The 72,089-nt window shown below is 39.1% G+C and overlaps 4 protein-coding genes across 4 annotated transcripts in view; 3 read left to right on the forward strand and 1 right to left on the reverse strand.

Moving 5' to 3' along the window:
* itk (IL2 inducible T cell kinase) overlaps nucleotides 1-4,428 on the forward strand; it is a gene marked incomplete at both ends in the record, with an annotated part of 12,745 nt that extends 8,317 nt beyond the window's left edge. Inside the window, 2 exons of the mRNA XM_079250253.1 lie at nucleotides 4,118-4,275; nucleotides 4,363-4,428. Coding sequence (XP_079106379.1) covers nucleotides 4,118-4,275; nucleotides 4,363-4,428 — 224 coding nt within the window. The remainder of the gene's footprint in view (nucleotides 1-4,117; nucleotides 4,276-4,362) is intronic.
* An 8,743-nt stretch (nucleotides 4,429-13,171) lies between these two features.
* On the forward strand, nucleotides 13,172-35,136 carry cyfip2 (cytoplasmic FMR1 interacting protein 2; the record flags this gene model as incomplete). The annotated part of the gene is made up of 29 exons (XM_079249714.1): nucleotides 13,172-13,288; nucleotides 13,376-13,465; nucleotides 15,424-15,501; nucleotides 16,022-16,123; nucleotides 16,495-16,676; nucleotides 16,769-16,865; nucleotides 18,082-18,210; nucleotides 18,308-18,412; nucleotides 18,524-18,612; nucleotides 18,753-18,990; nucleotides 19,119-19,271; nucleotides 19,443-19,582; nucleotides 19,665-19,812; nucleotides 21,108-21,261; nucleotides 21,497-21,653; nucleotides 21,732-21,828; nucleotides 21,904-21,980; nucleotides 22,084-22,192; nucleotides 22,297-22,416; nucleotides 23,951-24,150; nucleotides 24,246-24,333; nucleotides 24,449-24,592; nucleotides 24,730-24,820; nucleotides 30,382-30,512; nucleotides 32,004-32,076; nucleotides 32,208-32,302; nucleotides 32,424-32,662; nucleotides 33,803-33,950; nucleotides 34,969-35,136. 29 exons carry the CDS (start codon nucleotides 13,172-13,174, stop codon nucleotides 35,134-35,136), a joined length of 3,759 nt encoding a protein of 1,252 aa, XP_079105840.1.
* Nucleotides 35,137-39,006: 3,870 nt separating this feature from the next.
* hmmr (hyaluronan-mediated motility receptor (RHAMM)) lies at nucleotides 39,007-46,272 on the forward strand (the record flags this gene model as incomplete). The annotated part of the gene is made up of 20 exons (XM_079250192.1): nucleotides 39,007-39,052; nucleotides 39,309-39,407; nucleotides 39,506-39,591; nucleotides 39,699-39,776; nucleotides 40,007-40,195; nucleotides 40,559-40,645; nucleotides 40,744-40,855; nucleotides 40,954-41,019; nucleotides 41,146-41,219; nucleotides 41,303-41,373; nucleotides 41,457-41,824; nucleotides 41,914-42,062; nucleotides 42,168-42,403; nucleotides 44,031-44,147; nucleotides 44,261-44,458; nucleotides 44,561-45,265; nucleotides 45,356-45,428; nucleotides 45,656-45,832; nucleotides 45,927-46,089; nucleotides 46,256-46,272. The coding sequence occupies 20 exons, from the start codon at nucleotides 39,007-39,009 to the stop codon at nucleotides 46,270-46,272; spliced, it is 3,111 nt and encodes a 1,036-aa protein (XP_079106318.1).
* Nucleotides 46,273-47,053: 781 nt separating this feature from the next.
* insb (preproinsulin b) lies at nucleotides 47,054-48,009 on the reverse strand (the record flags this gene model as incomplete). The annotated part of the gene is made up of 2 exons (XM_079249776.1): nucleotides 47,054-47,199; nucleotides 47,820-48,009. The coding sequence occupies 2 exons, from the start codon at nucleotides 48,007-48,009 to the stop codon at nucleotides 47,054-47,056; spliced, it is 336 nt and encodes a 111-aa protein (XP_079105902.1).
* Between the last annotated feature and the right edge of the window lie 24,080 nt (nucleotides 48,010-72,089).

Consider the following 72,089-nt stretch of genomic DNA (forward strand, 5'->3'; position numbering starts at 1 on the left):
TCAGCATTGGCTTCATGACTCTCAAGCTGTGCTCACTGATTTCTACGTGTGAAAACTTTTGTGTTTTGATTCTTTCCCTTCGTTTCAGTATAACAACGAAACCATTTCCTGTTTTATTATGTAGTTTTTTGTTGTTTTTTTTCCTGTTTGGCTTCCTTGTGTATTGTTTTCTCTTAGGCTTCCTGTTTATTGGCTCACCTGGTTTGATTTCCTCATTTACTTCACCTGTTCCTCATAAGAGATCACCCGTCATGTTCCTCTGTCCAGTCTTCTTGTTCTCTCTCTTTTGGATCATACGTTGGGTTAAAGCTGTTTTCTAGTAGTCCGTCTGCTTCTCCGTCCTGCATTTCAGTTTCAGAAATTTATTGTCCTCAGTAGGAAACTTGATTTGCAGAAAGGTCCTTTAAAACATCGCAAAATAAAATCCAGCCACTCACAACAACAACAACCATGATTTAAACAATTAAAAAAAAAAAAAAAAAAAAAAAAGACACCTATCAATACTTGAATAATTTTTTTTTTTTAAATGCTACAAAGGGGATAAAAGGAACACTACAAGAGATAAGTTATTAATAAAAAAAAAAGCATAAAAGGAATCAAATTTTGAGACTATAGAAAAATGTTATGGCACAAAGAACAAATGAGTTTTTCAGTCTGTTGGTCCTCAGTCTTGGGGTTCTACATCTCAGACCTGAGGGAAGCAGTTCAAAGTCTTTATCTCGAGCAGGGGTGTCCAGTTCCGGTTCTCTAAGGCCACAATCCTGCAGGTTTTCCATGTTTCCCCACTCCAACGCACCTGAGTCAAATGAATCAGTCATTATGCAGAACTTCATTGGCTGTGGGGTCATTTTTCTAGAAGCCAGGTGTGTTGGAGCAGGAATACATAGAACGCCTGCAGGACAGCGGCCCCCCGAGGACTGACTTTGAACACCTCTGGTCTAGCGGGTGGTTCTGGTTTTGGGTCCCTACATCTCATAAACCCTTACAGACACATTACAAGATTAAAGTTTTTGTTTTCTGACATTTTTAATTCTGTTTTACATGTTGAACTCTCTTCAATGTAAAATGTGTAAAAAGAAAAGAAAAAGAAGGTTCCCTAGGTTTACAAAGGTTTACAAAGGTTGGTTCAGTCCAAAAGAAATTAAATTTACACCAGAGGGATCTGAAACTCTTCCTGTGTGCATTTCCATGAAAAATGTTTACATAATTTCAAGTGGATATTTTTGCACACTACCAACAAATATAGGGTATGATTTAATTATTAGAAAAATCTCCTATTATGTCTGCTTAAGAAATTTCACATGAGCTTGTTGGAGAATGTTGATAATGAAGACGAGAATCTTGAGAATTAAGAAAGATAATGATGATGCAAAGAAAATCCATGATGTGGGAACATTCACAGGAAGTACATACCTTTCCTTTTCTAGTGTTTTAAAAGGCTATGTGGGATCTGTCATCTAAATATAATCTGATATAAAATAAAATATAACTTCAACAAGATTTGTGAGTTTAAAAAAGGACAGAAACAGCTACACAAGTGGAACTCACTGTCACAAGATGCAAACTCTGACTCTTCAGTTTTACATTTCTGTGAATCAGTGAGTGTAGCTGTTTGAAAATAAGCAACTGTTATCTGCTTTTCTATGCTAAAGAAGGTAAAAAAGCAAACACTGAAGCTCCTTTCATGAGAAATTGACCAACTTAAATAATTTGCCAAACAACTGGATGTAGATGTTTTAAAAATGGCCTCATGAGGACTTTTTAGTAATAACAGAGCCTCACTAGATCCACTGGGGGGCAGAAGACATTTTTCAGATTATGTAAAATTTATGCCAAAATATATTTGTCATTAAAGGCAGGAACTGAAACAAATATGAACATATTTAGATTCATGTTCTGCATGTTTGTATTATGTGGATAAATATCGCAGTAATGTTAAAAATCAGCATCGTACAAGCTCTTTAAATCAGCCTGATACACTGAATGAGACACAAGTGTCAGCTGAACATGTCCACACCAGTGACTCAGGGAAAACAGGGGTTTTATTCCTCTGAAATGAAAGAATGCCAGTATTTTTTTTTCTGTGCCAGTATTTATTAATAATGAGCAAATATATCCGTCTGAAAATGATGTTACCAATATTGATTTAATCTTAGTTGTTGCAGTCAAATGATCAGAAATTAGAACTGCACCAGTCAGTGATTGTGGCTTTGTTTTGCAGTGACTGCCCTAAAACTGAGATTTATTTATTTATTTACAGGACACACTTTCCCAATAAATCCAATGACTAAGTGTGTCCAGACTTTTGACTGGTACTGTCTATAAGTGGTTAATCTTTGTGTACTTTCAAGTCAGTTTTTGGCTGAATTATAAATATGTGCCAAATCTTCAGTTACGCCTCAATGAACTGGAATAGATGTGATGATGGCATCTTCTGTCCTAAATGGGTATTTACATATATCCAAAAGCATTTTATAACATGAGTCAATTCTTTTATGCTGGTTCAGTGGCTGTTCCAGACTAACATTAGAAGAGGGGCCAGTTGCTTCGTTGGAGAGGCACGTTCAGGAAAAAATAACACAACACAGAGCTTTCAAGGATTTTAAAATTGACTATATATTTAAGACAATATTATAATAGTAATTCAGTTACTGTTAAACTGTATTTTCAAGATATAATTATTTACCTAAAAATGTTTGAATCTCTCCATTCTTCATCTCAGTGAGGACATGAAACAGTATTTTTTTTCAGCATTTTGTCTAAACTTCAGATAAAAACATGTTTTTCTTGAACAGAAACACATTTAAAGCAGACGTTACATTACATCTCTGTGATGGAGCTCACTACACAGTCCTTGCATGTTTGTGCCTTTAAGGTTTGGCCTGAATGGAGAGACCAGAAGTAGCTTCTTCCAGGTTTTGTATCTGGATGGTGCATCATCAGAGTTTTAGGAGAGCTATTTTTTCCAGCATAACAATATGCAATCCAGGTTTTTTCAAACCAGTTGTTAACGGACCAAACTGCCTTAAAACATCTACTTCAGTCTCCAGAAAGAGTTTCTACTGTGGCTGAACTGGCAGCTTCTGTCTGGTTTTGCTGATATCTAAAGGAAGTGTTTACGTGGCGCAACGTAGCGTAATGTAGCGTAGCACAGCATAACGTAGCGTAACGTAGCGTAGCGTAACGTAGCGTATCTTAACGTAGCTTAATGTAGTGTAGCTTAACGTAGTGTAGCGTAACGTAGCGTAACGTAGTGTAGCGTAACGCAGCATAGCGTAACGTAGCATAACATAACAGAACCAGAGACTTGAAAAGAATCAACAAACTGATCAAGAAAGCTGGTTCTGTGCTTGGAGTAACTCTGGAGCCAATGGAGATGATTGTCCAAAGAAGAATGCTGCACAAGCTGATGAGGATGATGGAGGATTCTTCACACCCTCTCCACAACACAGTGATAAAACAACAAAGTGTGTTCAGCGAGAGACTTCTTCCGATGCAAGACTGAAAGATCATTCCTGCCAGCAGCCATCAGCCTCCGGAACAAGACCTCCTCAAATTAATTATTATATACTACAATATTGAATTTCCCTTTTGGGATTAATAAAGTATTTTTCATTTCATTTCATTTCATAACGTAGCGTAACATAGCGTAGCGTAACATAGCGTAGCGTAACATAGCGTAGCGTAACGTAGCGTAGCGTACGTGACATAACTTAACGTTATGTCACGTCGCATCACATCACATCACATCAAGACATATACATAAATCTATTAACTAATATATTTTATCTATATAAAACCATATCTTGCTATAGGTGAAATTATAGCAAACCCCACCCAGGCACATCCATGTCTGGTTAAACTTAGATAATTTGAAAGAACAGATTTAAGAGGAGATCACACAACTCAACATTATGAATAAACCAATCAACGAATCAACAGCAAAACAAAAAAGAATTAAGAAGAATGTAACAATTATAATCCTTTTAGTGTCAAGAAGTTCAGTATATCTTTTGCACTAAAACGCTATCCAACCAACAGCCTTGTACGTTTTATTTATTTATTTTAACTTTTTTTTTTTTTTACCAGTAGACTCTCCCTGTTTCCCCCCGCTTAGGTGTGCTCATGTGGGAGGTGTACAACGAGGGTCGTCTCCCCTACGAGAACCGCTCCAACTCAGAGGTTGTGGAGTCCCTGAATGCAGGCCTGAGGCTCCTGAAGCCCCGCTTGGCCCCAGACTCTGTCCATGTGCTGATGGAGTGGTGCTGGAAGGAGGTGGGAACAAACTTCATGGATTGCAAATGGAACAAAAGCTAAATCAGGAAACAATCAGACATTATTTTTCTCTCTTCTCTTTCTCAGAAACCAGAAGACCGTCCATCTTTTGCTCTGCTCCTGCATGAGCTGGCCACCCTCACTGACCTATAAAACATTTCATACTTTTAGTTATTTATTTATTTATTGATTTGATCCCCTAAGTGTTCATCATGTGTTTCCTCTGTAAATGTGAAGTTTTAATTTTCTATATTTGCACTTTATTTAATAATTCTGTAAACAATCCTTGCGAAAGCTCCCATGTAAATAACTACTATAGCATACATGCCTTTTGTCTTCTTCAAAAGAAAACATACAACCAGAAGTTTAAGTACTGATTTCATGTTAGATGTGAAAAGATAATTATTTTTCAGTGGCAGCTGTTTAAGTTGCTTATGTGGCTCAACTGTATCAAGCAGGATTCACATTAAATAAATAATTGTGCGTGGGCATGCATGGGCAAGGCAGGCTGTAAATCTATTTGATCTGAAGAGAGAGGGCAGATGAATTGTACATGAGCAGCACCTCAGGCTTTAAATGAAAGACTTGAAACTGAAGCTCCTCAAATTACCTCTCAAAACCAGCCTCCAAAGCAAATCAGGACTGTCACTGGCTCAGTTAGCAGCATGCAGCTATCAGTTCATTGCCAGGAGAAAGAAAAATGGAGTTCTCTGTGCTGAGAAAGTGCTTAAACACTGAGGGGTTTGAGTGAGATATCGAAGCAGGTATGATTACTTATCATCTGCAGCAAGAGGTCTGATACAGGTCGACAGCTCAGCGTGTTATAATTTAAATAATTTTAAATAGATTTTCCTTCTTTGTTAATGTTTAAAAAGTCCAGCTGTCATGGCTGGATGATACTGCAAATTTTGGTATAGATCTGATACTAATTAAATCCAATGCAAGTATCACAGATACCAATGCTGCAATCGATACCTGTACTGATATCAGTGCAGATACTGAGACCATTATCAATATATTTTTGCTTCTGGTGTCATCATCTTTTAATGATTTTGCCTTTATTAACTGACCCTGATTATAAAACACAGAACAAACACTTTTTTAAAAAAAATCAAATTAAACTTTTTTAATTAGCAAAGTGAAGGATGAACTGACAAATATCTTTTTTTGTAAACAAAATAAAACAACTATCAGAAATGAAACAAAACAATAAAATAACTTCTTTTTTTCCCCCACATTTTATCACACACACAAGTATTTGAGAAAAATAAACTCAATGATATAAAAAGCCAAACATTGTATTGTTTGGCTTTTGTTCACATTATTTTGCTTTTTTTCCCCTGGAGTCCTCTGCAAGCAAAATATTGATCTCATCACACAGGCATAAAATGATATTGATCTTAACCTTGGTATTGAAAATATCAATGATTGCATTGATCCACTCAGTCCTAGCAGTCATATCAATTAGATTTCTGATATTACATTGACAAATTATACTTGTTAACCTGTTTCATTCTATAAAATAGTCATATTGAACTGATCCCATCGATTTCATACATTTTATGTTTTCTTTAATGTGAAACACAGTTATTCTTTAGTACGGAGAAGGTCTGTGAAAGAGTATATATGAGTTCTATGTTTTCCAGATGTCATGGACTCACCTCATCTGCACCCCCATCTTGTGTTTGTCAACATTAAAATTTGTGAAATTAAATTACAGTAAGATCTGCTTCTTCTTCTTCTTCTTTTTTTTTTTAATAATGGAAGTTATCAAAATGGACAACTTAATCAAAATGAAAGAAAACAAGTTTTGAGCAATACAGTCGGACTTTTAGCAAGTTGAACTTTTGGACTTTAAAGTTTATAAAGGCAGGTTCTCACAATTAACATTCTCTTCACAGTATAAAGAAGATGTGGATCACACATGACTAATCACCTGTGTCATGACAGTCAGGAAATTAGTCACACAACAAAAGCAGCAATGTGCATTCTGCTCTGTAGTTAAAGCTGGATGTGCACATCTTGTTTGGTCTCAGTAGCATCAAGTCAAACAGATTGTAGAAACATATATATAGAACATACATAGAAAACATTCAATTATAAAGAAGGAGTTGTGTAATTAAAGACAAATCCTGAACCATTGATCTCTCTTGTTAGATCTAATGGCTCCATCATGCTGTTGCTGCCCTTTCTTAACATAGTTTGAATTGTAATATCCTGATCAATCGAATTTAAGCTATCTGAATTGCTTGAAATATATAATAATATATTTATAATTATAAATTAAAGTATTTTGCTCCCCTCTGTGTATTCATTTAGTAAAATCTCAGCTAAAATCCAGAAGAAACTAAAGATAAACTATAACCACTGAACACACGCTTACAACTTCCTTACGATTGTGAAGGTAGGTAGATGCAAGCTGTTGTTAATCAAATGCACCATATTAATTATCACCAACACCTCTTTAAGCAAGTTTTGACAGTCTGCCATTCCTGCGTATTTAGATGTATGTTAACACAATGTTGAGGAGGAAAGACATCTGCAAGAATCCTAAAGGAGTTGCTCCTCATCAGTCCATGAAGGGTTGTAAACCCATTTCTTAACATGTGGAGTCCATCATTCTACCGACAGGAAGGATATCCAGCATTGGATAAATTCCATCCTGGTAAGACTGTGTCATGTTTAGAGAAACTGCTAAAACCTCCAGCAGTTACATCTCAGACTCTAAAGGCCTCATTTATCCTGAGTTCATCCTGTTTATGACAGCTCCATTAGGAAGAGGATAATCATGTATATCTTGTTTGGTCTGCTTGCCTGGACAATGTTGTGCCAGGTTCTCTGTAAACTTGAACTCATGGCTTATGTTTCTAAAGTTGCACCTGAAAAACCCACAAAAACTCCTGGACAGAAGAAACTAAAGTGGATATGTCTAGACATAATGGACAGAGCCATTCATCCATTTTTCTTAGCTGCTTTGTCCAATTCAGGGTCGCAGGAAGCTGGAGCCTTTCCCAGATATCATTGGGCGAGGGGCAGGGTACACCCTGGACAGGTTGCTAGTCCATCGCAGGGCGGACAAAGCATGTTTGATAGGAACAAACCACAGCATATGAGGACAAGTACCTCATGCCAACTTTAAAACATGGTGGTGTAAATGTGATTTGGGGTTTGTTTTGCATCTACAGGAAGTGGACACCTTCCATTCATTGAGTCGACCTTGAGCTCCTCTATGTACCAAAGTATTATAGGGTTAAATGTAAGGCCATCTGTCTGACAGCTAAAGCTAGGCTAAAATTGAGTCGAGCAATAGGATAATGATCCAAACACAGCGACAAATCAAGAACAGAATGGCAGAAAAAGCACACACCACATGACAGGAACCTCTGAGCATTAAAAACTAAGTCAAAGAAAGTAATTGATTAACATTTATTTAACCATATAAGTCGACTGAGAACCAATTTTCAATTTTAATGAAGAAACAGGCAGAAAAGCCTTCATGACACATAGCTCATGTAGATCAGTTTCATTCTCAACAAGTTAGCTATAAATATTCTAATATATTTTACTAACAGATGAATGAAAACTCGGATGAGAGAGATCAACATGGGCCCCTCATCATCACCCATCGCACCACTGTCACTGTCCCTTTAAGACTATGCACTTGCAGCCATTTTCTGCTCTTTGTGTGGGGTGGATTAGCACAGGGCTGGTACTGGGCGAAACTAGAGCATCAATCGACACAGAAGACGAAGATATATATATATATATTTTTTTTTAAAACTATATATATCCTCAGAAATCCTCGGATCGCCGTCGCAGATCGCGACACCGTCCGCGCGCCAGTTCGTCGCCAGACGGACATGTGAGTTTCAGGTAGGTGGCAGAAACGTAGCGATGGATGCAGCCGCAGCGCTGGGGATGTGAGCTGGGTAGTGATGATGGCTGGAGACTGGAGGACTGGTTTCTTTTCTAAAAAAGAAACACACACACACACCCTCTTCTTATTTCATTGCCAAGCTTTGCATATTTTCTGTCATTTTATTTGCGTGTGCGTAAAGAAAGCAACAGATACATCCGCGAGAAATGTCCGTGCGTGAATTGGACGGTGCGTTTCGGGTTATTCTGACACATGAATGGGATCCCCGCTAGCCAACATCGGCATCGTAGCTCACACTGAGATGGGTGGGGTGAGGAGAGGGTTCCTGTTTGGCAAGTGCACTGATGGATGATGGAGCACGTACAGCTTGGCGCCTTACGCATAGGGAAAATAGAATAAAATAAGAAAAGATGATCGTTTTGGTAACGTGGGAAATAATTCGGACGTCTCCGTCCTTTTTTCCCCCCCTCCAGGCTGGATCTACCATCCAGTTGATCCATCCGACCAACAGGCCACACAGTTCGCATTTCAGACGCTTTCACAGCCATGACACCTGCAGCCATGCAGGCCTGTAACCCATCACAGTTTCACCTACTTCCGTTTCAAACAATTGCCTGCATGCACACAGCTGTGTTTTTTCTTTTCTTTTTACGTGCACCTATCACATGAAACATGAATCCGCCCCCGAAGCAAACTCTCCAACTAGTAAATGAGCATTGTGGCCCTTAACAAAGCAACAGTGATGTAATGATGCTGCTGTGATCCACGCAGAATGGACCATTTTAATAAATTAGCACTGAAAAGACAAACTTTAAATGGATTTATAGACTTTAAAATGTGTGAACAGTATGGAGAAGACTAAAAGAGCCCATTTTAAAGCATATGCTGCTATTGCAATTGTGGAATCACAGATTTCTAAAATCTTTTCTTTTTTTTTTTTTTTTTTTAAGTTTTTTTTTTTTTTTTTTTTTTTTTTTAGGGGAGGGTCAGTGAACTTTTAAATATTTTTAAGGTAATTTATATGTTTAGGAAGTGTTTGAATAGGTTAGATTTATTAGCTCTAAAGGAAGCCCATTTATTTTGCTTGATGTTGCCGAATGCAACATCAAGAACATTATTTGACCACATTGACTAAAGCTTTATGGACATAATTGCATGTGTTTCATGCAAGGTCTATATAGACGTCGATGAGCAAGTTTGAGGTGGATGAAAGCATTTGAATAGGTTCCAGCTTCCAAATGGTTAAGAACATGGATGGATGGATGGATGGATGGATGGATGGAACACAATTGGCCTGCAGTGTCCTGAGGTCAACCTGACAGAACACCCTTAGGGTGACTTTGATTGTTGGTCTTCTTATCCAGCATCAGTATATAATGTCATAAACATGCTTCTGCTAAAATTTTCATCAATAAACTTTCAAACCTGATGGAAATCTTTGCCAGAGCGAAGCTGTTATCGCTGTGAAGGGTTGGCCAACTCCATATTTAACCCTATGTAAGCTATAATATACTTTATGCGCATGTGAAGCCAGATGTCCCATTACTTTTGGTAATACAGTATATGTTGTTGTTTTGGCTCACTTAAAATATGACTTTTGGATAAAATTAAATCTAAACGGTGATGTCAGCATCCAGGAACTTCAGCAAATTAGATAAATTGGAGTTTATGAATAATTCCAGAATGTTTTAGACTTTTACTGGGAAAAAAACAATCATTTGAGAACTTTTCCAGTTTTGCTTATTGGAACCCGGTATTAGTTTGCACCTTTTGCTGTAATCATTAAACATGGCCGTTTAGTTGTAGCACCTCTACACCAGCCTTAACTTGACCGAGACAAACTGTTTCTACTTTTATCATCTCCATTTGCATAAAGTCAGCAATGTCACTGCTACCGGTCCAAGTAAGGGGAAGCAGAGATAAACAGCCAACAGAGATTGTTGGTATTGTTATTCAGTATTAATCTTCTTTTAATTTGCCATGACATGTACACAAATCTGTGGTGCGGTATAATTTGATAAATACTAAAAAATAAAAGCTGCCAGTGTTAGTTTTTTTATTTATTCCTCTCTACACATCCTGCTCGACGTGTGCGTAAACCAACCTGATGTTTGTTCCCTCTATTCATTGTTCCTGTTCCAAAGGAAGAGCATGACATCATGGGAATCATGAGACAACAGCAATTTTAACTGATTGCTGATACAGTTAGTTAGTTAGTTTAGTTTGTTTTGTTTGTATCAGTCACAATCAGTTTGTCCATTTCCCAAAAAAATAATCAAGTAAAACAAAAACAAAATAGGCAGAAGCAAAGCTTGTATGCCTAATAATGTACACTTACAAGTAGAGTTACCTTAAATTATACAAATAACAAAAGCAGATGCATTACATACACAATGTGTGACTTTTCTAAAGAAAAATCATTCATAAAGTTGCATATCTCTCAAAAATAAACTAATAAATAATCTAAAACTGATAATCAACCAACTATGAAGTACCTGCACATGTTAACACTCACACACACTAGCTGCAATGTGCATGCAGATGGGTTATAAGTGACTGTTTTTGTGTGAATATTCAAGACTCCTTCATTTTCAGACTGATCGCATCTCTTCTTATTGTGAGTGTACAAATGCAAGATTAGCCCGGGGGGGTGGATTCCATTGAGCAGTGTGACACTGGAGCTGACACACTTCTGGCAGGGTAAATCGAGTAGCAGAACATGCTGGGGGTGTGTTTTTTTTTTTTTAATTTCATTGAAAGCTACTTCATTCACACTATATCATCTTATCACAATCCTTGTCTTCATTTTAGTTTCATCCAGAGTTCCTCACACACACACACTTGTACACACACACACACACACATGCACAGTTCAGACCATCTGACCCAAGATCTGAGTCATAATGTCAGATAGGCTTTGGGAGGGGGGGGGGGGATTTTTCTTGGGGGTATTTCTTGGCATTGAGTTCCCGCGTTGTTTGGCCTCTTTGAGTCATTCCACTGTGATACAGGCTAAGCTTCGTTACCAAGAGCCCGAAGGGGTAATGAAGGGGCCCTTTGCTTTGCAGAGATGCGCGTGCACACTTACACAGACGCACCAACCGCTGAACACAGGCTGGGAAAGTTTATTCAGCAAACCCGGGGTTTATACCGTGTCTGTATTCCCTGGCACAAATGGGAGTTTGGTAGCACTGAGAATGTTTGTCTACTAGACAAAAACCCCTGATTCCCTTTCTGCGAGATGGACAGACAGAAATAACCAGCCAAGTCTCAAAAGAATCAGAGGCAGGCGGTGCTGAGCATCCAGAAAACACAGCCGAGTCCATAAACTTTATGTTTCTGCAACTGACTTATATTTCACCTTAAATGTGCACAAACATGACTTTAACTTTGGCATTATTGTTGCTACACAAGATGATTTCTCCTCATTCAAACATAGAAGATGGATTAGAAATCTAAAGTTAGTCAAGACGCCATCATCAAGCACATGAATAAAAAGAGTTTCAAGATTTTTAAGCACATTATGGCAGATGAGGCAATATGAAACACTGTCAATAAACCATTGATAAATGACATTATCTATACATGGTATCTGTGTGTCAGTCATGTTTCTGTTCGGTTTGAGATGAATGGCTCACTGTACGCCTTAAAACCTGAAGTATGTGTTAAATGTAACAGTTTGACATGACAGGAAGCCCCACCCACCTCCCTAACGGACCATTTGTGAGCATTAATAGAAATGCACATGCTAGCGTGACCAACAACAATGTGGCTCGTTGTGTTTATGATACGAGCTGCTCATTTTAAATGTCATATTTCTGGCTTAAACTGTTACCGTTCACTTTGTTTTCCTTCTGATGATGATGCAAGGAGAGTTAAATCTGCCTGTTTTCTCCGCTGGCCCTTTCAGGTCTGCTTGGCTCTGTCTGTTTATTAAGCTGATTATTGGTGCTGTCGGTCCTGCCTACCAGGTCAGATGTGAAACGGGCATTTATGAGAGCCGCGTGATATCTGGGATGGGCGAATACACATCGCTTTGGTTGAGCTGCTGCTGATTCTGCTCAGTTTGAGGAGCGTATCGTTAATAATGTCAGTTTTAACCATGTGGATGTGTTAATCACATATCTCTCTGTTCATATAAGTTTATTTAAAGTAACGAAAAGATCATCTAGCTCAGAGTTTCAAACGACGTTGTCACTGGGTCTGCTGCATTTTGTGTTTGTGAAAATGTCATCTGCTGTCAGAGCGTTCCTCACTTGTGTCAGATCAGTGACATTTCCAGGTTTTGGCATTTCAAGAATTGCACGCTTGAAATATGCCTGTAGTCAAATAAAAGAAGCTAAAAAGGAAACAGTGGGGCCTCAACCGCTTGCTTCCCTCTGAGTGTTATATGGTGAGATGGGAGGAGATTCAGGTGCAGGGTGAACAGACAGAAATGCTGCACCGTGCAGCCTAAACAAAGTCTCAAGGAAGAGGAAATGAAGTCGTCTAGACATGTTAACATAACACTTTTCAGTTGCTCCAGATGTTATCTCTTTATGTTGCATCTAAGGCGTAGGTTTGAATAGTGGTTTTGGTCTTTCATTGCATATATTGACCCTGTTTTCTTTGAAAACTAGTGGCATTTCAGAATGCCTCAACTCAAAAGCTTAAACAAGTGAGATTATTTCACCTGTTTATGATGGTTGAGCTTATTCTGCTGCCAAAAGTGGGAGAAAATGAGTCTCTGGCAAAGGTTTTCTTTACTTTCAGCCAAGTGTGCATGGATCCACTAGTCATTGTTTACAAGCCAAGTTAGACTCAGGACATTTGCTAATAGATTCTATGCAGTTTTGGTAGAGAATCTGTCAAGTCCAGCCCACAATCTTTCCTCAAATCCCCACTTTGAAGCTGCCGAAGGAACCCCTGAGCTGGATTTTCAAGCAGATATCCTCATCCCTCCTTGTGTATCCTCTCATCTCCCCCGTCTTTCTGCTCCTCTCTCAGACTCGGGTGTTGTTTGAGTGACGGCTTGTTACCATGACGACTCACGTGACCCTGGAGGATGCTCTGTCCAACGTGGACCTGCTGGAGGAGCTGCCCCTGCCGGACCAGCAGCCATGCATCGAACCACCTCCCTCCTCCATCATGTACCAGGTACACGCTGACACTGCCGTCCACCATAATCAGCTGGCTGCTCTGGCCTTTTCAGCGCACGCCTCTGACTCCTTTGTCTCTCCGCAGGCTAATTTTGACACCAACTTTGAAGACAGGAATGCTTTTGTGACTGGCATCGCCCGTTACATAGAACAAGCCACAGTTCACTCCAGCATGGTGAGAACAATGTTTGAACATAAATAAAAAAACAAGAATCAAAATACCACTTAGGTTGTGTTGTCTTTTTATCCACCTAAATTAACATTTTTATGCTCCAGATTAATATTTCCTTTTATAGTGAACAGAAAGCTAACTGTGGGAACAGCATCATGCTCTTAAAAGATCCTTTTTTTTATGTGAATTGTCAGGATTTGGCTACAGCCATGGCAGGACACACTTGCACACAAACATACACACACTCGTATAGATGCACATTCCACTCACACACTGGTGATTCAGGCAGACTGAACTGCTAAACCTCTTTGCAGTGACGGTGAATGAATGGAGAATGTGACTTGACTCACAAAGAAGGGAAGTAGTGCTTTATTTAACCTTATTTTATCTGGAAGTCATTGAAGCCGATGCCAGCCGGTTTAAAAATTAGAGCAGGACAAGCAGCATGCTAAAATGTTCATCAATTTTCGGAACAAGTGACTAATCTCACATCTTTGACATGTTCTGTGTTGACCGGCAGCTTTCCAGAAATCCCAGCAGTAAAAACAGACACTAAGCCCCGCTTTTAAAAACTCATCTGTGTCCCACAGAATTATACATTTTGAAGGTTTTTATCATTAAAAAAAATATCCCATGATCCCCCATCATTAAACATAAGCTGTACAACTTTATGCTTATTAAATTAAATTAGATCAATGATAATGCTAATATGACCCTGCCTGCTTTTCTACTGCTATGAAATGACAAGCTAGTGCAAACTAGTTAGCCAGGGGCTAGCAAAGGCTAGTTGTCGCTCCACTAGCTAAACAAGCAGTTAGTGGCTGTTTACTTGATCCAGACTTTGTACAGGTGGCTAGCAGCTAGCTTGCTCTTGCTCCTCTAGGTTTACAGCAGGCAGGATTCACTTTTTCGGTCAGCCTTAGCTAGTTGCTACTACAGTTGTGCTCATATTTATTCATACCCTTTCATTAAAGAAGGAAAAAAAAAAAACATCTGCCTGTAAAATAAGCTGAAATTGACTAAAGTAATAATAAATAAAAATTTTATGAAAATCATGGAAAATCATTATTTCCTAATTTTTGTTAAATAGAAACTTTTTTTTAAAAGGCAAACAAATAAGATAATTTATTACATATGACATCACTCATAAACTAATATTTAGTTGAACAATCCTTTAATGTTTCCACTCGAGTCAGGTGTTTTCTGTTCCTCTCAGTCAGACTTCTGCACCTGTTGACAGGTATTTTGTCCCACTGTTCAACAGAAAAATGCTCTAATTTGTCCAGGACCAATTTGTTTATTTGTTTGTTTTTTCTTTCTTCAACTCAATTAAATTAAAAAAAAAAAAAACAGTGTCTTATATTACTAAATTATATTTTTGCAGTTTTTTTGGTTATTGTTCTGTTGTAAATTCAGCCTTTTCTTGAATGAAAGGGTATGAATACATATGAGCACAACTGTAGCTAACAGCTAGCACTTAGCCTGACCTTTTTTTTTTTTTAATTGTCTTGTCCAGCATTTGAGCAAGCAGACTGATCTTCTGGATGCTGTGCTGGATACTGTGCTGAGAAAATTTATTTTGCCAAGGGGAGCTTTTAGAAAACACTTGCCTGACCTTAGTAGCCACCTGTCTCTGCTAGCCTTAGCTAACTTAGCCACATAGCTTTTGCTAGCTAATTGCGTTAGATCAACACTTATTATAAACACCCCCAAAACAGTCAATAATGCTTCCTCCTATGTTACATAATACAGATTTGTATGACAGACTTTGTGAGACTACATATTTAGAAATGAACAGACATAACATGGCTGACATTATTCCTATTTCTTGTAACACAAAACATATTAAATTTGAACTTTTAGCAAATGGAGACTTGAAGAGATAGAAGGAAACTTATTTACTGAAGTTTTTATCATAATGAATTTTACATTAAAATGAATGCCTGTGTTTGTTTGTGCAGAATGAGATGCTGGAGGAAGGACACGAGTATGCTGTGATGCTTTACACGTGGAGAAGCTGCTCCAGAGCCATTCCCCAGGTTAGAGTGATGTCTAATTAACTTTTTATATATTTACTCATTTAAGATTGTTTTATTTTTGTTTTTTTTCCCAGCAAACTAACAAAGACACAGTCCACTGATCTTAACAGATGACATGTTTTTTTCTGTTTGAGCTCCTCCAGCAGTCAAACAAACCTTATGAAACTTAACCAGAGAGAAGTTGTTAGACAAGAAGTTTGGGCGTTGCCTTGCTAAACTTGACAACACCATCCCTTGAATCATAATCTCATCTGATGGGCTTGTGCTTCTGCTTTGCCTTAACTTGTGTTTGTAACCACAATATTGGATACAGTTCATATTCCAGTTTAATTATAATGAATAAAGAAATACTTTCTTCCAAACAGGCCTGAACTTTTACCTGCAAGACATTTAGGACTGCACAAAATAAAATTAGGATATTTTAATTGTTATTTTTATTTTCTTCAAAAATGTATAATTACAACTTAAACTTGTGTGCCGCTGAAAATTCAGGCTAACAGCGCCCTCTTGTGTTTATTAGGTGAAATGCAATGAGCAACCCAACAGAGTGGAGATCTATGAGAAAACTGTGGAGGTTTTAGAGCCTGAAGTGACCAAGCTCATGAAGTTCATGTACTTCCAGGTGAGTTTTGGTTTGATTATGATGTAAACCTGGAAAGATAAGAAAGTTTTTACCAGATAATGCATAATAGAGAATATTTTTCTCTGTTTTTAAAAGCCAAATCAAATATATATTTGTCTTATGCAATGCCTAGAGTTAAAGAAATAGTAAAGTAGAATTAAAATTAGGCATTATTCTTTTACTCTGTCACAATAACAAGCATTGCATCACCTTTCAGCTCTGGGGAAAAGTCTCAAAAGCACTTGTTTTGTCGCTGTGAACTCTAAAAGGTGTCTTTCATATTTGATTGAGAGGTGAATGTTTTTTTTTAAAAAGGGGATCCTTGTTGATTATATGATCAATAATCCGTTTTATCCTGCTTGTTTTCTCAGCGAAAAGCCATCGAGCGCTTCTGTAGTGAAGTGAAGCGTCTGTGCCACGCTGAAAGGAGGAAGGACTTCGTGTCAGAGGCCTATCTGCTCACTCTGGGAAAATTCATCAACATGTTTGCGGTGCTGGACGAACTCAAGAATATGAAGTGTAGTGTCAAGAATGACCACTCTGCCTACAAACGGTACTTAGACGTAATTAATGAAATCCTAGTCTGTAGTTTATTTTAGAATTAGTCTTCTTGAATAGGTCAATTAACTTCTCCTTTGCCTTTAGGGCTGCTCAGTTTTTGAGGAAGATGGCTGACCCTCAGTCCATTCAGGAATCCCAGAATCTCTCAATGTTTTTAGCCAACCACAACAGGATAACTCAGGTTAGTCTGGTGTTTCTTTGGTTTCTGAATGTGTACTCTCCAATGCAATCCAGCATTTCTATGCTAATTCAGGGCGTTTTTTGTGTTTTTTCAAAGAATATCAACATAACCTTTTAAAAAAATAATGTTTCTAATGATTAAACTAATGGTCCAGGAACTTTTTAGCAAGGCGAGGTGAGTCAGGGAAATGACTTGATCAAAACTGCCGCGTATGATGTCACAGGACTAACTTCCTGTGTACAGCCTTAGCAAACTGGCAATTATGCAATTAATCTACTTTTTCTAACCAAAACTAATACAGCCATGAAAAATTATTAGACCATCTTTATTTTCAAAGCAGATGTACCTTTACTTGTACCAGGCATTAAAAAGCAGTATATATTTCCCATGGCTGTATTTTACTAACTAGATCATAATCAGTTTCCTCAGTTATGATGCCATAACTGTGTTTATGACACGTTAGTTATATATGACTCTTTGTCAAAATATATGTTTCGAACATAATGGATTTAATTAATACCTGCAGTGTACAGCACATTGGTCAACAATGTTATTATTTAAGTGTTTTGGGGAAAAAATGGGCTAAAATTAAATGACTTTTGTTGATAAAAAAAAAACAAAACAGTCCCTTTGTGGATGGGAATATTTTTAGCTTAAATTATTTTAAAGAAAGCATCTCTCAGGAGATCTAATCATCACAGTATTGACAGTATTTTTTACATGCAATGGCCAGCTTATATTAATTGTAATTTACATTAATTCTTTTTCATCAAATTCCCCTTCAGAAGTTTGCAAACATGAATTTGATGAAGTTTGTAAACTTGATGTTGGCTACAGGGAGGGGACAAAAAGAACTGCACAAATATAAATACCTGTAGTTGCTGAGCACGGGGGTGGATACGTCATTATTTGGCTTGTGTTGCAGCCAGTGGGACAGGCAACATTTTACTGGCAGAGATGAGAAGAAATTCAGTAAATACAAATTTCTGGGAGCAAAATAACTGAGCATATAAGCATGAAATCTGAACTAAATCTTTCATGCATTAGTCATAATTATTCCCAACATAGCTCAAAATCCAAATAAACAGCTTAAAAAGATGCAGAGTGACAGTTCGCTCTGGCACCTCACTGAAATGGGCATGATTAAAGATCTTCAGATTGGCTGTGACCATTTATCTGAAGTTTGTTCCGTATCTCCCCCCCACCCCGCCTGTAGTGCCTCCACCAGCAACTGGAGGTGATTCCAGGCTATGAGGAACTTCTGGCAGACATCGTCAACATCTGCGTAGACTATTATGAAAACAAAATGTACTTGACACCCAGTGAGAAACACATGCTGCTTAAGGTAACTACATTTTTACCTGCTGCCAACGTGGAACAGAAAATGAGATCTCAGCTGGTGCTTTCTTGCCAAGTCTAAAGAAATCTCCGCCTTCTGTCAGGTTATGGGCTTTGGTCTGTACCTGATGGATGGGAATGTCAGTAATATCTACAAACTAGACGCCAAAAAGAGGATCAACCTGAGCAAGATTGACAAGTTCTTCAAAGTGAGGATTTCTCTTTTTCTTTTTTTTCTTTTTTTTGGCATCTCTTTGATCCTAAAAATGTCTTTTTGAGCATAACCAGATGGTGAGGTGTTTGTTCATCATGCTTTTCAGCTTCAAGTGGTGCCGCTATTTGGAGACATGCAGATCGAGTTGTCACGCTACATCGAGACGAGCGCTCACTATGAAGAAAACAAATCCAAGTAAGAGAGCTCAGCTGTTGCACTACTTTCTTGTCCGTGTGACGCATCTCTCCAAAAAAAAACTGCCCTCAACCTTTTGGCCATAATGCCGTCTGCTCCTTCCTGCCCCCGACCCTCCATCTTCTCCCTTGTGTGCGCAGGTGGACATGCACCCAGAGCAGCATCTCGCCACAGTACAACCTGTGCGAGCAGATGGTGCAGATCAGGGACGATCACATCCGTTTCATCTCAGAGCTGGCGCGCTACAGCAACAGCGAGGTGGTGACGGGCTCCGGGTTGGACAGCCAGAAGTCGGACGAAGAGTACAGAGAACTATTCGACCTGGCTCTGAGGGGTCTGCAGCTGCTGTCCAAGTGGAGCACGCATGTCATGGAAGTTGTAAGTGAAGAAAGGGATTGATTGATTACCTTTGTGAGGCGCATGCAACATGTGTGGGTTTAGAGGAGTGAAAAATTGCACTTTGCTATCAGTCATGTCTCATTTATAGCACGTCTATGTTCTTTCAGTACTCATGGAAGCTGGTCCATCCCACGGATAAATTCTGTAATAAAGACTGCCCGGGTACAGCAGAGGAGTATGAACGTGCCACACGCTATAATTACACCAGCGAGGAGAAGTTTGCCCTTGTGGAGGTCATTGCTATGATCAAAGGGCTGCAGGTAAAACACACATAAGTAGCTCTCTTATTAATCTACACAACAGGTGGCGAAAGACAATTTAAAACTACTTTAAAATGTATTAATTTAATCAGAAACCTGGACATAAGTATTACATTTAGTCAGAGTTTGTCCCACTATTATAATGATTATTCTGTGTAATTTCCTTTGTAGGTTCTGATGGGTCGGATGGAGTCTGTTTTCAATCAAGCCATCAGGAATACGATCTACGCCGCTCTGCAGGACTTTGCCCAGATGACCCTGAGAGAACCTCTGCGCCAGGCTGTGCGCAAGAAGAAAAATGTGCTCATCAGGTAAAATGAGTCAAAAGGATTCCTTCTGTGTCTGTGTAAACTACTGGAAATGCCTTTTTAATTCCCTTTCCTGTTCCCGCAGTGTTCTCCAGGCAATTCGGAAGACCGTCTGCGACTGGGAAGGGGCAAGAGAGCCTCCGAATGACCCCTGTCTGAGGGGAGAAAAAGACCCCAAGGGGGGTTTTGACATCAAGGTGCCTCGTAGAGCTGTAGGACCTTCCAGCACACAGGTGAGACAAGAAACACACCTGGAAGGGAGTTGGTCTGCGACATTAATGCCACACTTAAGACACAATGTCACATGGAAGTCGGTGGGCAGGTTTAACGGATGTTTTGAGCATAACATGGTGAGGTGTTTGTTCATAAACAACAACTCACAAGAAGTTCCGGATATTCAGGATTTTGTATGACGTCAGAATGTACCTGAATTTAACTAAAATCTTTTATTGGTTTGACTGAATTTGACCTTCTCTAAACTTCTGAATGTACATATGCAAAATTAGCCATCATCAGACCAAAACGACACCAAACACATGACAAGTTAATGACACACACACACGTGACAGTTTTCTTGTGCTTTTTTTTTTAATTTTTTTTTTTTATAGAATTACAAACTTTTTTTTTTCCTTCCTCAAATGAACTTTATGCTACATGCAAAATTAATTCAGAAAGGCATCTTCATGTGTCATAGTGTTGATCTACAAATGAGTAGATGGAAGATTTTCACCACCTTTTCTTTTTCATTTTTACATCTGAACCAGCTTCGGCGTCGTGTGAACAGCCTATTGCTCACAAATGCCCCACCGCCACTCTAAACCAACCCGTAACAAACACCATAAATAGACATTTGATTTGGCACTGATGAACCAGGTCAGGTAACAATAATCTATCCACATTAAAAGCCACTCCATCTATGACGAAAGAGGTTGTCACCTTGGAAACCACCTAGATCGGCGTAGACCAGGTCCACACCACAACTGTAGGCCTGCAGTTTGAGGCCCTGACTACCCACACAAGGTCAATCACCATAGAAACGACGACACAATCAGAGAAGCGACGGCAGTCAATATGGAGGAAAGTACTGGAGTGGAAAAAAACAACTTGACCAGTAACGCAAACGTATCAAGTATAGACAAAATATCCGACAAAACAGAGAACCTGACAGTTTGAATCTTTTTTTTTTTTTTTTTTTAAATAACTTTATTATCAAGAGATTTTTGTTTTATATACAAGCGTTTAGTGTTAAACAGTTTCTGGGAGATAAAGTTTACTTCTGTGCACCGATGCCTGATGCATATGAAATAAAAAACAAATAACTTGACCAGAAAAGATTCTCAGCAACACCAGTATCGTTGTCAGTCCCGGTATCCACGTTGCTATCCGTGTCAGCAGGTGGTAGCAGATACAAGGAAATCAACACTGGCTGCTACAGTTATATACAAAATGGCTGCTGGATTCGTCTGTAAATATTTTCCTTCTCTTGTTGTGAATAATATTTGTTTTTCTTCTGCCGCCTCCTCTGCAGCTGTACATGGTGCGCACCATGCTGGAATCCCTGATAGCAGATAAAAGTGGATCAAAGAAGACTCTCCGCAGCAGCCTCGATGGACCCATCGTGCAGGCCATCGAAGATTTCCATAAGCAGTCCTTCTTCTTCACACATCTGCTCAACTTCAGCGGTGAGTTGAAAGTCTCATCCTAGATTTCACACCAGCTAATGTTTTAAGTGTTTTTGTGCAGATGAGATGATTTATACATATTGCCAAGGCTTCATTCGGCAACGTTCAAAGAGAACATCGGAGCACATGCTGTTTTTACAGCCCCATCGCATTAAACCGAGCTGATGTGTTTGTCAGTGTAGGAATTCATAAGTAATTCATTTATCTTCTGCGTTCTGGTCTTTTTGCTGTTTAGAGGCCCTGCAGCAGTGCTGTGACCTGTCCCAGCTGTGGTTCAGGGAGTTCTTCCTGGAGCTGACCATGGGCCGCAGAATCCAGTTCCCCATTGAGATGTCCATGCCTTGGATCCTGACTGACCACATCCTGGAGACCAAGGAGCCCTCCATGATGGAGTAAGAAGCTGATCGTCAAACTTGGTCTGTTCCTCAGAAACACTGGTGGTATTTTAACCTGCACTCTCCCTCCTCCAGATACGTGCTCTATCCTCTAGACTTGTATAACGACAGTGCCTACTATGCTCTCACCAAGTTCAAGAAACAGTTCCTTTATGATGAAATCGAGGCTGAGGTGAGAGCGCTTCAGCTAGTTGGACTGAAATGCATTTCAGAAGAAGGGTTTTCATGTTGTTTTTCTTGTTTTTAGGTGAACCTCTGCTTTGATCAGTTTGTCTACAAGTTGGCAGATCAGATTTTTGCTTATTACAAAGCGATGGCTGGAAGGTAACACAGCGGTCTCTTATTCTTGCTGCTGGGGGTGCATGGAAGATCCTGCAGCAGTCTTTGCAAGCTTCTTCTCCTGAATCCAATCTGTTATGCTCCACAGCGTCCTCCTGGACAAGCGCTTTAGGGCAGAGTGTAAGAATTATGGCGTTATCATCCCATACCCTCCATCAAACCGTTATGAGACACTGCTCAAACAAAGACATGTACAGGTACTAGAAAATGATCCTCCATTGCTCGTTTAGTCTTTCCCAATTTGTAGATATATGTCCTGTTTATCTCACTCCATGTTTCGTTTTCTATCATGTATATTTAGCTGCTGGGTCGATCAATTGACCTGAACCGCCTGATCACCCAGAGGATCTCAGCAGCCATGTACAAGTCCTTGGACCATGCTATCAGTCGCTTTGAGAGTGAGGATCTCACCTCCATAGTGGTAAGACGATCATTAGGGGTGTTGATGAAGATGAGCTCTTTCCTCTGCTTGTGTACTAGGACTGGGTGATATGACGTTATATATTGTTTGGATGATAGAACATGTTTGTCGTTTCATATGAGGCTTTATCATTTACGCCACAATAAGGTGCTTTACTGCAGTATTTTATGTCTAGATGCATTTTTTTGGCATGCACGCTGCAAGAAATAAACAAACATAGGCGGTAGCAGACGCATTTCAGAGCAGGGTAATTCACCAAAAGATGACTTGCCAACCAAAACCGATGAGCTTGTTCGTAAACGAGGTGAATTTTCTGTCGAATGGATGCAGTTTGGATATTAAAAAACCGACAACAGACTAGCTCAGAGTCCCAACAACTCCGACACAACAAACTCATTTTATCACCAGCGCAAGAATCAGGATAAAGAATACAGAATAAAGAATAGAGTCAACGAGCAAAAGCAGCATCAAGTGGTGGCGAAAGCGCTCAGAATAAACTTTAGATGCAAACGTTGCAACAGGTATTCACCTGTGGAACGTCATATCAAATCAAATCAAAGTTTATTTGTATGCTTTCATACAAGAAGCAGTACAAAGTGCTTTACATATATTAAAACAACAAGTAAAACAAATAGACTCATCATCATTCACACACACACACACACACACACTCACATCTCATGTTGCCTGATGAATTTTCTAAAATAGTAATTCTGTCTCTTTAACCGACAATAATAGTAAAAGAATAAACATAAAAGAGATAACATCTGGCCTGGCAAACTGTGTGGAAACGATGTCCTGGGGATCCCGTCACAACAGGGGCCAGCACACCCATAACCATAGGGTGCATCACCACTGGAACAGCCACGACTCAGGGTTGGCCCCGATCTGTACCACAGCCAAATGGCTGTAATACAGGGCCCAACCTGTCAGAGGCCATCCCCATGGCAACGACCCGGCAAATTGAATAGGCAAGGCCCCCAGCGTGGTGGATCCTCATGAGGAAAACACTGGAGTAACAGAACTTTAGATGAAACAAGACTAAGACCTATAAGAAACCAGCTAAGAACACAAAATAAATAAATAAATACATAATAATATGGCCTTAGTCCCCGCAGATTGAAGGAAATCACTGCTGCCGTTGCCAAGCACATCTGGCACATAACTGATATCTGACACAAAAAAACTATTTTATCGCTATGTATATCATTATGGCAGTGTTTCTCAATTCCGGTCCTCAGGCGCCACTGCCCTGCTTGTTTTACAGGCAACCCTACTTTAACACACCTGAATGAAATATAGGGCCTGTTAACAGGCTGCAAAGAACTTGATGAGGAAGTTCAATAGTCTGACGAAGGTGTTTTGGAGGAGGATCTTGTCCAAAACAGGCAGGGCAGGGGGGCCTGAGGACCTGAACTGAGAAACACTGCGTTATGGGGATATAAAATGAGTTATATCGGGAAATGAGATGTTGGCCATATCGCCCAGCCCTACTTACTTTACCCTTCTTCATTTTATCTTAATGTCTCCACAGGAGTTGGAGTGGCTCCTTGAGATCAACAGGCTGACCCACCGGCTCCTGTCCAAGCACATGACCCTGGACAGCTTTGATGCCATGTTCCGGGAAGCCAACCACAACGTGTCCGCTCCCTACGGACGAATCACGCTCCACGTCTTCTGGGAGCTCAACTTTGATTTTCTCCCCAACTACTGCTACAACGGATCCACAAATCGGTCGGTTTGATGGTTCATGTTTGCATAAGTCATTTTTTATTATACTACTTTTGAAGTTCACTGTTGTTTTTGTTGTTTTTCTTTGCTCTTCTCAGCTTTGTACGCACAGCTATTCCCTTCACCCAGGAGCCTCAAAGAGACAAGCCAGCAAATGTGCAGCCTTACTACCTGTACGGGTCCAAGGTGTGGCGCCATTCTGTGCTTTGAACTTAGACTTCCATGAAAGCTTTAAAAGTGTTTGTGCAGAGGAAACCTCCCATGATTAATTATTTTCCTCTTTTGCTTCTTTTCTTCACAGCCTCTGAACATTGCCTACTCCCATATATACAGCTCCTACAGAAACTTTGTTGGCCCGCCTCACTTCAAGACCATCTGCCGCCTCCTTGGTTACCAAGGCATCGCTGTAGTGATGGAAGAGCTACTTAAGATTGTCAAGAGTCTGGTATTTATCTTCATTTTCCAACCCTAATACCACACCACCCTCCCCGCAATGTGTTGGATTCTCATGGCTATTATTCTTCTTCTCGTACCCTCTCTTTCCTTCTCTTGCTATGATCTATCTTTTCTTTTTCTCCGCAGTTACAAGGGACCATATTGCAGTATGTAAAAACTCTGATTGAAGTCATGCCTAAGATATGCCGCTTACCACGCCATGAGTATGGTTCCCCAGGTGAGCTAAATTCAATCTGTAACTGTTGTGTTGTTTACACCTGTTTTCATGACATTCATGTTTGTTTTCATCATTTTCATTCACTAAATTTGTCTTCTTTTTTTATATATCAGCTCTGTGTGCAGGAGTTAGAGTAATTATGGAGTGATAATTTTCTTTTAAAAAAACAAAATAAATATTTGGTCAAAAGCCTAATTAAACACCTTTACAAGGTATAGTTTGTAAGATCTTGCTTGTGTTGAATGAGCAGCACAGTTAAATGATATAAAATCCCCTGTGATGTTCTGCTTGCTTGGTGGACTGGATGATTACACTCTCTCGCTGTAATAAGGAAAAATTTAAAAAAAAACACACACATTGACTTTTTTTACACTATTCATTTTAAAAGTCAGAGACCCCACTGGCATGTGGGAGATCCAAAAAAAACCAGGTCAAACTGGCACCTCCTTCTCATGCTGTACCCTGCATATCTGACCTGTGCACACCTGGCACATTTTTGAGAGTAAAAACCACATGTTTAGCTGTGTAGCTCATACAACTAATATACATTTTTCACAGGTTATATTATTAAAAAAGGAGATTTAATCAACCAAACACAAATTTCTTTACTTTTTGTTGCAAGTGTATAGAATTATATTAATGTAGTATATTGAAATGTTTTTCAATTGGACAACTTGTTTATTTCAAGGAACTTTTTATTTGTATTCAACTAATTTCATGTAATATTTATTTTGATAATGTTCTAGTTTGTTTTATGTCCACTGCATATTTAAATCAGGAAAGACATGACTATATGGATGAGCCAGGCTAATCGGCAGCAACAGTCTAAAATATCCTTGTTTGAGATCCATTGTTACCAAATGTCACTGTGTATGAATACGTAAGACAGGGATATGTTGCAATGGATATGAGGGCACAATGAATTAGCTGTTGTATTAAGTTTACCGGTAATAGTATTTACTCTGCTCCGTTGTACTGTAACTTGATAGTGAGATACACTTACACATGGAATTAGAGTATAATGTATAGTGAAGTATATTTTCTGTAGCTAAGTGAACATTTTAACCTGGGCTGCATGTGATAGATGTACATTTTATCTCATGCATTCAAATGATCAAGGCCCTTCATTTGGATATTAGAAATGAAGAGGAAAAAAAGGGAGAAAAGGGGGAAATATAATACCATTGACTCATTGATGCCTTTAACAAAAAACACTTTTTAATTATTTTAATTTTATTGATTTATTAAATCGATCTTTTATTACTGATTTATTTAATATGTAATATCTTATTATATTCCAGTCCCTCTGCCTTTTTTTGCCTTATTTTCCAGCATTTTTTATACAGTTGGTAATAAATCCAGGCGGTAAGGGTTAAACAAAAGGAAACAAGGAAACCGAATGAAAATGAATAAATGTAAAAATGTCACCTTCATTTGGTAAAAGATGTTAATCAAAACTTTATCCATATTTCTGAAAATGAAAACCTTTTCATTAATTAATTATTTTGCTATGTAATTTTAATATATTTTTTGGAGGCTTTAGTTTGTAGGTCATTCTATTTATTTTGTTTTTACGTTCATTCATTAAGTTATTCATTTATATTAATTCAGTTGGAATTAATAAATTTCTGTATTTTATGAACGTGTACAACTTGTAAATTCTCCAGTTATAAGCAAACATTTTATTGAGGATGAAGGTTTAACGCCAAAAAACGTAACTTTTTTTATTTTAATGTTTTGTTTTTCCAATAAAAACCTGCTGCTGTTAGCAAGACTTGCTAGCATTAGCTGTTGTAGCATTACTACTGATGCTTTTTTTTTAATTTAAAATCTTCTTACTGGTTGTATTAATCAGTGATAACCAGGGAGGAAGAGACATGTACAGTTATATGCCTTATTTTTGTTAACATATTAAAATACACACACAAAAAAAAATCATATTAAAACACAGACTACTACACAAACCACTTTAAGTAAGCTATGTGTAAATGCACTTGCTAGCTTAAAGTAAGGGCATTCAGAAGAGGGTACATTCTAAGTTTAAGTAAAATAATTTGCCATTTAAGATACAGGTTGGACTGTTTAGAGTTAGTACAGAGCAAAAGTTACAAACACTATCAGAGGTCCCCTTTACCTCTATGGCAAGCCTTTTTAACATTTATTTGCTTGATGGGATATGTGTTTCAGATATCTGTAATTAATTTTTTTACTAGTCACAATAATCATTTTAAATATAATTTTTCAATTATCCCTAGTGAAATCTAGTATATCTAAAATGACATTCTTACTAGGACAAATGATGTCACATTCCCCATTCATGTGTAATGGGTTTTTACGTCCAGATATCCAAAATGACATTTGTCCTATCTAGAATAAACTTTCTGGATATCGGAAATAGAATTTTTACTAGGATGAACTACAATTTATTGTATCCAGATTTTAATTGTTTCTTGTCATAATTTTCATATACGATGTCAAAAATGAAAAATACATTCTAGATATCTACAAAATTATTTCTAACCTCTATATTATATTTTTACCAGTAAAGATGCCATTACAGATGTCAATTCCTGGTAACATGTCTTGTTATAATTAAATTTTAGATATCTAAAATTTTAATAATATCTAGGAATAATGCAGTTGCAGATACCTACAAGCATATTTTAGTCATCTTGAGGCAGAATGGTAAGGCACCATTTTAACATAAAAAAGAGTGATTGACTTTCCACATTTCTATTTTAGTTAGCATGAAAGCATTTTTCTCAGTCAGAATCATTTTCTTGCTTGTCTTAACTGTGTTTTTGCTGTTCAGAATTACAATATTCCCATTGAGAATTGTGATTAACGACATTCAAGAGTTAAGACAATTCTCTACACGTTCTTAAACATTATCAGTGGCCACTTTTAACATATATTAGCTTGGCTAGAGATGTATTTCGGATATCTTTAATTCCATTATTCCTAGTCAAAATGAACATTTCAGATATCTAAAATGACATTCTTACTGGGAAAAATGACATGACATTCCCCATTCATGTGTATTGGGTTTTTACCTCCGGATATCCAAAATGACATTTGTCCTATCTAGAATACACATTCTGGATATCGGAAATAGAATTCTTACTAGGACAAACTAATTGTGGATATCTGAAATGTTATTTTTGAATAGGAGGAATTGAATAGTAGATGTCTGCAGAACAAATTCAGTTTTGCTATTAAATGTTAAAAAGAGACTTGCTATAACAGATAGGAAGAAAGGAAGTTATGGATGTCCACAACCTAATTGTTCCTGGTAAAAATCCACGTGTAATAAAAGATTTACTCATAAAATTATATTATAGAGGTTAGAGATTATTTTGTAGATATCTACAATGATCTTTCATTTCTGATGTCTGAAATGAAACTTATGATTAGAAGCAATTAAAATATAGATATCATAAATTAAAGTTCGTCCTCGTAAGAATTCTATTTCCGGTATCCAGAATGTGTATTCTAGATAGGACAAATGTCATTTTGTATATACGGAAGGAAAAACCCATTACACATGAATGGGGAATGTGACGTCATTTGTCCTAGTAAGAATGTCATTTTAGATATCTTTTCATTTTTACTAGGAATAACTGAATTAAAGACATCATAAATGCCTATCTAGCCAAGCTAATATATGCTAAAAGTGACTACTTAAAGGGGTGCTATTATGGTATTTGGAGTTTTCTGAGCTTTCTACAGTGTTACAGTGTTGAATCCTCATCAGACATGTGAACGACACTGTTTTTTATCACCTAAACGCATGTTTGAGTTTGAGTTTGAATTTCAGCACTCTCGCCGTTTGGTTTCCATGGCGACGAAAAACGCGTGGTTTTAGAGAGTTTTTTCTACGTGGAAATCCTTGTGACGTCCCGGGGGATAAGGTTCGGTGATTGGTTACCTTCTACTGGTTAACAAGGGCATGTACAAATACATCAGGCGGGTGGAAAACGTGGGATAAAGTTATTTCCAACGATGGCTGGTGAGTTTACCAAAGAGAGACATCCTGCTGCATTCGTTGCTGTGGGTTGCTGTTTTCCACTTCGTTTTCAGGGTCTGATTCAGGTTCCAACATGTATGGCTGTATGCTATGTGTTGACATTGTATTTTGTTTTTTTATTGAGTTCATATTAGCCTAATCCTTCTGTTTATGAGATGTTACAATGACGGCGAAAGCAGGTGCAGTGCGCGCTCCCGATGTAGTGCAGTGGCGGGAGGCGGGGCTTAATGCGGAAGAGTCTCAATCCACTCGTTTTGCCCGCAGGCTGATCTGACAGCCTACGGAGAGGGTCGGTCTGAAGTAAATAAAACGATTTGTGACAATAACTTGATCAATCCCAGACCTTCTGGTCTCAGAAATAAAAATAAATAAAATAAATTAGCCTGAAATGCACATAATAGTTCCTCTTTAAGAATTGTAAAGATTTGTAGACACCTGAAAGTTGGTTCTTACTTGTACAATTCTATTCTTAGATATCTTGAAATATAGGTTTTGCAAGCAAAAATGTTATTGAGGATATTTTTAATTACAATTTTGACAAGTAAGAATGTAATTTTAACTAGGGAAAATCTAATGTGGAAGTCTACCTAAAGGTACTATGAGAGGAGTGTGCATTGAATAAATGTCAAATTGGCTTGCCATATCTAATATCTCCTTTCTCATAGTAGCTTAAACAGATGCCAGTAATTGACAAGTTGTAAGAGTTGCTGTTAACCAGTCTATGAACTTGGATTTCCTGTTGTAATTCAATGTGAATCTTAAATTTCAATAGAACAGTGAATATAAATCCACAGTAAAGCAGCCGCAGATTCATTTTAACACAGTGACCGAGAAAAATTTCTATTTATTGATTAAAAATTCTAACAATACATTTCACAGCCTTTTACTTCTGTCTGTTGTGAATTACACCCAGCCATAACTGACTTCAGTCACTGTTTTGCAGATTTACTTGAATGCAATTCAGCAATTACTACTTTATAAACTTCACTATATGAACCTTCAAATACAGCTATAGGAAAGTAAGTGAGCTATCAGAGAAACGTTGGGGTTTGTGCTTCCTCTGCTTGAAAGAGATAAAGTATGTGTAAACAATTTAGTGTGAGATGCTCCTTATTTGAAGATGTTTTAACAACGAGCTGGTGTTGCATCTTTTTATATTTGCCTGACCTGTATCTCTGCATGTGCATCTGCACATTTCACTGGGTCAAATGGATTATCCCTATGAAGAGGGTTTAGTAATCTGTAGATTACTGATGTTCTGTACCTGGACTTCTGTGCCTGCCTTATGGCTTGTGATCTTATTGCTCTGTTAATGATCCTCCTACCCTCTGCTGCCAGGGCTCTCCCCAAATGTGGGTCAGAGCGGCCGTTTGGACTCATTGACACCAACCTGTTTGACCTGGCAGCAGTGACATAAGATAATGAGATAGTGTTAGCTTAGCTGATTTATGACTTTTGGATAATTTAGATATTTGTAAGACTGTCAATAAGAGGTAATTCCAAAAGGTGTATTTTGTCATTTTTGCTCTGCCAGGAATCCTGGAATTCTTCCATCACCAGCTCAAAGATATCATTGAGTATGCCGAGCTAAAGACGGATGTCTTCCAGAGTTTAAGGGAGGTGGGGAACGCCATCCTCTTCTGCCTGCTCATTGAGCAAGCCCTGGTAGGACACGTCTTTTGAAAGTGTCAAAATCCCCTAATGCTGTAATGTTATTATAACTCTCCTGTGTCAATCTGCTGCCCACTTTATGTTGATTTCTCTACTTTCCTGTCATAATGACTGATTAATCTTGCTTTCCCAGCTCCTCTGATTATTCCTTCTGTGGTCCCTTTGCATGGTTTAGTGAGAAGGACCAGTAATAAGTAGTTGTCATGTCTGTGACCGGTACTGGGTACCTGAAGGTTTTGACACACTTTATGACTTTATGTCTTTAAATGAAGTACTGGAAACCATCAGGCTCCCAGTCATTGTGCCCTCAGGTGTGTCTGATCCTGCGGTTTTTTCTGAAATGCAACTCTATTTTTCATTACACGCTGGCAACTACCACAGGTGGTAAGGATTTAGGTCTTGTTATTGGTATCAACATAACATGAGCCAAATGTGTTTTTCTTTCATCTGTTGTTGGTTTAGGCTGCTGTTCTTTCTTTTGTGTTTTGGTACACATATTTACGCCTCCAAACAGCCATGGAAGCAGAAGGACTATCTTTACAACTTCACTCGGAATTAATTTTCCCTTGTAAACCCCACCATTTAAATTCAGATTCGGCACAGTCACACATTTGGCTGCTCTGTCGCAGAATATTAATGTCTTTGTCTTCCATGGAGGAGGTGATAGTCCATTTCTAGTTGGTTGTTGGTTAAATTGTTTACTAAATTCTTTACTGTTGCCTCCAAATTATCCTCTGCATGTTACTTGGAATGCCTGCATACAACACCGTTTTACTCTCCTTTCATTGTTTCTGACTCTACTGACTTATTTATGTGAATAGGTGTATGTGTGTGTGTGTGTGTGTGTGTGTGTGTGTGTGTGTGTGTGTGTGTGTGTGTGTGTGTGTGTGGTAGTAAGGACTGCCTGTAAGTGTGTATGATAGTGTGTTTTGGATGCATGCCTTGCCTTCGTCGTTGCATGGCTCTTTCTTCTCGTCCGTAACTCTTCAGGTTTCAAGAGGCTGCTTTACTGCATTTAGTTCGATTTACAGTTTCAACTTATAAGCACCATGACAACCACTTTGGCACGATAGTTATTTTCTAATTTCATGTAGCTTAAATACATAGCGGAAAAAAAAAAAAAAAGAGCATTAAAGCTCTTTGAGATGTTTGTAAATTTAATCACTTGCTCCAAAGCCAGGCTGGCTGCATGAGATTTTTTTGCTGGCTGTGACAAATTCTAAGTGTCCACCCACGTAGTCACGCTGTCCTTTTCCAGCGCCACATAATCTGAAACTTCAGCATGCACCTACAATATGGAACTGACTACAGTTTTCTTATTGTGGTTTAATTATTGTCAAATGTTGATATGAAAAAAAGCAATTTGGCAAAATCAAAACCACTTTATGGCTGCCGGCATGCTGTGTGAGTGTCCAGTGAGTGAAGTTCATGGAATAAAACAGTCTTCTTTTTTTTGTTATGATTTTCATTGTGCTTGAATCACAGTCCCAGGAGGAAGTTTGTGACCTGCTTCATGCTGCCCCCTTCCAGAACATTCTACCCAGAGTTTACATCAAAGGTACAGAAAGCATCAGATTCCTCAGAGTTTGGATATTTGGGGGATTTTTGTGACTTTTTTATTTTTAGCTGAAACATGGAAACGTGTTTGAACTGTTTCTGTAACGTTTGGTGTTTGTGTGTTTTATGAAGAGGGGGAGCGTCTGGAGGTGAGGATGAAGAGGTTGGAAGCTAAGTACGCCCCTCTCCACCTTGTGCCTCTGATTGAGAGGTTGGGAACCCCACAAGTGAGTCCGACCCCCCCCACCCCTGTTTCTGGGATGAGTGATTGGCATGAAAGCAGACAAAAACATCAATTCCTTTCTTCTTCGGCTGCAGAAAATCTCCATTTTTATTCCTCTTTACCAGCAAATTGCCATTGCACGAGAGGGTGACCTGCTGACCAAAGAGCGTCTGTGCTGCGGCCTTTCCATGTTTGAGGTCATCCTGACTCGCATCCGCAGCTTCCTGCAGGACGGCGTGTGGCGTGGGCCTCCTCCCACCAACGGTGTGATGCATGTCGATGAGTGCATGGAGTTCCACCGTCTGTGGAGTGCCATGCAGTTTGTCTACTGCATTCCTGTTGGCACCCACGAGTTCACAGCAGAGTAAGTAAAGTCTGTAGGCTATGTGTCAGAGACATTTTAGTTCAGAGGAGCCACATGCAGCACAATTTGATCTCAAGTAGACCAAACTGGTAAAATAGCAACATAATGACCTATAAATAGGAAAACTTACAGCAATATTTAGTCTCAGTGATACATTTATATATTTATTTATTTTATTTTATATCTTTAATGTATGTTTTATTCACTTTTAATCATTTTTATTAATTTAATTTATTATTTATTTGAACTTTTTTTTTTTGCATTAAATACTTTCATTCATTCATTAATTATCCTAACCGCTTAGTCCGATGAAGGGTCACGGGGAAGCTGGAGCCTATCCCAGCAGTCTTTGGGCAAAAGGCAGGGTACACCCTGGACCACCTGATCTCACTCACCGTACAATACTAAATAAAGTCAGATGTATTATGTAATAAAACTATAAAATATAAATCAAGTTATCCCCCTGCTTGGAGATGTTTTATATTATATATTGCAGTTCATTTTTGTATTTCATTCCCACATTTACCAGTCGAACCCTCTAGTTGGCCAGTTTTGGTCCCTGGGCCCTACGTTTGGCACCCTCTCTGGTCGTTTTAACCTCCTCTTGACAAGAGTAAATATTCGCAAAGATAAAAAAAGAATTGTCTATCAGTTTAAACATTAAATATCACGTTTAAGTTTGTAGAGTTGAAGACTGGTTTAAAAAAAACAAAAAAAAAAACAAAGTCTTGACTTCCTTTGGAATTGGGGTCGTACACCTAGTCTGGTCTGGAGGGAAATCAGGTTTATCTTAAGAAAAACTGAAGAAGATTTTTCAGAACACACTGATGCTGCTGTGTCTGCGTTTGCGTGCTCCGATATTGAAACATGTCGACTTGTGGTGACATGCTTCGCTTCACTGAGCCGAATATAAATAAGTAAAAAGTGCAGAGCCGTGTATCTTCACATCCAGACAGGGTCTGTTTCATGTTGCTCCCTTCTGTCATAATAACAGCTGATTAAACATTACAGGTGCTCTGGTGTCAGCAGAGGCAAACGTCTGTTGCACAATTAATTATGCAATCTTGTCACAGCCTTTTTTTAGACTTTGTGCCTCGCTTGGTGGAAACTCATCTGCGCCGTTTGTGCTTTGCCTTCCAGGCAGTGCTTCGGGGACGGGCTGAACTGGGCAGGCTGCGCCATCATTGTGCTGCTCGGACAGCAGCGTCGCTTTGACCTCTTTGACTTTTGTTACCACCTGCTCAAAGTCCAAAGGCAGGACGGCAAGGATGAGATCATCAAAAACGTGGTGCGTATCCTTCTGGCTACATTTATTCAGCCTCATTTACACATTTATGGACACGGGGCTTGTTTCTTTTCTGCAGCTATCGCCATGACAAACGCAGCTACTTTACAACCAACAGCATCTTTATACAATAAAAGCTTTAAACACATGATAGAAAACTGTTTTCCTATCAAATATTTTACTTTACAATTTTAAAAAGACTAAACATCTGTGTGATTTCTAAGACTCTACGTGGACTGTTTCACAATCTTCATGGTCAAACCCAGTGTAAGTAGTAAAGTAAGCAGAGCCTCCATTAGAGGTGACTGTATAGTACTTTATAGATGCATACTGTTCAGTCAGTAGGTACTATCAGTTAATGAAATGGAAATTAGAGCAACATTATAGTCTCTAATAAGAACTGAAACGCATTTGAAATATTTCAAATAAAACTCCAATGTTAGCTAAAGAAGAACCAGACGTAATACTAATCACTCCTATCCTCAGTATTTTAATGTATTTTTAATGTCTTTCAGGCCTGGCCTATGATAAAATGCCAAGAAAAGTTTTTTAAAATTTTTTTAAATATGAGGTCTTTACTTGGCTCTTTAACATAATGTTGTGGAGGTATTTGACATGTGACGTGATATGTCAAAACTCTTATAGTGTAATTTCCTGCTTCCTGCTGTCCGTTAGGGGGCAGAAGACAAGTATCAGACTGTGTTCGACTGGATTTTGAGTAAAGTTTTTACTGTAAAGTGATGCCAAACATCTAGAAATTGTATGTATCAAATATATATTTGGCTTTGTAGGGTTAACTTCTGGCTTGTGAGGAGGATCTTTTACTTTGACTGTAATTCTTGTTATACATTGTTTTAAATTCCCTTGATCTACCAGGGTCTACATATAGAAAGGAGCCAATGCGTAATTTTGGTTTATTTTCATTTCCATGTCAGTTAACATGCTTTGAATCCCTTAAATACGTTTTAAAAAGCTGTAATGAAATAATGGTACTCCTTTTTGTTCTTGTTTTCCTCACTAGCCCCTGAAGAAGATGGCGGACCGCATCAGGAAGTACCAGATCCTCAACAATGAGATATTTGCAATCCTCAACAAGTACATGAAGGCAGTGGAGACGGACAGTTCCACTGTGGAGCATGTTCGCTGTTTCCAGCCGCCTATACACCAGTCCCTAGCTACCACCTGTTGAAAAAGAGCCTTGACAAAAAGTGCACACACACACACACACTCTTAAACACACACATTTCCTCTTAGCTGCGATGCTTATTTCTGCCTCTATCTGGTCTTTGAGATATATATGTACATTACCACAAAGGCTCCATGTGGGCTTTAAGATTCCAAACGACAAATCTTCTCAAACTTTTCCTTTCTTTAAAACTGGACTGTCCTTGGATTCTGCAAAGTAACGAACCAGACCAGAGGTGGAAATGTATATTCACACTTTGTTTTCCTTTATTTTTCTTTGACTGTGTGTTGCTCTTACTCAGACTCATGCATGCCTTGTCTTATTCCCTCTGCTTTTGGAGTGAAATAAAAAATAATGTGAATTTGCAAAGAAGAATGAGGCAAAAAAAAAAGATTAACTTAACAAAGTATCAGTACTGGGCTAACTAATGCAATGTATAATTAATTGTTTAAATTAAATGAAGATACTTTGGTACTTCTACAGCTAACATTTCCAGCCACCAGTACCCCTGTGCTATTCCTCCACGTGACCTTTGACACCTAAAAAAAAATTAAAATATCTTCAAGCATTCATGAAATAATTTGGCCTTGCCTTGTTTTCTCGCCTCCCTAACAATAAATTTTGATTTGGTGCCAGTTCCACTGTAAACTTTCACTGTTAAACAAAGTGAAGTGTTGAGTGCTGTAATTGTTCTTGTTTCTAATTATGAATATTTTAGTTGACACATTCTTGCTATACTTGCCTCTCTGCTATTGACTGGAAACCTCAACTGTTTTCCTCCCTCTGTTGTCCGTTGGTAAAGATTTTTATATTCTGTACATGAACACAGTAATATTTACAGTTTTGAAAAGACTTATTCACCTGAAAAAAAGTGTTTCTTTTTTTTTAGTGTTTCATTTTTTTTTTATTAAGTGCAAATACTGAAGGAAAAAGTTTAGAAAAATACCTCTTGGTTGTATAAAGACTGTGTTGTACCAGACTGACCTTGTTGTGGTGTGAGTGGATGAGCAGACATGAAATACTCTTCTCTTATGTTAAAGGAAAAGAAAATATTGATGAAAAGGTTCATTAAAGGGCAATTTCCTAAATTTGGTCAGTATTTACTATTGTTGAATATTTTTTTCAGTTTAGATATAGCAGCATTTTTGAATGATGAACCTCTTTTATTCCTCCTTTTTATTTTTCTTATTAAAAAACTAACCCTGGGATCTATTTCTGTTCTGTTTTAAATAATACTTTTTTTTTTTTTTTTTTTTTTTTTTTTTGTAAATCCAGTGTCTTTTTATCCTATTTATTCAGCTCCAAGTTACTGTTCATTTAAAGGTCAATCTAGTAAAAATGAAGGTACCAATGTATCATCTTGAAAACTTAGCATGGCAGATGTAATTTATTGTCATCAGTGGCTCCATTTGTGACATGAGGCTTTGTTTATGATATTGTTGTACAAGTGAAAATGTTTTGAAGTACAAAAAATAATAAATAAAAAATGGATTAAAGGATGTAAAATGTACAACAATGCTCCTAAAGAAGATTTGAACTTATGTTGTATTTCCATGAAATAAAAAAATGTTTAGCTGAAAAATCTTTTTTTGTTGTATCAGTTTATGTTCGGTACTAAACGTGTCTCTGTAATGTGTGGCGATAATATTCAGAGTTGGAGACCCCTTTTTTAATAGATCTCTACGGGAGGGTTTGGTTGGGGAGAACAAACCATAAAATATGCACATGTTTGTGTATGTCTTTTTTTTTTTGTTAATGTCTTAGTTACTATTCATAACATGATTAATTGATATGTAACAAACCTGGATTGAATTTTTTTTTTTTTTTTTAATCTTTTGTTTTCTGTTATCTATGTTTATTGTATTGTTGCTGTTTTGTTTTTTGTTTTTTTTTTCCCCTAAAGGTATGAGTATAAATAGATGTTTAAGAGATATTGGTAATTACTCTATATAACTGGGGAACAGGCTATGTTATTGTATAACTATTTTCCTTGTGCTGATAAAGAAGGACTATAAGAAATAAATAAAACATTTTTAAAAAGCAGTATGGGATTAAATACTGCAAAAAGGTGGATAGTAAATGTGTTGTTCATCCAAAATCTCTTTTTTTTAAATTTATTTTTGTACCCAGACATTAAAAAACAAAACAATATTGAAGACTGTAGTCCTACCATGTTATACCAAGAAACCGGGATAGTTTTGCTCAAGGTTATCAACAGAATTTCATACTGGCACATGCCTGTTAGTCAACTTTACAAAGAGGTCCATGAAGCTTGCATCTGTTCAATGAGCAACTATGTAAGTTATAACATAATCCCCACAATTCCCTTGTTTGTGAGTTTCAAAAGCATCTGGTGTGTTCCAGTCACTGTTGTATAAATGGGACCTTACAGTCTGGAGTCGATGGTAATCCCATCTCTCCAACAGAGCCAAAATTATCGCGGAGTAGCTCCAAAATTTGTGAGTGAGGAAGATGGGATACCCTGCTGCGAGTCCAGACCTCAACAGCTGTGGGAGCAATTTGGATGTGCTGCACAGGTGATCCACACAACCACGCTGGTTGAACTTCAACAACTGCTTAAGAATTTTTTTTTCTTCATTTATTTACATCCAGTCATTTATTTCATGTATTACTTGTTCCACTTCAGGGTTTTAGGGGAGTTGGGAGGTAGGCTACATACCCTGTGCAGGTAGAATGGGATGCTGTTATAGCAAAATGTGGGATAGTGGAAAATAAGTGTGTATGGTTCTTCAACATTCAGCTGAAGTCTCTGACAGTGTAAAGCAAATCAAGTATAAACATGGACAATATGTGTTCTTTTTTCCTTGTCACTGACATAAACTACAGTCATCCAATCTATCAAGTGACGCAAAACAAGAGGCGATACCAGTAAAATATTGCATGGGACTGGTATATCTCATCCACTTGTTTAGCTGTGTTGCTCATGATACAAAAGTATAATTCTTACAAAGTTATTCCTTGTAAAGATTTTCTAGTGAGGCAAGATACAACGGCAATTGAGGGAAAATATATTAGATCATATAAGCTTACTTGTACCTTTTGTGCTACATTTATGTTATTTGGATGTGGGACTGGGGCAACTCAAATCTTGTGAAGCATATTGGTTTAACATCCATCATTACACAAATATGCTTTTTCAGGCAAACTTGTCAAGCCAGGATAGTAATTGATGGGTATTCACAACAAAGGTATTCTGGGCATTTTGCAAGGCTAAGTAAATAAGTTAAGTTTAAGCCCAAGCAGACACAAAGCAACTAAATCTGATTTAAGCCACACATTTATTAAGAGTTACAAAGTTGAAATAGAAACAGACAAATTTTCAGAAAAATGAGACTGAATAAATCAAAGATTTAAATGTAATTAACTGCCATTAGGTGTGGCTGTGAACGATGACTTTAATCTCTAAAATGTAATGTGGTTCTTAAAAACAAACAGAAAACTATTAATCATTTTGCACACATAAGATGATTTTATCTACATTCACAGCGATTTTACACCGAAATAATACATTTGAACAAGCACATCTCTAGTACTAAGACATTAATGAAGTGATCAATACATTGGATATAAGCTGCGAAGTTTTTTACCATTTGATACAGTCTATGATTTCGCCACAGCTCATAATCTGAATCAGTTCTTCACTTGAATGAACTGCTGTGTTTTGATTGGTTATGGGAACTTTCGTCATCTTAAATTCGATTCCTATTGGACACGCAGACGTAACCTTGCGTATGACGTCTTTTTGAAATTTCAGCGGTGGCTCGCAACGTCGTTACCGGTTTTTTGTTGTGTGTCATCTGGAGCGAGCTGCCCTGCAGCCTTAACGAAAACTTAAAAAAAAGTGTTTCGGAAATGTCTTTTTCAAGAGCTCCCCTGAAGAGGTTCAATGAGCATAAAAGTAAGTAGCATTAAATATCGGGTAGCTAGCAGCTTGTTGGCGAGTCATCCACTTAAGTTATTTAACGTTAAGTAACTTAGCGGACATGCTTAGCTAATTGCTAATCAAACTTTAAGTTACACCTGGTCGGTGCGAGGGCATGTAAGGTTAATTCAATTTCATGAGAGCAAGTAAAACGTGGCAACATAACGGGGAGGTGCACGAAGGAGTTGGCGTGACGGTGTGTATGTTTATGTTTATTATGTTTGGTCTGAAGCTTGCGGGCCTCCACCGGGAGCTTATGAGATCAAACCAGGGGATCTGAAAGGAGCTGCATCCTTTGACAAATCTGAACGTTTCAGACCCGTAAAGCCAGGTAGGTGATTGTAATAAAACACACTAAACAATAAGCCTTAGCTAAGAACCAAAGCACACAATGCTGAGTGACATTTTTCTTTATTTATCTGTCATCAGCAGCTGGAGAACTTCTGCCCCCACCATCACCTTCCAGAGCCATCCTGGTCTCCCCTGTCCGTAGGACTATGTCTGTTGATGGTCTTGTAAGTTTACAGCTATTTAACACATACACTTAATTGTGCAACCCAGATGATTCTGCTTGTCCTACATATTCCTGTCATAAAACTCTTGATAAACTGTCAACCCCCAGGTTGAAGGGTCTAGTGTAAAGAAAGCAAAGAATGGCATGACCGTGGAGAGGAAGCAGCAGAAACTCTTAGAGAGAGAGGTACATCTCATCAAATGTGATGCAATTTATATGTTTTGAGGCAAAAATTGTTGTTTTGGTTGGAAAACTAGCAACTGGTGAGCCTGCAGTCAGTTTAAATGGGTGTTTGCCTTATTATCATCTCTACCCATAAAAATATATTGTATTCCATTGTATGCTACAGTAATTTAGCAGACACTTTTATCCAAAGCGACTTACATATGATGTATGTAAGTGGTTTTTCTTTCCAGATTCGATCTCTGGTGCACCAACGAGGGGAGCAGGACCATCGCTTGCTGGATCTGGAAGAGGAGCTGAAGAGGTTGGAGGCCAAGCTGCTGGCTGCGGTCAGGGAAAAGACAGGCCTTTCTGCTAACGTAACCACGCTTGAAAGACAGAGAGCAGAACTGAAGAAAGTCAACGAGTTTCTAAAAAACAAGGTGTGTTCGACTTCTTATGCTTTCATGCAGGGCCGGATTATCCAATGGGCCGTGTGGGCACAGGCCGTAGGGAAACACCAGCAGTTTGGACATAAAACAAAATGTATATATAAGCCAGAAAGTTACACCACAGTGTCCAGTGTATTGCTATTGGTACCACTGGCTGAGAGGTGTTCGAAATGTTGTTTCACAGTGTATTGTTTGCAATTTGCACAATGTTGGGGTGGGGAAGGGGGCCCCTGGAACACTCTGGGCCCAGGGGCCCGTGCACTTTTAATCTGGCCCTGCTTACATGTGGCCCTGTTTGTAATAAAATCTGGCTTAACTGTACTGCATCACGTGTTGCTGCTGCACACTTCATAGGTGTCTGCTGACACCACAAAGAAGAGAATAAATTCCCTAACAATGGAGCTGATGGAAGTCAGGAACCATCTGGATGCTAAAAACCAGGTATGACTTTTCTTCATAGGTTTAGTCGGTTAAATACTTCTTCAGAGGTCATGAACTCCCTTCTGTTGTGCTTAATTATAATGTTTGTTTTTGTTCAGGAGATAAGTGTCCTTCAGATTAACAACGAAGGCCAGGTGAGGGTGTTAGAAACTGACCTCCAAGCTGCCAGGGCTTCGGTTTCTGCTCTGCAGGACAGGAACAAAGACTTGGGTAAGATTTATAATTATGTTCTGTTATCTGGGTACAGATGAATTTGCCAGTTGGTTGATGATTTAATCACGGCTTCCATTTTTATTTCGGCATTGAAGAGGAGCTTCATCAAGTGACACAAACCCAGAATGGGGAGCTGGAGAATGAAAATGCAAGGTTGCATGGTGAGTTCTATGAAAGGCTTGCAGTTGATTTGATCATCACCTGGTAAAGGCGTCCAATGAATGGAGGGAAAACTGCACATTGTGGTCGTGTGCAACACAACTGTCAGTCTTGCTGTTGTTTTCCAGCTGTGATACAGGAGCTGAGAGAAGAAGTCAAAGTGCTGCAGGGATACTTGGATGCAGCCAATGACCAGATTCAAGTAGGAACTTTGGCTGCAGGAGAAAATCTCACAAAAATTGGGCTTTTTCTTTTTCGTGAAACAAATCCTTAATTTCTTTGTAGGATCTCCGCCTGACGATTCAGGAGAAAACTCAGGAAAACACTCGCACGTCTTCTCAAGTGGAGAAACTTAAGTAAAGAAATGCTTTTTTATCATTGTTTTCATCTGTGTTGTTTGCCACACTTATTTATTTTTTTTAACTTTTGTTTTTCATAGCCAACTGGAGACAGAACTAGAGCAGCGCATCACAGAGCTAGAAACCACCAAAGATGTGCTGAGACAAAGGGAAGAAGAGGCTCACAAACTCCAGGAAGAGCTGCAGGCATCAAAGGATACTTTATGGGAAGTGGAGAAAAGGATGGAGTACCAAGAGCTGGAGCTCAAGTCTGCACAAAAGTCTGTGAGTGACATGGAGAAGCAACTGAAGTTGGCCAGCCAAGAAGTTGAAGACTCTCAGACGACAGTCCGTCAGCAGGAGGCAGAGCTGCACAGACTGAGGGAGGTGCTGAGGAGAACTGAGAGGGAGCTGGATGAGAGGGTGGCACATCTAGAACAACGCTGTCTGTCCTCGGAGGAAGAGAGAAGTACGGGCATCCAGAAGAGCAGGTGATTTTCATTTCAGGTCATTTGAAGCGTGTATTTTATGCGTTGTGTGTGTTCTGTTTGGCTTCAGACAAGACTCGGGAGGAGGCCCTGAGGAACGTAGAGGAGCTGAAGATGGAGTTGACCACGTTGCAGCAAGCTAAGAGAGATGAAAGAAAGAGACAAATTCAGCTCGAGCAAGAACATACTGCTCTTACTGAGGAGCTGACGAAAGAAAAGGTTACAGAAGCATTTTTTTCTGTCATGGTTCAGTCTTTTTTCTTTACAACAGATTTAGTTTGAAATGTTTAAGATTTAGTTTTGCTTGTGTTTGTTTGTCTGTAGGCACTTGTGGACTCCCTGACTGTGCTGGTGGAGCATGAAAGAGAGGAGTCCGACGAGCGTTTGAGACAACTAAAAGAGGAGATGGAGGAGGTGCTGGGAGAGCTCACTGCCATGGAAGAACAAGAGCAGAGGCGGCAGGAGGTGGCAGAGATGAGTCAGGAGGCCCTTCAGAGACTGCAGGAGGAAAAACAGGAGCTGGAGCAGCAGCTAAGTGATACAAAGATGCTCTTGGAGAGGTAGGTATCTAAATGCCAAATATACTAACTGCAACCATGGGGCTGAAACTTTCAATACAAGTTATGAGGGTGAAGTTTGACAGTCAGACTGGGTTAAACAAGTGCCACTGACTACACTTGAACACTTTAGGGTTTATTTGTTTTTACACTCTGTTACTATTTGGTTACAGTGTGTGCCAGCTTTCAGTGTATATTGGATGTAGGAAAGTAATTGCACAGCCTGTCCATCACAAGTATGACACAGCCACTGGGTCACTGTCTATTTCTGTTTATGACCAATTAGAAGTTTGCAAGTCTCCCCACTTCTTCATCTGTTGTATAGAAGGTTCAGCAGGGCAGTGTGAGGAACATGTAATCTGCTTTTATTAGACAGCCGAGAGGCGAGACTGACAGTTCAGCTCAGGGACAGGACGTTGAGCATCATGCCACAAGTTTTCATCATGTTTACTTTACAACTGTGGTATTCTCCACCATATTTTATAGTTTTAACTTTCACAGACACCCAGAATTAGTCAAAACATAATGGACATGTCAGGTTAATTTAGTGCAAAATAAAGTTTACTATGGAAAATGTGTTAACTGTTTCAGCTAGCATGGTTATAGTAAACCCAACTGAGGCAGAGCTGTTTTGATTCTGTAATCTGTCAGAAATTGGTCTATAAACATAAACAAAAGGATGGAAATGTAAAATGTTGCATTTGGTTATATTGCTTACATAATGTGCCAGCTTTAATGCAAAACAACTTTTCAACAGCATTTATTTATTGCATTTTCTGTGTATTTCTGGCACAAATGTGCAGAAAATGGAATTATGTTCATGCACATTATCAGTAATAGCTTGTTAGTAATAATTACTACAATAAAAATCAAATATTTATGTCTCCTGGCCTTTTGGGCATAAAAAAAAAGTAACACTGTTTACATCAGAGGACAAGATGTTATTTTAAAGATTAAATGTAAGAAAACTAAATGGAAATGTGATTTCTATTTGATCCCACTGCAGGATTTGAATCAAGATGACATTTGTAAAAAAAAAAAAAAAAAAAAAAGGGGGAAAAAAGATTATCATGACAGGCTGTGTTGGTTCTTTTTAAAATGTTGGGTTTTCTTTCAATCTTCAGATTTGCTCAGTCACTGAGATACAGATACCTAAAAACTGTAACTTGGCAAATCCTCAGTCTAAGCTTGTAAAAGCTGAGATGAGAATAAGTCAGTTCAGGAATCAGAAGAAAAATGTTTGAATTTACTCAGAAAAAGTAATGATTGGGTTTTCTTTTACGTTTATTTATATGTTGACTTGTAGATAAATCATTTCTCTGTAAAATGGTTACTCTTTTCCAACGCTGGGAAAAACGATATATTGACATTTTTAACAGGCAGAGCTTCATAGTTGACAAGTTACTAATGTTTCTTCTTAAATCATCACTTAAAACTGCAACACGACTGTGTGATCTGCTGCTGTTTTTACTGCATTTGGCATGTGAAGAACTGAAGCTTTCAGAGTTGCTAATGTTGACAAGGTCGCTAAGGACTGGATCCTAAATTCTTTGATAGTTTACACTGACTTACAAGACTTTAAAGTCACGACTGTTTTAACTTGCTAAATTTGGATGCTTTTCATTTCCAGTAAGAGCAGTGATTTGGCAGCTTTGAAAGAGGTGCATTTGTCTGCTATGCAAGCGCTCCAGGAGGCAAACACAGACTTGCAGAAGAAGATGGGAGATATTGTCACAGAGCTGGAAAGGTGAGTGCTCTTGTGCAAGCATTTCTTGATGTCTTGCTTTTATGTTGATGTGACTTTAAATTGAAATATCTGTCGGCTTGTCAGCGTAGCAGAATGCTTGTCTGTCTTTTCAGCACCAAAGAAGCCCTAGAGGGAGAAAAAGGAAGACAGAGAGAACTGCAAGCAGAGGTAGAGAGGGTGACCCGTCAGCTGAGCGAGGCGATGGACAAAATGATTGAAGAGAAAGCGGGAGAGATCAACAGAATGAGCGAGTGGACAGAGGAGCACCAAGAGAGACTGCTGGCTGAAGAGAGGGCCATAGAACATGCAAGGTGTTCTCAGAAATCACCCTTTTTTTAGATAAAATAATCATAAATAATAATCGCTTTCCACCCTTTTTAAATGCTTTTTTTTCCCCCCTTCTTCTTTTGTAGAATTTTACAGGAAATGCAGGTTTGCCTCACGCAAAAAGATGAGGAGATAAAGGCCATGGAGGCGAGCCACGCTGCGCGAATCGAGCAGCTACAGCAGGAGCTCCACCTGCAGACAAATGAGAAGGAAGAGGCTGTGAGTGGACTGGAGGAACAGAGGAGACAGAGTTTAGCTCAGCTCCAACATGAGAGGGAAGGAGCCCAGAAGCGGCTAGAAGAGAACAGTCAGGAAAATGAGGAAATAAGAAAAGAGCTCCAAGAAGAAAGGGAGCAAAAAGTTCAGATTGAGACGGCTCTTCAGGAAGAAAAGGAAGCACTGAAGCAGGTCATGTCAGAGGTGCAGAGACTACAGGCTGAGCTTAGGAGGGTGGAGGAGGATAGGAAGGGGCTGCTGTCGGAGGTAGAAGGCCAGGAACAGTCCAGGCTTGCTCTTGAAAAGCAACTAGTCACTGCAGAGCAGGACGAATATCAGCTTAAAGCTCGTCTGAATGAAGCTGAACAAGCAAGAACTCGTGTCCAGGCCCAGTTGGACCTCACAGAGGAGAAGATGCAGGCTCTGGAGCTCGCTTTAGAAAACCATCATCGAGACAGCGAAGCTCTGAGGGAGCAGGTGGAGGTACTGGCTCAGGAGAAAGTTACGCTGCAGTGGGAGATGGAGGAGCAGCAACGGGAACTCCAAAAACAATTGGCTGAAGCACAAGAGAAGAGGTGAGAAGTCCTGGATTTTTTTTTTTTTTAACTTATTTTTAATAGTTTTTACATTCGGCAAATTTCAGATAATCTTTCCTTTCTTTCAAGCTCCTCAAGCTCTGAGATTGAACACTGGAGGAAACAATATGAGGAGCTGTTTGCTAAAGTCAAGCCCTTCCAGGTTAGTAGTTGTCACCTGTAAAATATCAAACAGCCCACATGATCTGTAGTTATAGCTGCATTAATCATAATTTCAAGTGTAAAGTGAAAGGTGTTCTTCATCCACCCAGCGTCAAATGGTGCATTTAGAAGTTAAAAAGCAAGATATCACTGTGGAGATATTTTTAGGTCATCCTGTTTGCAGATGCTTGTTTGTGTTTTTGCAAAATAGTTTTGTTGTACCCAAAGGAACAGCTCAACGCGTTTGCAGCGGAGCGTAATGCACTGCTCAATGAGAACGGAGCGAACCAGGAGGAATTAAACAAACTGGCTGACGCGTACGCTCGCCTCCTGGGGCACCAGAACCAGAAGCAGAAGATCAAACATGTGGTGAAGCTCAAAGATGAGAACATCTCCCTAAAACAGGTGAAATGTCAGGGACACCATCTGCTGTGGAGAAGACATTTTCAGCTGAAACTCATCTACCTGTGCTGCTTGTCCTGTTTGCACTGGCGTGTAGGAGGTGTTGAAGCTTCGTACCCTGGTGAGCCGCCAGAAGAGTGATTTGGCGCAGCTGAAGTCAAAGCTCCCTGGTGCTCCTCGCCGCAGGTTTGATCCCAGCAAAGCTTTCCAGCATGACAAGGAGAACAGGCAGACTGACACAGCTGAACCCCTCAGAGAAGGTGATGACTCACTGCAATGCGCTGTATAATCTAAATTTATAGCTTTAATGTTACCAAATTTTATGTGTGTTGATTTTATTCTTGGTTTTTTTTTTTTTTTGTTTTTTTTTTTATTGCAGCACAAATTTGCATAATTCTGACTTTCCTGTTTGTTTTTTGTTGTTAGGAAACCACCTGGAGTAAGTTGAGCTCGAGCCAACAGCTGATGCAGCAGATGAATTACATCTCTTAATTTTCTGTCTTTTTGTGATGCATTAAGAAATGTTCAACTCTCAGATTGGAAACTGTTCCATTAAACAGCTTTTGTACTTCTTTGTTCCAAATTGTTCCAAAAACTGTGACAACTTTTTTTTTTTTTTAATATCTATATATATATCTTTATAGTAACGTGTGTTTGTGTGGGAAGGCAAGAAATAAAAGATTTTAAAGACATTAAAATTCTTGCATGTTTTAGAATTGAATCAAAAGGATAAATTAATGTAAGATGTATTTTGTTGACTAAATTTCTCCCTTTAAGTAGCTTTGAAATTCCTCATTTAACTGGACCAAGTATTATTTTGTCAGACATCTGCTTTGTAAATTGTTTTTGTAAATAAAGACAGATTTTAATACTCTTCCTTATTTGAACAGTGTGAAACTGGTTCATACAGAACCCCTTAACTGTGCATCGTCTCGGCCATGTCCGTCCTCAGCCAGTAGGGAGCACTCTTGGACTGCAGCCACAGGTTTGCGCTGCAGTAACCCATGTTTCACTAGCAGTTACAAAGAACACAAATTCACATCATTGCAGAGAGAAGCCTCAGGTTATGGGTCATGAAACTTTATTTCCTTCAGTTGATAAGACATAGCCAGCAAGTATAGGGCCAGAAATTGACTTCAGGACCTTTTTTTTTCCCTTCTATTTTTTTATTTTTATTTTTTTTGGGTTACAAGCTATGAGTGGTGCTAGTTGTGGAGTGGTGAGTCAGTCGCAGTAGCCCTCCAGGTGGTGAATGCTGCATGGCTTATGGCAGCACTGCTCGACGATGCCTCTTTTCACCTTGGGCTCATCACGGCCAGACAGAACCTTCCACAGCTTCTCTTCCTGTCTGGCTCTCTTAGACAGGAACCCTTTGAAGTAGAGAAAGTTTCCATAACCTCTGTATTAAATCCTGTTGCTTCCAAGCAAAACGGTGACTTTCATGGAGACTTAATATCTAGTTAATCTGATCGCACCAATCCAGTTAGTCTCGTTATTCTCTGCTTCAAGAGGTATGCTATGATGAGGCGCCGACGGAGGCATAACTTTGCCTACACGCCGACGTTAACTTCAAAACATCAGTCGAATGTTTGAGGGTGGAAGATCTAAACAATGCGTTTCGGGAATAACTTAATGAGGAATGTGGGGATTTAACAGCATTTGTGATGAATGGATTTGTCACATTTAATGTTTTAAAAGCAACAATAAGAAAGCAATAGACTGGTCTGAGTTTAAAAGGCTGGAGGGAGGCTGTGCGCACTAATGATGCCATGGACACACGCACAGATTTCTGCATGGTGTCCCTTAAACATTTGTCCTCTAACAAACAAATTTGGCCTTTTCAGAACATTAAATATGAGCAGAGATGGGGAAAACAAAGCCATGCTGTAGCCTGGGGGGGGGGTGATGTCACACCGTTTGTTTTAGAACTTCCACCATCAAAGTAAAAAACAAACTCGTATCAGAAAAAAAACAAATCTTTAAATCTCACCAAGCAGGTGTTCCAGATCCCTTTTTCGGGCTCGGCTTGGACTGTAGAAGAACCCCCGCTCCCCACATACAAAGTAGAGGGCGTCCACCAGGTGGGAGCCACACAGGTGCTGGATGGGGGTCGAGTACACCCCTGGAGAGTAGAGGACCAGCAGTAAAAGCACTGACACACTCCATGGTACCCTGGCCATAAGAGGGAGACCGCTTGGACACAGCAAAAGAAGAAAATTTCACACATCTGATCAAAAGTTGGTTTTAGGTTTCAGACAGTGTAAAACTGAATCCACCAATCAATACTTCACATCTTGTGTTCATGTAGAAGGATGCAGAAATTTGATTGGAACTTTCTGTGCGACACTCGAAGATAACAAAGCCACTTCCTTTTAATAATTGCACTTATAGATATTTTGCTGAAGCTCTTCCCAGGCAGCTCCAGGCAGAGTATAATAATACACACAACATAGGAAGCACACAGCAATACCCTGACTAAAAAGTATGGGCTTTGAAGTGAGCAGAAGGCTGAATAATTCATTCTTTCATTGGAAATCAAAGGCCAGGATGAAAAGCTGTGGTAAAACAAGGTCTGCAGAAGAGTCATTGTTTGACATTTGTCTCTAAACTTTACAAATTAGCGCAGGCTTAAGGAGACAAAGTCAAGATTAAGGAAGATTAGAAATTGAAAAATGACATTTAGATGACCGCGGCTCCGCAGTTTTTCATACGGCCAACGTGGAAAAGATACCGTGTGATAATTTGGGAAAGAACCAGACAGCTGTAAATTAAAACAGACCTCTAAGCTCTTTGATGTCAGACACTTCATTTTCAAACAGCATGTTTGACATCAACCATCCAAAGTTGTGTTTTAATGGTACTTCTGCACAGATCTCGTTGAAGTCAACTAAAAATCACTTTGACTCTTTTTGCTTTACTTTCCTTCCTCTTTGAGGTTTTTTTCTCTTTTAAAAGTAGGAATAACTAAAGTCCGTATTTATCGGCGATGATGCTGTCAGTGACTCCTGAAGTTCACTGTCCCGCTTTAGCTGCTGCTGCGCTCACACCAATGAAATATTCTTCAAAAATAAAGACAAAGCAGCCATTTGTGTTGTTAAATCCCACATTTGATGGATATCCTCACAGGTTAAAAGTTCAGCTCCAGTTTCAAGGTGAAAAAGCCCTTACTTAGCAGTCATTTAGAAACTATATGGACCTTTTGTGGACATCTTGTAGTAAACTGCAGATTATGAGATGGAAAATAAATCAGTTTAACTGTGGCTTTAACAATGCACATGTGCCAGGCATTGCAAAATTGGCTGAGTGCTGGAAGAAGTCCACCACTTCCCTAGTCCTCTTGGTTGCGTGCCAAGCTCCTTGGCACAGCAGATCGGTTGAATTACTGCTCATGCTACACACTTTCCTCATCCCGGTTATTGTGTACATAAATTTTAACAGCTGAAAACTTAAGGGAATACAGAGAAAGCTCGCTTACCTGTGTTAGAAGGTCTCAGAGCAGCAGAGCAGCTGGTAGTCACGGATGAAAAGGACCAGGGCTGTAAGATGCAGAGAACATCTCCACTTGGCCACCTTTCCCCTTTTTAACTCTCCACCTCCACCTGTCCTTTGCCAGTCTCAACAGAAAGCCTAAGGTCTCTTCATTAACACCTTGACCCGTAATCATGCTTGATCTGCTCTCAAGTGGCCCTACGTCATTTAACTGTCTGTGGACCAACAGCACTGGGATAAAGTTGAAAATGCGGACACCCAGAGTGATACCCACCTCGACCCCTGCTGTGCAATGTCCTAACTGGCACTTGTTCGAAGGCTTACAAACACCATATGTCACAGTGTAATTACACAGTCTAGATTAGAAGACTTTCAAGCTTATTAGTGGCCACTACTGGCGTGTTATCTTCTAGGACTTAAGGGAAGAAATCATAGTTTTTTTTTCCTGAGTGAGATTCTTAGCTGTATTCTTAGGTGGTTATTTTGTGGCTTGCGTTCACATATTTTAAATGAGGGCAGTAATGATCCGCTGTTCTTCCAAGCAGCTTTGTGCCCGTAAACACAGATGAACTGCGATGCATCCCCCAAAGGCCACAAAAGTTTACCTCAAAAAGCCAAGATTTGCCATATGTTATGAAGCTTGTGGGGAAAAAGTTATTCCTCTAGACTGCATAGTTTTGTTTTTTTTTTCTTATTTCTCATTTGTAGCAGCTGCTCTTCATCATTTTAGTGCATCTCTCCGTGGGTGGGCCAGATTTAGATGAAAGTTGACACACTGTGTAATTTTCCATCAAATGACGAGTCAATTGTCAGGCTCTGCGGTGGCAGCTCAGCTCTGTGCTGTCGTCACTTTGCCTTTGACGTTTAATTGAACATTTATGATGTCTAACTGATCTGATAGTTATCACTCTGTGGACAACGTTAGGCCTTTATGCAATTTGTTGGAACAGAGCAGCTCAAATAAAAAATGTGAAAGTCATTTTTCCATAACTTTTTCAACAAGGTAAATTACAACTTACATTTTCTATTAGCAATAAATACATGTACTTTACTATTGATTGAAAAATAAAAATGACTTTAATTGTAAAGTCTAGGAATGACTATCTACTGAAAATTAGATCTAGCAATCTGGAGAATCTCCAGTATTCATTCTGCAAACAGAATACCTGCAGAATTCAGCATCCAAGAGATATGAGCATCTTTAGATGCTGCTGCTAGTTTTCATAGTGCAGATGTGATTTAATGCTGAAAGACAAAGAGTTGCTTTGACCTTAGGTAAACAAGTCACTAATTGTAATTAGAGAAAAAGAGCATCTTAAAACTTGATGCTGGTAAATAAGGCAGTAAATGGCTCCGGGCCTAAATATTTATGTAATGTGCTAACACCATTTTAGCCACTGAGATGTCTCCGATCATCTCAGTCAAGTTTGCTCGTCATCCTCATTTTATTCACTCATTTTTATGCTCTTAAAATCTGCAACAAACTACCAGAAAACTTGAAGTCTAATTCAAACCTATGTTCTTTTAAGGCAGGTATTTAAATTTGATGTACAATAGCTTTAAATCAATATAGGGATGTATTTTATTTTTATTTTATCTGTTCATCGGTCTGTTTGTTAGCCACTTTTGGCAAAAGTTACTAGGTGGATTTTTGTGATTTTCTTTTTTTTCTTTTTAGAGCCTTTGATATAAATATGATTTTATTAAATTATTGATTAAATACTACTATTGATTAAATTAGTGGAATGATCCGGAGGAAATTGTGGACATGGGAATTTTTAAGAAGATTTTTCAAAGGATTGATAGAAATGAGCTGCTCAACACTCTTTGACTGCTGTTCTAGTTGTTTTTTTTTGTTTGTTTTTTTTTTAATATTAAAAGTTTAGCTTAAAGATCATAAGATGTTGCATTAAATATTCACAAATGAATAAAAAGAAGGCTGCACCTGATTTAGCATGATGCTAATTTCCACCAGCAGTTCTTTACACAAGTGCAAGAGAAGATAAAACATTATCATGCAGTATAAAGCACAATCAGAAACAGCTAAAATCTCGCTGACACACAACCAGTGAAAGTAAGAAACCAGAGAAAAAGAAGAACAGCAACAAGACAATGCAGAAACCGCAGAATAAAAACACCTGAACACCTCTTTTCTGGTGGTTTTTCCGATATCAATAGGTATCGGAATATGGAAGTGACCTCTGAACTCAGCACTGCCCACTAGTGCATGGACTGACTTAACAACTATGACAAGACAAAAGACTCATGGAAGTGAGGGTGTTGATAACTGACGACGTTTGAAACGGATGTACATATCCATTTATGTATGTAAGGGAGCATAAAAGGTGCTTCATTTGCCATCTGGCTGCTCCTGAGCTTTTACTAACTTCTTTTATGACCCAGCTACAATGTGCTTTCAAAACAACCAGTGTGTTCAACCCCGGTTGCTGGCATGTGACATGGCGCTGTAAAGCCAAAAAGCTGCTGTAGTGATGCCGCAGGATGGGAGAAAGTAGTTGTGGAGTGGGGTTTGTCAGCCGTGGGATACTGCAAGGCAGCTGTGGCCCAACAAATGTTCACAGTTAAGTCAGAAGCAAATACTTTTAAGGTTAACTAGTTTTGACTCTGGAAGACACACCATCAGCCTTGACCTCTAATATGATAGGTGTCTGTCTTTTCTAATGATGTTCAATGAATTCCTTTTGACGCGTGGCCTAAAGTCAAGTAATACTGCAAAAAACATCCATTCAGTCATTCATTTCCCAAACCACTTAGTCCAATTCAGGGCTGCGGGCAAGATGGAGTCTATCAGAGCAATTAGCAGGTTTAATTTGGAGTAATTTAAGAATAAACAAAGAAAAATTTGTTATACTAAAAAAAGGAAAATTGAACCCACTTCAAGATGAGTCAGTAAAAATTCAAGATGTGGAAAAATGGAAAAGATTTGAGAAAATCTATAGTCAGCGCAGGGCTTTGATAAAATCATAAAATGCCATAGGCACCCAAGAGCATGAATATTTCGTTTAAGAAAACTCCCATCAGTCTTTGTATTTTTCAAAATCGTGCTTGTCTTTACAAATGTGATAGAACCATGTCAGGAAACTGATACACGTGATCAGATTTCACCCCACAGCAGCATGCATTTAAAGCTGTTGGCTTTTTTCATGTGGTTATTTATCATTGTAAAAGAGCTCCACCTTGACTTCCCCGCATGAGTAACCGAGGGAGCCAAGACTTATGGAGATGAATGTCGTAATTAGTGACTTATTAACTCGTGTGCTGTCAAGGAGGGGAAGGCCGGGGCTGAAAGCCATCAACAAAGTCAGAAGATTGAAGTGTGAATGCTTTTTTGTGCAGCCATTCATTTACAGCCTGACAGTTTTTTGGTTACTGTTGACCAGAGATTTAATTGTTGGCATCTCAGGATGCTTCAGGAGGTAAATTGAGAGAGAAACTAGCCAAAGTCTGAACATTTCCATGTAGATTTCCTTCTTTTCTTCTCCTTTTTTTTCCCGATTGAATTATCAAAGACTAATTAACCCGAAGTTGAACATGTTTCAATTATTTTCCACAAGGGTAATGATAGTTGTTTTCTAATTAGTCAGTTGTGTAGATTGTTTAACTTTTCAGCATTTTTGGGGTTTACTGACATTTATCAAGCTAACATGATCTGAAATCTTAATGAGGTAGAACACTCATGCTGGAGTTCATGTACGTTACAGTGACTTTATGGCACTGAAGAAGCTATTTGAAGAGGTTCCCTACATAGGAGGAAATTCTAGCTAAATGGTCGTGGGAGAGACGTAGGTCTTTCAAATCCAGCTAATGACAGAGGAGCCTTTGAGGAATGATAAAAGAAAGGAGTGGGAAGGAAGCAATCCAACACCTTAACACTGTGAATTCAGAAGGTGTTAAATGTAGAACCAGGAAAGGTCCAACTATTCCATGCTTTGAAACACATACCTCAAGGGAACAGGGCAAAGCAACTAGAGCTACGAACAACAGGCACATCCTTTCCGCCCCGGTCGCACAGCTGCTTCAAACATGCACATCAAATAGCGCAGAACTAGCTGCAGACCTAAACATGCCGAGACAGACAGAAGTTGGGTGGAAAGTCGGATGGGTCCCTGAGGTGAGGGTTGTGTAACTCCTCTTCTCTTCTACTGCGTTTGAGGAGATAAAAGAGTGAGGAGTTCAGCCTAGTGAGATGTTGCTAATCTGCTCTGATAGTGAGCCTTTTTACTCCCATAATTATCCCAGACTTTCTGCGGATAGAAGCCGAGGAGACTCAGAACATCAAAAAAGTCGTTGACTGACACTTGCAGACAACAGAAACCGCTTGGATCATTATGTTTTTATGTGAGATTTTTGAACCTTAAGAAGGCAGAAGTAATGAGACTGATTTCCATAAGTCAACTCTGAGACGTGGATGCTTGTACGAAGGCTTGGTGTAGATTCATACGTGCATGAATGATTGCTATTAAAGACGGGGGGGGGGGGCATCAAAGAAGTGTCAGAAAAAAGTTAAGACGTGAGTATTTGGCAAGGGCAAAGAGTTTGGAGTCCGACAGGTCAAGTGCTCCTGTCACATACAAACGCTGTGTCATGCATATGTGGGCATAAACATAAAAGACAGACTGGACATGTCCTCCTGTTCCGGACACTGCCCTCTGTGTGTGTCACGGCCTGCAGACTAAGATTCATGACAGAATGCCTCAGAGTTTCAGAAAACATCCGTGTGTGTGTGTGTGTGTGTGTGTGTGTGTGTGTGTGTGTGTGTGTGTGTGTGTGTGTGTGTGTGAGAGACTGAGTGAGAGGAAGAAGGCTGCCCTGATGTCAGCACTCCCCTGTCCCGGCAGTGACAGTCACTAATGCAGTACTAACCTCTGTCATGACCTACTTTGCTATGCTACCTCGTTCCAGACCCTTACAGAGCACACACACTCAAATGCGAGCGCACACACACATTAATAATGAATAAAAGGAAAGAATCTCCTTATAATTCCAAACATGTTTTCTTTTTTTTTTTTTTTTTTTTTCTTCTCAAAACTGTACTTGATAGTGCACACAGACACATTTGAGCAGATTAGAATTTGAAGTTGACTGCATGGGTGGGGGTGGGGGTGGGGTGGGGGGGGGGGGTGGCAGAGCTGGGTAAGAGCTGTTTGACAGCTGAGAAAATGACTGCTTGTTATATATCTGACACGTCCCCAAGGGAGAGGTTAGGCAGGACAGAATGATGGCCAGTTTGATTTTCAGCCCAGAAAATAGATTTCCATTTAAACCCTCATGTGACCGGCCTTTTCAAGTTGAGCTCAACCCAAGACAAGAGAATTTCATTTAGAAGTGGCATTTTCCTAGTTGTTAGTCTGATGGATTGATATGAGAGCCTCTTGCTTCCTCTCTGAAGGGATTTTTTGTTTTTCCTCAGCTGTCTGAAGGGAAAAGGATGTTGCGACTTTTGCATCGGTAACCCTTCGATGCACCAATAGGACGCGGTATCAGTTTGAAATGTGCTTGATCTCTCTCATTTCACACCAGAACGAGGTGTACGCTTTAGCTTGGGATTGATGGGACGCAATCTTTATCTTGTTGATGTTGACAGCATTCAAAATTACTTTTAAGGTTGTATTTGTTCTCGTAGGATTTCTTTCTTTCTTTTATCTGTTTTTGAGGGTGGGGGGGGGGGGGGGGGGGGGGGGGGGGTGGGGGGGGGTGAAATACTTACTGTGTCTTACCTGCAGCAGTGTGTGGTCAGAGTGTTTTTAGTTTGGTGAATCAGGAATGAATTCAGGAGGGGTAAAAATGTTAAGACCTACTTATAAGAGTGCCAAAACTTACATCTCAGATATTTCACACTAATTTTAGTGAACACCATACATTAACTTTAAATAGTAATGATCATTTTAGTCTTTTAATCCCATTTGGGAAATTCAGCTCTGCATTCAAACCTTTTGGAGATGTACAAGAGAGCTGTGAGCTGCCATTTTTTTGGCACAGTTGGAAGGCCAAGCCCACCTCAAACAGACCACCATGCTATCCCTCAACCTCCCTCTTATTAAAGAAACAGTATATGACTTTCTGACATCAAAACATGCTGGATACATGCCAGTATCAAAATAATGTTCATTTTGAATGCACACCATTGTCCTTTAACTAAAAGAAATGTAAGAGGTTATTTTGATGTGTACCCAAGACCAAGGAGACTTAAATTTGAATTCCGGTACAATGGAAAAAACCTCTCAAGGTGTCGAATAATAAGAGAGCTAAGAACCTTCCAGAACGACAAAATGTCAGGCTAAGATACAGGTCAATGTGATAAGCAGCAAAGGGAAGGCGTTGTAATGTAATGGATGCCACCTCAATGATGGCAATATCAGGAAAAAGGAACACAAAGAACTGAACTGGAGAAAGCTTGGAAGGTAAAGGCAACATTAGTACCTGTGGTCTTCTGAGGACTGACGGCCCGACTCCCCCAGTCATGGGGAATGGGAACCATGCTCCACTGTTGCGTGCATCACTTGCACTTGTAAAAACTTGTCATCCCTGTTATCTCCAGGTGTTTCCAAGTAGCTGAAGTGGAGATTTGCCTACCCTGAGCTTTATTGGCTGGTTCAAATTCAGATGCTCCAATCAGCACTAAAGATCACCCTTTAAAAGAGCAGCACTTGGAGGCCATCATGCTCTTCTGTCTTGCCTGTGTTTGTTAATGGCGGAACAGGTATGTGGGGAGGCATGAGGACCAGGTAAGTTGGGGCGCCCTTTACATTTCCACATGTAGAAAAACACTGTATAGACAGTAGGGCGAGAGGCTCTTACCACCCCTTGTATATGGTTTTGTTTTGGTTTACAGGTAGAGTCTGAGTTAGGCCTCGTTTTGTTTTCTTGTTTTCTTTGATTTTGGCACAGCCTAACGCCCCATCCTCTCCCACAGGTTCCATAACCCTGCCACATCTAAGACCTGTAAATAAATGTTACAACCCTCTATACTTGTCTTGTCTCCCTCTGTGGTTGTCAGGTTGCACCCCTCCCAGGGGACGTAACATCCACCCACTGGAGAAAAATCAGACATGTAAGTCCAGAACAGATTACATACTGTCATGGTGTCTCATCTTGCTCTTGTTTTATTTTCTAGTGTTGTGTCTTGTTTCCTGTTTAGCATTCCTGTTCATTAGTTCACCTGGGTTCATTTAGTTCATTCACTTCTCCTGTGTCTCGTTTTGTTCCTGTGGATTTATACCCTTTGGTTTCTGTTCCCCATTGCTGGTTCATTGTGTTAGGTTCAGGTGTCTTTTGTCATGCTTCCTGTGGTTTCTTGCCTTCAGTGTTTTGGTTTTTGGAAATAAACAACCTAATTCTGCATCTCTGGCTCCCATTTCCGCTTTTGGTTCCTCTCCACATCGTGAGAAAATACTGTGCAGGACCCTCAAGCTCCCAGGCTTCTGCTATATGACTTGAGCTTGAGCTGAACAGCAAAAAGATTTAAAAAAGTAATTTGTAAAGTTGCAATGAGGGTGTTTCCAGCCACAAGCTGCCCGTCTTGCTGTTGTGGCATTTTGGTCAATTTGTTTTTAAAGTGCTTTATAAACAAAGTTGTAGTTGTGGTCACTGCTGTCTACCACTGCACTTCAGAGTAGCTTCTTTCCTCACGCTGTGAGGCTACTGAATTCATTCTCTACACTTGTCCTTGACAAAAGTTTAAGCCTGAGTAGAGTAAAAGCTGCTTTTGTGTTGGTAATGAAACTGATGGTTTAATCTTTATTTTCCGCTGAGTTGCGTTGCTTCTTTTCTCATAAAACCACACTGTGCATACCTACTGTAGTTTTAAGCAAAATCTCTATCAACAAAAAATATTGAGACTAATTCTTTTAGCATGTATCATTTGGCCTGGATGGAAACTTAATTCCAGAAACATTTTGTCGTGATAATGCCAAAAGTACTCTCGAAGTTGTGTGCTAATGTGTACAATTATGCTGACTTTTGATCTGTGTACCGATAAAAATCTGGATGGTACCTTTTGCTTTCTGCTCATGATCCCTCCATCTATCCTTCCACCCATCCTTCCATTTTCTACCACTTACCCTGTCCCAGCCACATTTGCCAACTCTTCAGGGGAAATCCCAAGGCGTTACCAGGCCAGTAGAGATATAAACCCTCTGTTGTATCCTGGGTCCTCCCCAAAATTTCCTCCCACAGGGACGTTCCTGGAACACCTCACCAGAGAGGTGTCCAGGAGGCATCCTGATCAGATGCCCGAGCGATCTCAACTGGCTCCTCTCAATGTGGAAAAGAAGGGGCTCTACTCTGGACCCTCTTGGATGACTGAGTTTCTCACCCTATCTTTAAGGGAGAGCCTGGCAATCCTGCAGAGGAAACTTATTTCAGCCGCCTGTATGAGTGTTCTCGTTCTTACGGTCACAACCCACACCTCATGACCATAGGTAAGGGTAGGAATAGATCGACTGGTAAAGAGCATTGCCTTCTGGCTCATATCCTCCTTCCACCATGGCACGCCAGTGCAGTCTGCATTACTGCAAACGCCGCACCGATCCCTCTGTTGGTCTCACACTCCATCCTTCCCTCACTCATCGACAAGACTCTGAGATATTTGAACTCTTCCATATGGGGTAAGACCTCATTTCCAACCTGGAGAGGACATTCTTTTTCCGACTCATGAGCCCCAAAAATAAATTAAAATGTTGATTTACTGGATCACAGAATAACTTTCAACTTTGCCTCAATGGCAGCAGCATTTCTATATGTATATGTAGTTTTTCCTCAGATTTACATTGCATTTTAAAAACCAGATGATTTACGAGTAAAAAAAAAACCAGTTTTTTATATACATAATGTTAGATTTTAGCACATAATTAACTTGCATCTGCAATGAAGCATCTCAGCAGAACGCTTTCCTGAATAAAGACAGAAAAAGGACTGCATTTCTGTGATGCTGTTGGTGAAGTTTAATCAAGGATGAAATGCCATGAACAAGGGCTGGGAAGAGTTGGGGTCAAAGAGGTCTGCAGTAAAAGCAGCGGAAAGGCAGAAAGATAGAAATGCCAATAAGTCTAAGGAAAAGTTGTAATGTCTCGTTTGCTTGCAGAATGTGGATATTTTGATGTTTGGAACAGTGCATTTGCATATATTCTTTTGGCTTGGTCACTTTTGTACAAGAATTTCTCAAAATTTTAGAATCCTTTATTAATATATACAACTCAAGACAAATTTTTTAGAGGCCCTACGATGGACTGCCGAGCTGTCCAGGGTGTACCCTGCCTTTCGCCAAAAGACTGCTGGGATAGGCTCCAGCTTCCCCGCGACCCTGAATTGGATTAAGCGGTTAGGATAATGAATGAATGAAATTTTTAGAGCACTTAAACACAATGTCATTTGAAACAAAGCGGTAACCTCCAATGGTTAAAAGTGGAGCCCATTAAAAAGTGCCAATAGTTGCAGGCCACCCCTCATCCACAAGGGGCCCCTAAAGGGAATCAATCGCCATAGACTCCAGTGTTAAAAAGGTCAACTTCACAGCAGAAATAAACATGTTTACAGCCTAGTTAAAAAAACAACCTTTTAGGTTTAATAGATCAAGTTTACCTTGATGACAAATGAAGGGAAGCGGAGGGGGAGTTTTCTTCACCCCCCCTGCTGCAAGAATGCAGATTGTAGCACAACTACGGTTTTTAGTGGGCTAACAGAGTGACTTAGCTTGAGTGTGCCTATCTCCCTTAGCCAGGTCATAAAAATGGGTCTTCAGGTTTTAAAAGAGGGCAGTGATGGAGCTTCTCTAAACTTTAGTGGCAAAGAGTTCCACAGTTTAGGAGCAGCAACCTCAAAGGTTCAAATCATAGCCTCAATACCGCCTGAAAGAGCTGATCAGCTGATCTGAGGCACTGGGCTGGTGAATATGGGGGAAAGCAGCTCAGAGACAGAAGGGCGAGACCATTAGAGGTTTTAAAAACAAAAGAATCGTAAAATGAAGCGATGCCAAGATATGCATAATGTGATCTCTCTTACACGATCCAACAAGAAGACAAACAGCAGCAATTCAGTTGGACATCCTTCCTCATCTCATTTTTCCAGTCAGGTTTCCAGGGATAATTTGATCTCAATCATGCCACAAATGCAAACCTCAGAATGGTGGAAAAAAAGAAAGACGCTTCACAAACCGTCCGAACCATGGCTTTGTACCCAATTTTATAGGAATTCTACCAGACATTTTCTCTTAAACGTGACCGATGTGTTGAGTTTGAAGAGATGCTGAAAGTAAAGTTTGACTGCATGTATTTATTGATAATGATAAATAGTTTTTTTTTTCCTCACAAAATAATGGATTGAGTAAATCTCAAGCATTGCAGCATAACTGTGCCACAACAGTTGTGTACGTGCGAGTGTGTGCTTGTGAGTCTCTGCATGTTTGTACAAATCGATATGGCTGGTATCACCCCCCTGAGTCTGTCCTCCCCCCTGCTCTCAGAGATAAAGTAGAGAGAGCAGCCCCACAGCCAGACATATGAGTGGGATTAACAACAGGCACTTATTTTGGGAGAAGAAAAGAGGCAGAAGCAAAAGATATAAGGATTCCAACACTTTTCATTATTTTGTGGAGAATGTGTACAACAGGTACTGTCAAGGAAAAGGTCAAAATCAATCAATCCAATGCTCTCTATCAACCTGCCTTAAATTGCATATTGACTCGTAGTAACGGTCTCCAAACTGCTGGATTAGATGCATGTTGACAACTTTAAGGCTGGAGTGCAGCTTTACTGCCCGAGTATCTATATGCTGTTATTGGTTATCTCTTAGAGTTTGAGTTGACGCTACTAAGCCAGAGTTGTTCATTTCACTCCTCCCTGCACCATCTTTCCCTCCAATACTTTCTCTCCTGCATTGTGTGGGTGTAAATGTGAGTGAGGTGCTCATACTTGTGGAGCGGAATGCCAAATGTGTCCAAGCTTGTGTGTACGTACATGTATATCTGACACCTGAAAGTGATCTCTATCGGCGACTGTCTGCTATCTGCAGAAACTGTCAGAGCGAAGCATATTTTGGTGTGTGGCAGCAGAAAATGGCTTTACATCGTCCCGTTGGCATGCACGGGGTTCACATATAGCATGTTGAACAGGAAGTGCAAGCTTTGATATGTTGATGAGAACCTTTTATGTTGTGTTCTCGCGCCTTACAGAGAAGGCGAGCGGCCACGCGTGTGTTTTACTCTTTTGCTCAAGAGCAAGAGGGAGATGCTTCAGATGTGTTGTCCTTTCATTAAAGAGTCCTCCTTTGAGGTAAGAGGATCCCATGGAAACTTAACATTTCATTTTGGTTTGCCGCAGATAAAGATTGAATTATCTGTGTTCTCCTTAAATCCCCCCATTCAATTTTTTTTTAAACAAGGATGATAGATTTTGTCTGTGGAGCCAGGGGAGCTGTGTACCCCGCTGTTTGGTAATATCTGAAATTAATTCCTCCACCCGTCCCAGTCGTGCCTATAACAATTCAAGGGCAGTGTTAGATCCTCAAATTGAGAATTTACTGAAAGGCCTTTGTACCATAGCTAGTGATAGTGTTTTTGTTAAGCATAATTCCATTTATCATTACTGTGTCCTCTCACAAACTGCTTTTCTTTACCCCCATCTCCAAATTATATGTGATGCTCAATCACAAGGGTTGTTACCCATTAATGTCAGAGGTTTTTTTTTTTTTTTTTTTGAAGGAGAAGAAAGAGGGGGATAATTCTTTGAATGGAAAGAGTTCTTCTGAATTGCCACAAGGAAAAAATTCAAGGAACAAAAGGCGGGATGGGAGGGGAGAAAGGTGAAAACAGAAGACTCAGAAGTTTTTGTTGAAACTGTACAAGAATACTTAATTTTCTTTTCTAGGCAAAGCTTCCTCCATAATTCAACAGTATCTGGGCCCGAGCTTCTCATTCTCACAATATTTCCACTGTGCACGCAAGCGCAATCACCTTGGACGCTGTGAGCTTGGCCTTTGCCCTTGCTTGGAAGTTTGCTGCCTTGAGATCTGAATGGTCCTGAATGCAGATTCAGCATCATGGTCTTCATCTAATGTGCAAATAGAACAAAATTTAGACATGGCTAATAGAGTTTGGCAGTTATGTCTTTGGATGAGGTTAAAAGGGCTTTCTTTTCAACTCAGTATTTTGTTTGATGGGTCTCTGGTGAATGAATTGTAGTTCATGGTTTTGTAGAAGTAAAACTTTTTAACTTCTCTGCCCAAAATGAAAGTGAGACCTCTTCTTCTTTTGTTGCCTATTTGAAAACAGAAATAGAAACTATTGTGTCCTAGAGGAGCTTTTGACCTCTAAAGGAGTTTCGGAAAAGTGTTTTTCTTCAGACGTAATTCTTTATTTGTCTCACAAGTGCATACAGAGACGTACAAACAGGATAAAAGGTGCGACCAATGGTTTCCTAATTCCTGCACTGATTCACAAGGGGCTGCAATCCCTTCCATGTTGTTGGGTAAAAAACAATACTATTATGGTTTCATCTTATTTCATTTGGGAAAAAGTGTGCGGTATCTCAAGCAATGTTGCAAAGAGGTTCGATGAAGCTGAGTGAAAATATGAAGTCATGTTATCCTGACAGAGCAGTAGGGTGTGAAGAAGAGGGAGTGAGACCAGGATTGTTTTTCACAAAGAAACTTCCAATGCAGAACTCCTCAGTCCATACATACTGATCAAGGGAGCTGTAGTTTTTCTTTCTTTCTTCTAGTTAGTAATGTTAGGCAGGCTCATACAATTACCATTCCTCACACTATGTCTCAATTCTGTGGGCAGTGACCTTTGGACTAGACAGAATAGATGTGTCCATTCTCTGATAACACAGAAAGTCATTGTAAAAATTTTCCCCATCTAAAACAATATTACATTTCGCTGCATCCTAGCCTGCAGAATAAAACACCTTCTGCTGCTGCACATGTAAAAACAAGGTAAAAAAGTACCTGAGAAAAAAAAGCAAAGAATCGTAACGGTGGAGATACGACCTGCTCTAAGACAAGGTTAAACATTAGTCAGACATCTTCACATTATTACTACAGCCACCGAACACGTGGAAAGTTAAGTTTCCAGAGTTCCACATTAAACGGGCAAAAAAGAGCTTTGATATAACAAACAGCACTGATGATTTAGTGTGGCCAACCTGACTTGTGACAGAGGCAATCCTTCTAATAGAACCGCTCTGATTTATCACAGAGACTCTCCACAATAGAGACTCTAATGGGCTTTATTCATATTTTTATTTTATGAAACACGATGAAAGGGGTCATGGTGGCCATTAAGTGGATTAATGGTATGTGTTGGGTAAAGAAGATGCTATAAAGCCTTAAAAGTTAATGCTGTCATCTGCAGACTGCTGTTCTGATGGAGTGGGAGGGGCCATGTGAAGCTAATAGACATAATTCAGCCAGGTAATGTTGGATCAGTGGGGTACAAGATGGATATCACTTGGCAATGTTATAGGGTGTGTTGTGGTGTGCTGGCACATTTATGCAGGTTATTTATGCTCCTTAATGAAGAGCATAATGAAAATTGGACACAACTATAAATATGAGCAGGGAAAGTGTAATGTGGAGGAATAATCATTGATGCAATTAAGATGTCGAACACATGCAGTGTGAGCCTGGCCTCCCCTGACTTTCTCCTCTTCCTTTCACCAAGGCTATATTTTACCTTGAAACATCACATTTAATCAGCCAGAGGGGTGTCGGCATAAATCCACAGGTCTTGCACAAGGAGGCTGGCATGTTAAATATGTTAATGCCAAAGAAATGAAGTCTTTGGTTAATCTATAGCAGAGCTTATTGACAGCCATTATTAGACCGTTAGTGGTATTTCTTCTTTGGCTGTTGACAGTCGGATTATGCAATTTTCCCAAAATATCTGAATAAAAAACTAGAATAAAAGCTGCATTAAAGTGCTAAATTAAGTAGGTTTATCTCGATATAGTAATCACAGTGTGAAAGATATGCAGAACTCACATTGCAAGGGTTCAATCGTTAAACAGTACTTGCATTTGGTTGTTCAGATTGAGGTGAGGTTGTAAACTTTATGCAGTGCATTTTGTCTCCTAAAAGCACTGTGACACCCAAACCAGCATTGAAATCTCAAGTTGAGAACTGACAGCAGAAAAGGAAAGCAAAACACCTTACCTGCTGCTCTTGAATGCAACATTTAGGTCAAGAGACTGGCAGCTACGATAACGCCAACCTGCTGTTTACGATACGAATGCAGCAGTTTCACTCCCGGAAATTGCTCTTTATTTTAGTCACCAAGGCACAAAGGAAGGATGAATGATGAAAATCATGACCAAATTCTATTAGGTAGTTGATGATGCACAGTAACCAGTTATGAGACAAGCAAAAAAGTCAAATGATTGGACGATCAATGAATCATTAATAATGTAGTTATTATCATTTCATTTTAAAAGCTTTTATTTATACAAATGTAACTTACTGAGACACTTATTTCCAACAGTGAGTAAATAAGTAATTATTTTTGTTGACAGGAATGACCTTTTCTCCCCATTGCAGCAGAGCTGAAGTAGCCTCTGTTGAAAACATCTGTATTTTTATGACAGTAAAAATGATATTATCTTAGAAGGATTTAACTTTTTGGGTTATAAAGTTGTAGAAAAGAAAAGAAAAGGAAAAATCGCTCTAATTTGCACTACCAGTTGAGTATTTTCATTTCATTCTCTCATACCATGTTTTGGCTATGAGTCTCGTAAATTACAAACAGTCCATTCCCCAAAGGAAAAAAACAAAACAAAACTGGGAGTATTCAAGTTGCAGTAGGTAATGTTGGTGAGCAAGTAAGATTTGAAAGTGGCACCCTGTCTTTGCACCTCTCTCTCCAATCAATAATCTGTTTGAGACACGTGATCCATTCGAAGCTTTTTCCACCAACAATTTTCTCTAACTCGGATGTTTAGCGGGAGGAGTCAAATAAACCGAGCCGGGGCGGGGAAATCCTTCCTGTATTTTTTCAGCCATGTTTGCCAAGTTTTCTCTTCACTACTTTGTATTTACATCCTAACATGCTATTTATTAGGGGTGGGAAAATCGAATCGAAAAATCAGAAATTGGGATTTTTTTTCTTCACAATTTTAAAATAGATTTTTTTGTTAAAAAAAAAAAAAAAAAAAAATCGATGTTTCTTTTTAAAAAATAAATAAAATTAATGCACTATAAAATTTTTGTCATTTTTGCTGTTTTTATTGAACTTTTTACTTGTGTTCTTGGGCATTATAGCAGCAAAATGATGGTCTGGCTACTGTGTTGTTTTTTTCCTCATTGAAATGAAGAAAAATAACGAGCAAAAAAAAAAAATGTTTTATACATTTTTTTTGTTTTTAATCTACAAAAATAAGCAACATTGGAGATTTGTGAGAATCGCAATTTAAATCGAATCGGCACCCAAAAAATCGGAATCGAATCGGGACAAAAGCATATCGTCACACTCCTACTATTTATTAAAAACTTTTCTTTTTTGCTCATTTTTCTTTATTTCAATGAGGAAAAAACAACACAGTAGCCAGACCATCATTTTGCTGCTATAATGTCCAAGAACACAAGTAAAAAGTTCAATAAAAACAGTAAAAGTGACAAAAATTTTATAGTGCACTAATTTTATTTATATATGCAGGGTGTGGTTGTTGCTCTGAAAGTTTCCACAAATCCTGTTCAAGCCTTAATCTTCCATAAATCTGCCATTTTCCTGAACTTTCCTGTCTCTTTTAACTTGTTTAGAAGCTGCTGTTTTGTGAGCAACCTGGTACTTTTAACCATCTACCTTCACTGTAAGTCTGCGTCAACAGACTCCACAAACTCACTGAATAGTTTCAACCCTTTAAATTCGATCCATGGAACCATTTGCCTTTGTGTAAAGCAGTATGGAGATCAACATCTTCTGAGTTACATTCTGTTAATAAGCTGATAATAACATGATTTGCACCTAAAAAAAACTTTTCTGTTATCTAATCATCATCTTAATGAACACTTTGTTTGACACATATTACTACAGAGGTCACATAGTGTTCAGATGTGATTAAAAGTTGTATCTGCTTTGCAAACAAATGACCCGTGAGTCCAATTTTATGAGGAGGACCGTGTTGAACTACATGTTGTTTCATTAAAGGATAGATGTGCAGAGTCGTAGTGACAGGTACCATATCTCACTGTGTGTGCTGTCTAATCTTGCAGGAAAGCCCATGATGGTAGTGTGTCTGTCTCTGTCGTTGTTATGGTTATGTAAGGAACATAAACCTGACTGGTGTCGGAATGATTGATTACTTGGCTTTAACAGATTGGAAAAGCCATTAAATGTTACAGAACCCATGTATCACAGATTAAGCCTCACATAAAAGTCTGGAGAATTAAAGACTGGCATATCATGGTCAGGAGCATAGAGCCTGACTGGGAATTAATAAATAAATTCTATAATTTTTTTCTCCCTAAATTGAAAATCATATTACTGATAATAACGTGCACAACAAGACAAGAATCCAGTGAAAATAAAGAAAAGACTTTATATCCATAATCTGGGATGTTTCACTATGCGATTAAAAAAACATCTAAAACAGAAAGGTCAAGCTGCCATTTTGAAAAACATTTAAAAGTGAAAGGGAATGGGGAGAGCACACTCCTGAGACTTCTACACTTCTTTGTAGTGTTAAAGATGGGATATCTCACACTATACTTCTCCACCAAGCGTTAAGAAAACTTACCAAGTACTTGTTATGTAATCTCAATTGGTGGAGAATACAGTTCTAAGGACTGATGATATAAAAATATGTCTCTATCAAATGACAGAAAAACGAAAATGAAGGAAAAAAAGAGAGAAACACGAATCATATGTGTGCCAGAGAAGATTACCCCATCCGTCAACTGCCGTGGTGGTGCTGTTAAAGCTTGGGCATATATGTCTGCCAAAGGAACTGTCACACTAAGATTTATTGAAAATTTCTCTGCTGAGAGAAGATACTGAACATTTCATCATTCAGCAGAGCTAAGACAAAAAAATGATTAAAAAAATAAATAAATAAATAAATAAAACCAAAGAAATTTTCAGGTGGAAATGTCGAACATCCTGAGGCAAAGTGTTTTTACTTCACACTGGTCTCACGATGATGTTGGAGCTCTTTCTGTTACATTTCTGTTGCAAGTTTCCGTTAGCTGGAGAAGTTTATGAGAGGGAAAAATGAGAAATTTATTTTAATTAAAAGTACTTCATCAATCACAGGAATTATGCATACATTATCATTATGTGCATAATTATTATAATCTGTATTTCTAGATGTAACCTACATAATTATATACAGATGCAAAGAAACTTTATTATTATTATTATTATTATCATTACAAATAATATTCTAATGAATAATGAATTATTTCTTATAATTATTAGGTATTATGTTGATTCAATTTCTATTAAATAATTATTTATTTTCTATTAAAACATTTTTTGTTTTTTCAACCATGAAATTATGTGAAAGTCAAAACGGCCAAAGTAATCTTCAGCTCACGCAATGTACATAGTATTTAATAGCAGCTAAATTTTACTTGAGATGGAAAAAGCTGCAACTTCATCGTTTAAAAATGGGTCAAAATACAGAGTACGTAAAGTATATATGAATAACATGCATATTTGTCAGCATATGTGTTGTACTGGGAAAGGTTATTTAAAAAAACATAACAGAAAAAGCGAGAACTGGTTACACATTTTCTTTATATGTCTGGGCCATGTTGGTGACAGAGGAGACAGGAGGTGGGGTCAGAAAATAGGGGTGACAAAAGATGGAGACAGATAAGTAAAGGAAAAGAGAAAGTGAAGTGGTTCTGCAGAGTAGATTCTTATAAACTGTCATTACTGAGCACTCTGTCAGCGCTGCCATGCTACTTTTGTATCCTTGCTCTTCTTTTCCTTTTCTTTCTTTTCTTTTTTTTTTGAGAATTTTGATGTAGTTTGTGGCAACATTGATGGTGCATTTGTATGTACTGGCGCAATAATGTGATGATGAAACCAGATTTCATGTAGGAATGATCCTATTTCTCTTGATCCACATCCGTCCTGAAGTGTATACACGTTCCCTTTTATGTTACTAATGTTTAACTTCATGTCAGTGACATTCTTTTTTTTGTCTCCTTGCTTCTGTCTACATAGCTTCAATCTTCTAACAGAACACATAAATATATATTCAGTGTTTGTTCATTAAACAAACACTGAATATATAAGCCACCAGGTTATGACTTATGTCCACAGTAGATGCCCATGACTGGACATTAAAAATGATCCCTTTTCATTTATGATTTCAATGTTTTCTATGTGTCAGTTTCTCTGGTTTTCCCATAAGAAATAAGTTGTGTGGGAATCTCTCTGTTGAAAGAGGATACTGTGGGTGCCTGGTAGCTGAAGTGGAGCCGTGTGAATGGTGGCTGAAAGCCTTCATCGCAGATGCTCTGTCTGTTCTGATGCCTTGCTACACTTCTCTAAAAGCCACAAGAGCCTCAACCAAGAAAATGGTAAAAATGTTGACCGATATGCCAGTATAACATCATTTATTGGTTTGTGGAAGGCTGCTATGCTAGTTTAGAACCTAACTCTTTTCCATCCATCCGTCCTTTCATCATCCATCCATCTACCCATCCATCTGTCCATCCATCTATCCGTCCGTCCATCTGTCCATCTGTCAATCCATCCATCCATCGATCCATACATCCATCCATCCATCCATCTGTCTGTCCTTGCATCCATCCATCCATCCATCCATACATACATCCATCCATCCATCCATCCGTCCGTCTGTCCGTTCATCATCCATCCATCCATCCATCCATCTATCCGTCTGTCTGTCCATCCATCCATTCGTCCATCCGTCCATCTGTCCATCTGTCAATCCATCCATCCATCCATACATCCGTCCTTCCATCCATCCATCAGTCTGTCCACCCGTCCATTCATTCATCCATTTGTCCATCTGTCCATCCATCATCCATCCATCTATCCATTCATCCATCCATCAGTCTGTCCATCCATCCATCCATCCATCCGTCCATCCATCTATCTATCATCCATCCATCCATCAATCCATCCCACTTAGTCCAATTAACTTTCGCAGGGAAGCTGGAGTTTATCCTAGCAATCGGTGGGCAAGAGGGAGGGTACACTCTGGACAGGACCCAGTTCATTGTAGCCTAACTTTCTTCATCTTGGAGAAAACATGTTCTGCATGTTTCAAATAAAGAAGCACCTGCACTGAGTGTGGTTAACCCCCACAACGATGCATAACTTCACGTGTAAATGTAAGTGTAAACTTGTTCTTGATACGAAGGTGGGCATCTTAACAGGGGGGTTTATGGTGATTTGTTCTCTTTTGGAGACCTCATTAAGTGGCCATTCAAGTGAACTTCTCGTTTCTGGTGTTTCTTGCAGTGGCTTATATTTTTATCCCTTGAATGTTACTGCTTGGCTGGTGCATTCAGTACAGAGTTGTGAGATTTAAGGAGATTTATGCAGATTTAGACAGTTTGCACCTTAAGTAAATAAATAGTTAATGGCTGGATAATCCTGCGTGTATTTTGCACAGTTTAATACATATGTTTGGTAAACGCTTGTGTGTGAGGTTGCATTGTCGCAACTCTTCGTTCTTTAAAGCAATAATTTGATGCACACTTAGAAAAAAGAAGAATTTCCAAATCAGGACATTTCTTTTTCGACAGAACGTTCAGAGCAGCACGTGGGTGTAAAGCAAGTTGAAGATTTTAAAATTCAAAGACATGACATGTTTGACAAAAAATGTGATCTTTCATTCTGCTTCAGAGTTTTTCTTCAATTGCAGTCGCCATAAAAAGGAGAAATTGTAGGTTTCTTGATATCAGCATTGTGAAAAACAGAAAGAAAGGAGCCTTGGCACTAAATTGACAGGGAGATGTGTGACCTGTGACCTTGCTCAGCAGGAGGAGCTGGGTGGAAATCCTGCAAGTTAATCCATCTAATAGCTACGATTCTGGCTGTCACAGCCAGGCGGAACGGTCACTTTCTGGTTCAGATGACATTGTTTTGTCCCTGAGTAAGGACCAATTTGCATTTTAGACCTTGGGATTTAGGACAACATGACTGATCTCTAAAGAACTACTTAAGGTTTAAAGATGCAGAGTAGAATCAAGGTTGAGGAGGAGTTAAGGTTTGAGGTTTGAAAAGTAAATTTTAATATTAGGTTAAGGAGCTTGACAACATAGCATGTCAGGGTCCTGAGAAATGTAGGAAACCAGTGGTAGATATGTGTAGCTATGTGAAGGCACAAATACATCGATTTGTGTTTGGTGGAAAAGATCAAATTGTCCCCTCATGCTTGTACCCACTTTGCCGTGACGAAGCGTGCATGTGTTATGTGTGTCTGAGAGCTGCGTGCTAAAACAACTTGGCAAGCTGAATCTCGGTCCAAATGCTGTCATTTTGTGTCTGTCACATTCTGTTAAGTGTAGCTCATAAACAGTAACTTCCAAACAGAATCTCATTCATTACATTCCGCCACACACAAATAAAAGACAACGCACACATGCACACACAAACACATGTCCACTGGCTTCTGGTACACTGGCAAATAAAAAGCTCAATCTCTAACCCAACAATCCAGCTCACAACCTATAATGTTTTACTTTGCTGTTGTGCAACAATTTTCTTCTTTAATTAAAATTCACATCAAAAGTTGTTTCAAGACATTTTAACGATACAGTCTAGTTTCATGTCATCCAGTTACAATCCCTAAAACCAATTCATTAAATCAACATAAAACCAATTGAAGGCTATTTAATTCAAAAGCATGAAGTTTTGCCCAACTAAGGAAACCTGTGAAACATGTTAAATCATGTCTTCGATACAATCTGCCATCCTGAGCCTGCAAAGGCTTGCAGGCAAGTGCACATTGTTGACCAGGTTTATAGGTTTGTTATTATTGTTTTATCAGGCATCCTTTTAAACTTTCTGATTCAAACCATTCGTTATACTGCTTTAGAACTTCTTTGTTTCATATCGACACTGCCTCGTGCTGTTTTATTTGGTTTCAGCCCTTAACCATAAGCTTAATAACAAAGGAACATTTTAAGCCTATTCTTTAAAGTACAGAGGGTGTTTGCCTCCTGAACCTAATCTGGTGAGGTTTTTTTTTCTCTCAAGACAGTGGGCTGATATCCAGAGGTGATGCCTCATATTTTACTTTTAGAAACTCTGGGAACCAATATGAGTCTATTAGTCTGAGAGCAAAGTGATGCCCTCAGAAAAATGTGAAATTATGTGATCTTTAAAGTGTCTCCATAATGCACATTTCAGTCTAATTTATTTTAATATGCAAGTCCAGAAGGGCAAGAATTAAGCAAGCAATTTTTACAAAACCCTTCATTCATTTTGTATTGATCCTCTCAGATCAGCCTCTGCCAGAAACAAGAGAACAGAGAAAGCTCCGCCCCATGTCCTGCCTGTGGGCTGCGTCCGATTGGCCAACTGCTAGGAGTAGTTATGCTGAGCAGTGAAAGTGGCTTTCTTCTCGTGAACGTGCTGACCTAGAGAAGATGACCAATCGCTGAGTCCCTCCCCGGGATGTCACTAAAATGTCGAAGTAGAAAAAAACTTGAAAACCAATCGTTTTCCTCGCCATGGAAACCAAATGTAGGGAGTGCTGAAAAACTCAAACATGTGTTTAGGCGATAAAAAGTGGCACCGCTCATTTGTCTGATGAGTATTCAACACTATAACACAGTAGAAAGCTCAGAAAACTACAAAAAGCATAATAGAGCCCCTTTAAGAGGAAATCGAGTTTGTATCATAAAAGGTTTTACATTTTCATCTGGTTTGAAGAGACAATGACAATACTCTAAACTTTGCAAACTTTGAGCTGTCCACATTGTCATTCAATGACAATCACTGAATTCACCAATTTGAACTGACTGGATGCTTTTCAGAGAATTTTTGGGACAGTCCAATCATTTTTGACAGTAATCTTCCGTCTTCTGGGGTGTCATTGGATGGTGTGTGACATGGATAAATCTGGTGATGTTCATTGAGGAGATATTGACCTGCCAATCACCAGTTTCATCAGTGAAGGGCAGACATTGTGCCTAGCTGATGATGTATATATGTCTTGCACCATTCAGTGATGCCTCTGATGAAGATGGAAGATTACCATTAAAACATGTCAGGTAAGCCTATACATAGCTGAGGGTCTGATAAGATAATAAAGTCAATAAACTATACAAATTTAAGACAACTTTATTGAATTACACAAAGTATTTTTTCTGCTTTCTGAGACAGATGTTCCTAATTTTGGTAATTTTAGGTGCAAAAAAAAAAAAAAAAAAATGCAGCAAGAAACCTGGTTTATAAATGAATCAAATGGCAGATTAATATCTCCATTGTTTCGTGTTGCCCTAGAAGTCAAAACAATGCCTTTAGGAGTAATTAAATCACAATTCCAAAGACAACTACAGTCTTTTCTGAAGTTAAAGGTAAAGAGTTTTGTCATCAAGGTTTTTGTGTCTTTGTGACGTCATTGTCATCCAGGATAAGTATAGATTAGTGTCCGTTATCTGCAGCCAAGAGGAGATCCTTGGTAGCTTTTTTATCACTGCTGAGTCTGCACTGTGATGTACTCCTGATTGAAACTCTTCAAACTGCTTATTTCTGTATTTTTTCCCACTAATGTCATAAATAAAAAGTGAAGTGAATCTAGGTATACATAGATATACATAAGACTTAAGT

Source organism: Telmatherina bonti (assembly GCF_933228915.1).
Source record: "Telmatherina bonti genome assembly, chromosome: 12".
Taxonomy (NCBI): domain Eukaryota; kingdom Metazoa; phylum Chordata; class Actinopteri; order Atheriniformes; family Telmatherinidae; genus Telmatherina; species Telmatherina bonti.